The sequence below is a fragment of the Choloepus didactylus genome, chromosome 6 (assembly GCF_015220235.1).
Source record: "Choloepus didactylus isolate mChoDid1 chromosome 6, mChoDid1.pri, whole genome shotgun sequence".
Lineage (NCBI taxonomy): Eukaryota > Metazoa > Chordata > Mammalia > Pilosa > Megalonychidae > Choloepus > Choloepus didactylus.
The window spans coordinates 16,024,129-16,096,217 of record NC_051312.1 but is presented as its reverse complement, the minus strand read 5'-3'; the positions used below and the strand labels follow the sequence as shown (position 1 = coordinate 16,096,217).

The following is a 72,089-nucleotide window of genomic DNA, read 5'->3' as shown; positions in this document are numbered from 1 at the left end:
AACACTTTAAAACAAGAATCACCTTTCTTCCAGTTTGCAATGACACTTTCATCATTTCTGCTTGTGGCCTTGTTAGAAGTATGTTTGGAGTCCATATTTCTACCAACATTCTCTTCAAAGCAATCTAGACCTTTTCTATCTTTCAGAATCTCCCAATTATCCACTTAAAAAGCTGTTACACAAGAACAGATAAACTATGGAGGGTAATCTCAATGTTATGGGAATGCTCAGGAATGATTATGGTTTGTAAACTTTCTTGGATATAGTAAGATCATGTTGGAAGCAATAGAGTTATTTTAGGTTTTCTTTTTCTCTTATTCCTTTGTTTTCTTAGGGGTTGTTAATTTTCTTGGGGTATGGTAGGAACATGTTGGAAGCAATGTAGTTATTTTAGATTATTTGTTTTTCTTACTCCTCTGTTTGGACATGGTTTATTAATTTTCTTGGGGTATGGTAGGAACATATTGGAAGCAAAGTAGTTATTTTAGGTTATTTGTTTTCCTTAATCCATTGCTTTGTTTGAAATGTTGTGGGGTTTTTTTGGTGGTTGTTTGCCTGTTTGTTTTTAATTTTTTGATAAACAAAGTTAAAAAATTGAAAAAAAATCAGTAGAAAAATGGGAGTAAAAACTAAATGACAAATAGGGTGGGATGGGGGGATGGTTTGGGTATTCTCTTTTCACTTTTATTTTTTATTCTTATTCTGATTCTTTCTGATGTAAGGAAAATGTTCAGAAATAGATTGTGGTGATGAACGCATAACTATATGATCATACTGTGAACAGTTGATTGTATACCATGGATGACTGTATGGTTTGTGAATATATTTCAATAAAACTGAATTAAAAAAAAAAAAAAAAGCTGTTACAACATGTTTTGTATTTGCAAACTCAGCAGGAGAACACTTCTCTAGTATCCAAATATGTTCTGGTTTGCTAAAGCTGCTGTTATGCATAATACCAAGAATGGATTGTTTTTTATAAAGAGGGTTTATGTTTACACATTTATAGTTCAAATTCAAAGTGTCCAAATTAAGATATCCAGAGATGATACCTTGACTCTGAACAGGCTGATGGCATCTGTAACACTTCTGTCAGCTGGGAAAGCATTTGGCTGGTGTCTGTTTGCCTTTGCTCCTGGGTTGCATTTCTCTCTAAGCACCTGTGAGTCCTCTCAGCTTCTCCAGGGCAAACTCTTGGCTTCATCTCTTAGGATAACATCTCTAAATGTCCATTCTTCTGTCCACATCCCCAAGCATCTCTGTGCATCTCTGTCAGCTCTCACTCTTGTCTTTTATCTTAAGCTTTTTAAAGGACTCCAGTGATCTAGTTAAGACCCATCCTGAATGGGCAGGGACAAACCTCCATGGAAATATCTAATCAAATGTTTCACCTACAGTTGGGTGAATCATATCTCTATGGAAGCAACCTAATCCAAATATCCTACAAGATCAGATTTAAAGGAATATGGCTTTTGTGGGAGACATCGTATATCCAAACTGGCACAAATACAAAGAGTTATAAGACAAGAATACACTAATATTGGCATTCATATTTACCTGTGACATTTGCTTTGCCATGGATCTTTAGTTCTTCATATGGCTTCAAATTGCTATCTAGTATGCTTTCCTGTCATCCTGAAGGACTCTGTTTAGCATTTCTTATTTGCAGGATTAGTGGCAATGAACTTGACAGCTTTTGTTATTGGGTATGTCTTGATTTCTCCCTCATTTCTGAAGGACAGTTTTACTGGATATAGAATTCTTGGTTCACAGTTTTTTGGTTTGTTTGTTTGTTTGTTTTTTCCTCTCTTTCAGCACTTTATAAAAGTCATCCCACTGAGGTTGCTACTGATTATACTATATGAAAAAGAATTTCAACTGTACCAGAAGAGCACAGTGCTCAGAAAACAATGTCAGTTCTGTCCAAATACAAGGTGACGCCGATTATTTCATCAACCATCTTGGAGTTCCCACCGTGCAGTTTGTTTACGAGGACATCAACACATTAGAGGGTCCAAGTTTTCTCTCTGAGGCCTTTTTTCCTAAACATGCAACAAAAATTGAAGAACTGGATCCTCTTTTCAACCTTCATGAAACCATTACCAAGCTCTCTGGAGAAGTGATTTTGCAAATTGCCAATGAACCAGTTCTGCCCTTTAATGCTCTCGATATAGCTTTAGAAGTTCAAAACAGCCTTAAAGGTGACCAACACAACACTCCTCAACTGCTAGCTATGGCCTCACACCTGCGGGAGAGTGCTGAGCTCTTTCAGTCAGATGAGATGCGTCCTGCTAATGACCCCAAAGAGAGGACTCCCATCCGTGTCCGAATGCTGAATGACGTTCTCCAAGACTTGGAGAAAAGCTTTCTGGTGCCGCAGGTGCTCCCAGGATTTTATCGAAACATCCTATACCACCTAGATGAGAAGACAAGGCAATTTTCTATACTGATGGAGGCTTGGGAGCACTGCAGGCTACTTCCATCAAATGAGACCCTTCAAGAGGCCCTGTCCGAGGTGTTCAACAGCATTAATTCAGCTCAGGTTCACTTCAGAGCAGGGCTTGATGTGTTCGAGAGTGTCGTGGTTGGAAAGAACTGAGAAAACTCTCAGCGTTTTAAAAAGTTTGTTTACGAATCCACAAGCAAAAGCTCTAATCAGACCAGAATTTCCAACATTGAAGACTTACTCCCCAATGGCCTTTTCAACAGGTCTAAAGCTATTATTACATTGTATTTCTTAATGTACATATAAAAAAAGTATTTTGCACATTAATATTTTTCTTTTATCTACATTTCTGAATACATGAAAGAAACTTATGGAAATAATACTTAAAATTTATCTATTAAAGAGAAATCTGCTGTATTTATATATATAAAATGTTTTAAGGGAAAAATTCCCAAGAAGTTCTGGACAATCTTGGTTCCTATAGACAAAACACTTAGGAAAGCAGCTTATTCCCTATGTTAGAGCTATTAACGACCCTCGTTTCTGTAATAGAAATGGAGAGTTGATGTGGTTTCAGATAAACTTTACTCTTAAGTGTTCAATATGAGTGATTGGTTGATCAAAACCACTTTGAATGTTTCTGCTTTATGAAATGAAGTGCCTGTTCTTAACACAACTAGATGTAGCAATACACTGGTTATGAAATTGTATTTTTTAAGTTTTAATGAAAAAAAAAAAGCCATAAACATTCTAGGGAAAAAATCTTAAGGTAGCTGCACAGAGCAATTTAAATGCAAATTTTTTTCCTAACAACTTTTAAGGTGACTAGCTTTGAAACTCCTAATTTGCCTCAGTAGATTTTGTAAGAATTTCAGGAGTGATAGATGTCTTATGAGGAGAAAATATTTCTTATTTCTTTTTCTGTTTTTTTTTTCTGTTGGAATTGCTGAAACAGAGTGTACTCTAAAATGAAGGCAAGCATCACACATTGCTTCCCCCCCTTTTTTTCTTTCTCATCTTTTTGAAACCCCTTGCTGTAAAGGGTTTTCACCGAATACTATATAATTTCCATGGGGAAGAAAAAAAGTTTCTCTTTGAAAACCTAAAACATTTTAAAAAGCAACAAATCACTATTTCCACCACAGACAGAAAGGACTTACTTTTAAAGAAATAGTCATTTTGATAAAGAGAAACCTCCTTAAATTCTAAGAAGAAACTTGATATTTTTCCTTCTCTATTCCAAATGGTGACTACAACGAAAATGTAGAAAATTGCATGTCTAATCTTATGCAGAAAACACAGTGTTTCTACAAGAGTGTGTCTTTCCAACACTTCAATTCTTCTCTCGTGTAGAAAAGCAACCTTTTCATATTGATACTGTCATTGGATGGCCCTAGAGTCCACTCTTCCCCCAAAACCCTAAATTTCTGCCTAGTAGGTGACAGTTTAAACTTTTAGCTTACCTTTACAAATTGTTTTGCAAATTGTTCTTCTGGTATTAGTTAAGGCAAGTCCCTTTAGGAAATATTATCCTCAGAATATTTCATATAAATTTTCTCTACCTAATGAAACACTCAAACATGCTTCCCCATAACATACTGCTAGAGCAACATTGCAGAAAATCCCTATACGTTGTCCTGACGTTTTATGGATGAGCATAAACCTAATCTTAGTTTAAAGGAAAGCTAAAGTTGATGGGAAACAATTAATCAATATTGATTAATTGATTTATAAGAGTCAGCTGTTCCTTCTAGAAGTAGTGTTTATATGCTCAAGGCAAAGTAGAGAATTCAGGCAATTAACTGTATAATTCAAGCAGAAATCTATTTTGATCTGAATTGCCTCAGTGCACATATTTTTACATGAGAAATGAGACTACTATACAATATTTTTAATCAATGGACTTGACTAAAAATATCTGCCATGTGGAGAAGTGTCTATAACAAAGGACTAAAAGAATCAGGTTCTTGCATGCTGTAACATTAATGCCCTCTCTTGCTCTGCAAAGATCAGCAGCAGAAAAGAGGTTGGAATACACATGCGGATGCATGTGGGGCCAAGTAAAATAGAATGCCTTATACCACAGGATCTTGAATAGTTAATCAAGGTTCAACATGTTCATTCCATTCTTCATTTGGAGTTGAATTAATACTGACAAAGAGAAACTATTATCACTTTGGTAGTTAAGTATTTTGGAACAAAATTCTAAATAAATATATTCCTTTCCTCTGCAATAGCATTGAGAGCAGAAAATATTTTTCTTCTTCTTCATTTTTATTTAAAGATTGTACATTTAGGTAAATCACACTGCATCAATAAAAATCTCAATATCATTTTAATTTACATGATATTTGAAGACTGCAGTTAACTATGGACTAACATGTTTTTATTCATCTATTTAAAAGATTGTGTGAGGAAACTAAATTATAGCTTTAAAAGATGCCCAACAATTCCACATTATTGACTGTGACAAATCTTTTCACTGGCAGTGTTACTGCTATGCCATGATTACCTCAGGGCTCTTCCAAATTTTTATGATTTTTAACTTTTTTCCCTTGCTAGATCCAAGTAAATAAAATCCCAAAGAAGTTAATAGAAAGTGGTTTCTATGAATTGGTAGTGGGTTTAAATTATTGCTGAGATGTCTGGTGCTGTGCCCTCTTCATAATCCTTCACACACACAGAATGGGGCCCAAACATAATGGTTCACAAATGGTTATTGTGCCAAGAAATCTTGGCAAATGTGCACAGCTGAAAGTTGAGTTCACACAGGGTATACGTAGAATACTGCCATTTGCAGAAAAACATAAAGAAGCCTAAAGACATTCTAGTCTAAGCTCTCAGATCTTGCTTTCAGTCAGGCAAGGCATCATTACCCCATCAGATATAGTTAACTGAAGTCAAAGTGATTAAGCAACTGAGACATAGTCATATATTTTGCACATATTGCAAAAGCACTACTGGAACTCACATCTCCCTGCTTTCTCATGCAGTATATCCCGCTCTCTCCCTGAGGCGATAGGGTTATAGATGACCTTTTCTACTATGTTCCATGCAACCAGCCATTCTATCAGGTGCTGTTTGGGCTGGGAACACTGCTTTTAATTCAGGGCTGGTTCATTCTCTGACTATACCTGACAAGTAGCACAGTTGTGGGGAATTCAGGCAAAGGGCACAAAGATGGGGTACTTGGAGGGAAATGGGGAGCATTTCTATATGACACTAGAAGTCAGGAAGAAGGAAATTGAGCAACATGAGAAGACAGGTTAGTTCTATACGAAATCAGCAACTTAAGGCAGTGTTTCTCAAAATATGGATTTGGGAGAGTAAGTCCTCAGAATCTTCATCTTCAGCAGGATGCCCAGGTGAACTTTAATGCACACTAAAATTTAAGAATTTTTAAATCTGCAATTACGCCAGATCCAGTGAAAACATTAGTTGACAACATATCTAATTAAATTTAACAGACACATTAGCAAGAGAGAACTTAAGCTTTGCTATTAATAGTACCATTATAAAAAAGTCATTTTATCTCTAAGAAAAAAAATTAGATGCAGTTAACATCTGTGCCTTTATATGTCAGGCACTGTGGTAGACTTTTATATGTATTTTTCTTTCCTAATTGAATCACCATAGCAACACATTTTAAAATAGAGGGAACTATGTTGAATGACTTGTCCAAAGTTATACAGCTAAGAAAAATGGCCAAGGTATGTTTCTATGCTGGGTCCTTGGGTATCTAGTACTATATTACACTGTGTGCTGCAGAAAACATCAGAAGGATCTTTTTGTCTATAGAAAGTGATGTCCTTGAAAACTGTAATCTATTTCTGTACAACCATGCAGTCTGCTACTGGTATAAAGAAGGAATTTGAAGAAAAAAAACAAGTGTGATGGTAACCCACTCCAAAATGGTGTACACATGTTGGCAATCTTAAAGATATCTAGAAGAGCATCAAAATAATTATATCGTTGTAACATTCCATGACAGCTAGACAGAAATAGTAAAACGAGACAAGAGGCAAGACACATGTTTCAAATTTTCCTCCTCAAAATGTCTATAGAGTGTCACTGAAAAAAAGAGCAGATGATGTGATTTTAGAACCGCAGTTTGATATCATCCTTAAAAAACCAGAATACCTAATTAGGTTTATTTTATTAAATAAAAGTATAGCATACAGTGTGCTTCTCCATTGGAAAGATAGGCACAAAAATGGAATAAATAGTGATTTGTTACCATCTGACTGATGGTGAATCAGTATCTTTGCCTCAAATGAAAAACTAAGCTATTTGCATGATAAATTGGTAGTCCTAGCCAAAAATTTTCTCATGTGACATTCTATGGTCTGTGCAGTTAATTACACCAAAAATTAAGCTTTCTCTGAGGGTAACACATTGTCATCTCATTGGATTAATAGGCTACTTAAATATGCCTCAGCCACACATTCATTTAATGGAAATAAATTATTTTAAACTGCCAATCCATGTTGAATGTGTTGAATGGGACCACATATTCCAATAAATACATCAGCAACATAACAGTTTCATCCCAGGACCATGGATGCAGCCCAGGGGTAAAAAACCAACAAACAGTAATCATATTTGAGAAAAGAAATATCCTGCCCAGCTGCACTAGTGAATTTGTGTTTATTGCATGAGTTTAAATTGCTAGCTTAAAAAAAGCCTCATTAGAATCTGCTATTCTGAAAGATCTTAAACAGCTTCACAGAGTTCTAAGCACCCCATTAAGTGCAAATACTTTTCAGTAAAGTAAATTTGTTTTATTCAATTCAGAATTTTAATTGGCATGAATTTGTAGGAAGAAGAGTAGCAAAGGAAATTTATAAAATATAGTCTTTTCTGTCATCAACATGCACCCTCAACTATCCATATGTTTTCTCTGTTTAGATACCCACAAGCAATGGGACATAGGCAGGTTTTTTTCCTGAAAAGTAAATTTTGAGATCTGGCTCAATAGAAACTGATCTGTTAATTAGACAGAATTTTATTTTACTACTACCTTTTCATTATTCTTTGAAGGTGTACACTGAAGTGCCTTTGACATATCTGGAACTGCCAGGAATCCTGAGACCTTGCTGATTGCAATATGACATATTTCTAAATAAACTTAAAATCCCATATTCAGATTGTATCTGAATTTACAAAACAAAGGATTAAACAAAGGCAATCTCAGGTAGCAGTCAAAGAAAAGAAACTGCTGGTTAGATTGTTTTGTATTTGTATTATACAGTTAAATAGTTTTCTGTAACCAAAAAAGTGATTTTGATGTTTTCAGTCAAAAACCAATCTTTGAGACCAAAGAAATGCATGGCTACTCTAATTTCTTATGCACGATTCATTCAAGAATTAACTGAGAAGCAGTGCCTCCATCTAGACAATTCTTAAATGAATGTAGACAGATCCTAACAGTATTCCATCTAATTCCTTTGATATCTTAAGCCAATAAGCACTGAGGTGGCTTTGCTCAAAGGAAACCAGATTTTTATTTTCCAGGGACTAATTAATATGCATCACCTCAGTCCCCAAAGGACCACACAGGTGCCTGTACTATGCCATATGTCATGTGCTATATTCCAGCAAGCTCAAGAGATTAATATACAATCATTATTATGAATTATTATGTTGCATTGAAGTTAATGTTGGTCTTTTGTTCTAATTAAAATACAAACTTGGCATCTGAATAGAAGCTAATCTAGAGAAGTGGAGTTAGAGTTCCTATTTTAATGAACAATATCTATTTTTCAATCAAAATGTGTAATTATTTAATTATCTAGCCTGCTTGGTAGGTATAACTCTCCAACTTCTTCAAAGAAGTAATGCATATGGCCACTCTTTGGTGTGTGTTTTATATTTTGAATTTCTTGCCAATTTGAATCATGTTTTCAGTATATAGGGTAGTGCTTTATTAATATTAATAATTATTTGTTTACCTTTATATCATGCAGCTGCAAATGGACAACCTTATTCTAAAAGTCAGCATAAAATACTACTACTTTATAAAGGCAATTTTTATATCCTTTTAATAAAAAATAAACAGAAAAGCAAACAAAAGATTTTACTAGACTATTGCAAGTTGTCTGCAGGAAGCAAAATGCCCAGATGGTTAAGTGTAGCTCACATAATTATATTCCAAAGATGTTATAAATAATTCCATTTAGTGCCTGGGATAGTACTCTATTAGGTGATTTAAGTGTTTACATTTCACACAGAAAGGTTTAATGGCAAATATATCCCACATTCTAGCCTACTATTTGGATAATATGATAAGAATTATATTCAGAAAAGAAAAGAGCTTTCAACAACACTTTGGAGGCCTAATTTGTTTTTATAGACATCTAAAAAATCAGCAAGTTTTAATATAATATTTTAATATATGTGTTTTGAATGTTAATAAAAACTACATGTTTACTATTTTATGTCTGTAGTGTGGCAACATTTTGACGTATAAAATTTTAAAAGTAAAATTTTACAGTGGTGTAATAATAAAAAATACAGCTCTAAAATGAAAAATGGGAGCTGATCATAAGAAGATTTATAAATTTATTTGGGGTAAAATTTGGAGGACAATGTTTCCAAGTAAATTTGCTTTGACTGAGAACAAATATCTCTCAAAGGGTGCCCCAATTATTAAATTTCATTGATCTGTTTTGCTGTTGAATATTGTTCACAATAGGTTATCGGCTGTTATTTGGAAATCTTCTCATTCAACAGGGATTTTCATCGTCATTGTATTTTTGTTATAATTGATTTTTAATGGCATGGATTTACAGGCATGTGTCTAGTCTTTAATTTCTACACTGAGTTGAATGTCTAATTTTAGTAATTTGTGGATGCCCAGATTTCAGTGCTTTCTGTATTTAGACCAAGTGTTATCTCAATTTATTGTATAACTTTATATGGATACTTATATAATTCAATGTGCAACTTACTTAGGAAAGTATATTGTGATTTGGAGTGACAAATAATGGTTTCGGATACTACATCCATTAAGAATGTGAGTGAATATTTTATATTTCAGTTGCTTAAATATTTGCACATAATTGAAAACATAGTACTATGAAATGAAGGCATCTTTTAAAAAATATATTATATACTGATTCATAAATGCAATGATTATGTACAGTGAAATGTTTATGTTTTAAAAACATTTAAAACATTAAATACATGTGAAAATTAAAAAAAAAAAAAAAAAAAAAAGTCATCCCACTAATTTCTGCCCTTAATGGTTTCTGAAGATAAATCCACACTTAATCTAATTGAGAATCCCTTGTATGTGATAAGCCACTTCTTTGTTGCTGGTTTTAGGATTCTTTCTTTGTCTTTGGCCTTTGACCTTTTGAATATAATGTGTCTTTGTAAGGATCTCTTTGAGTTTATGCTATTTGTAGTTTGTTGAGATTCTTGGATGTGTATATTCATGTATTTCATGAAATTTAGGAAAATTTCACCCATTATATCTACAAATATTTTCTGTCCCTTTATTTGTCTTCTTCTGGGATGTCAGTAATGTGCATGTTCATATGCACATTGGTGTGTCACAAGTTCCTTAGGCTGTGTTCACTTTTTCTCACCCATTTTTCTTTCTGCTTCTCAAACTGAATAATTTTGATTGCCCTGTTTTCAAGTCCACTTATTCTTTCTTTTGTCTAAGTCTGCTATCAAACCCTTCTAGTGAAATTTTTATTTCAGCTATTTTACTATTCATCTCCAGAATTTATTTGGTTCCTTTAAACAATTTCTGTCTCTGTATTGAATTCATCCTTTTGTTCATGAGTTTTTGTTCCCAATTTCCTTTAGTTCTTTGTCCATGTTTTCATTTAGCTCATTGAACTTTCTCCCTAGCTTCTCCTAGGCCACAAACACTAAATTGTTTGTTCCAACAGCAATATTTTGCCCCAGGGGATACAATTTTCTCAATTCCATGCCACTTTTCTGCACCACTTCTCCATCCTGAGGGAGTTCTGGGTTAGCAAAACAGGTAAGTGCCTTGAGTCAGTTTTTCAAGGAGCCACCAGTTGAATTGGAACATACATAAATGCACACTAAATTTGCATGTTATATGTGCTCTGATCCCTCCAGAACCAAATACCAGGAACTCTAACTCAGAATATATACCACTCTCTCACAGATGCATTTGATCTGGGAGAGGAGGTGAGGCCAGTCAAGTAAAAAGCACCACGCAGCTTTCCTATTGTTTTAGTTGCCTTTTTCTTTATTCAGCCTTCACTTGGTGACAGTTAACCTTTGACAGAATTCTGGGGAAAGTTGATTCTGATAGTCTTGTTATGTTTTTTATTTTTATTTTTGGAGTAGGGTGCACATTCAGAGCTTGTTATTCTGCCATCTTGCTGATGTTACTCCTAGATAACTTTTAATTTTTGTTTGATTAAAATAGTCAGTTACCCATCTCCAAAAGAAATTCTTTGTAAAAGTGGGATGTATCATGCACATTTCTGAATTTTTTTTCCAGCAAATATGCTACTCTTGGCTCTGAAATTTTTACATTGTAGATAATAGAGGCTACTTGAAAATAATCTGTAGCCTATTGTAGAGTCCTGAGGATGTTCATATGATTACATCAAAGTTTCTCACACCCTAGTTTTGGCCTGGAAGCAAGGACCATGCAGACAATCCAGCAGTAACCAGTGTGGAACATTGACTGACCATTTTAGGGTTCTACCCAATATTATGGGGGGCTATATAAGATGTACTAATGATGACTGAGATTCAAGTTCTTGGTTAATCATCAGCATCAGGTTTGGAATTCTATTCAATTTGATATAAATAAAACTGCCTTGTCTTTTTTTCATATGCCTGTTTGTGGACTGAGATTTATTGCTGCTTCCTTATTTATTTTGGGGTTAAGACTACAAGCCAGGTCTTGATACGCATTCTAAGCTTCTAGCCACAACACCAGGATTAAGCATTCTTTTTTTTAATATTCATTTTATTGAGATATATTTACATACCACTCAGTCATACAAAACAAATCATACACTCAATTGTTCACAGTACCATTACATACTTACACATTCAACACCAAAATCAATCCCTGACATCTTCATTACCACACACACAAAAATAACAAGAATAATAATTAAAGTGAAAAAGAGCAATTGAAGTAAAAAAGAACACTGGGTACCTTTGTCTGTTTGTTTCCTTCCCCTATTTTTCTACTCATCCATCCATAAACTAGACAAAGGGGAGTGTGGTCCTTATCGCTTTCCCAATCCCATTGTCACCCCTCATAAGCTACATTTTTATACACTTGTCTTCAAGATTCATGGGTTCTGGGTTGTAGTTTGATAGTTTCAGGTATCTACCACCAGCTACCCCAATTCATTATAACCTAAAAAGGGTTGTCTATATTGTGCATATGAGTGCCCACCAGAGTGATCTCTTGGCTCCTTTTGGAATCTCTCTGCCACTGAAGTTTATTTCATTTCCATTCACATCCCCCTTTTGGTCAAGAAGATGTTCTCCATCCCATGATGCCGGGTCTACATTCCTCCCCGGGAGTCATATTCCAGGGAGATTCACTCCCCTGGATGTCAGATACCACATAGGGGGGAGGGCAGTGATTTCACCTGCCAAGTTGGCTTAGCTAGATAGAGAGGGCCTCATATGAGCAACAAAGAGGCATTCAGGAGGAGGCTCTTAGGCACAATTATAGGGAGGCCTGCCTCTCCTTGCAGCAACAGTCTTCCCAAGGGCAAATCCTGTGGTAGAGGGCTCAACCCATCAAACCACCAGTCCCCTATGTCTGTGGGCATGTTAGCAACCATTGAGGTGGGGAAGACCAATACCCCTGCATTCTCCACCAGCTCCTCAAGGGGGCTTTGAATATTTTTTCCTTTTTTTTTAACTTTTTTTTTAAATCAGCTGTAAGAAAAATAAAAAAAAAAATTTAAAACATACAATAAAAGAACTTTTCAAAGAGACCATAACAAGGGAGTAGGAAAAAGACAACTAACCTAAGCTAACTACTTTACTTCCAACATGTTCCTACTCTAACCCAAGAAAGTAACCTAATATAGCAACATTTCTGTGAACTTGTTCCTACTATATCCATCAGAAATTAACAGACCATAGTCATTCTTGGGCTTTCCCAGAATGTTAAATTTACCCACGATAGCTTATCTGTTCTTATTGGATTATTGTTCCCCCTTCCTTAATCACTCTCTATTGCTAGTTCCCCTACATTCTACATTATAAACCATTTGTTTTACATTTTTAAAAGTTCATATTAGTGGTAGCATATAAAATTTGTCTTTTTGTGCCTGGCTTATTTCACTCAGCATTATGTCTTCAGGGTTCATCCATGTTGTCATATGTTTCACGAGGTCGTTCCTTCTTACTGCCGTGTAGTATTCCATCGTGTGTATATACCACAATTTATTTATCCACTCATCTGTTGAAGGACATTTGGGTTGTTTCCATCTCCTGGCAATTGTAAATAATGCTGCTATGAACATTGGTGTGCAGATATCTGTTCATGTCACTGCTTTCCAATCTTCCAGGTATATACAGAGAACTGCAATTGCTGGATCGAAGGGTATCTCTGTATCTAGTTTTCTAAGGAACTGCCAGACTGACTTCAAGAGTGGCTGAACCATTATACAGTCCCACCAACAATGAATAAGAGTTCCAATTTCTCCACATCCCCTCCAGCATTTGTAGTTTCCTGTTTGTTTAATGGCAGCCATTCTAATTGGTGTGAGATGGTATCTCATTGTGGTCTTAATTTGCATCTCTCTAATAGCTGGTGAAGCTGAACATTTTCTCATGTGTTTCTTGGCCATTTGTATTTCCTCTTCAGAGAAGTGTCTTTTCATATCTTTTGCCCATTTTATAATTGGGCTGTCTGAACTATTGTCATTGAGTTGTAGGAATTCTTGATATATGCAAGATATCAGTCTTTTGTCAGATACATGGTTTCCAAAAATTTTTTCCCATTGAGTTGGCTGCCTCTTTACCTTTTTGACAAATTCCTTTGAGGTACAGAAACTTCTAAGCTTGAGGAGTTCTCATTTATCTATTTTTTTCTTTTGTTCCTTGTGCTTTGGGTGTAAAGTCTAGGAAGTGGCCACCTAACACAAGGTCTTGAAGATGTTTTCCTGCATTATCTTCCAGGACTTTTATGGAATTGTCTTTTATATTGAGATCTTTGGTCCATTTTGAGTTAATTTTTGTGTAGGGTGTGAGGTAGGGGTTCTCTTTCATTCTTTTGGATATGGATATCCAACTCTCCCAGCCCCATTTGTTGAAAAGACCATTATGATCCAGTTCAGTGACTTTGGGGGCCTTATCAAAGATCAGCTGGACATAGATCTGGGGGTCTATCTCTGAATTCTCAATTCGATTCCAGTGATCTATATGTCTATCTTTGTGCCAGTACCATGCTGTTTTGACAACTGTACCTTTATAATAACCTTCAAAGTCAGGGAATGTAAGTCCTCCCACTTCATTTTTCTTTCTTATAGTGTCTTTAGTGATTAGAAGGCATCTTCCCTTTCCAAATTAATTTGATAACTAGCTTTTCCAAGTCTGCAAAGTAGGTTGCTGGAATTTTGATTGGGATTGCATTGAATCTGTCGATGAGTTTGGGTAGAATTGACAACTTAATGACATTTAGCTTTCCTATCCATGAACGTGGAATATTTTTCCATCTTTTCAGGTCCCCTTCTATTTCTTTTAATAGAGTTATGTAGTTTTCTTTGTATAAGTCTTTATATTTTTGGTTAAGTTTATTCCTAGGTACATGATTTTTTTAGTTGCTATTGAAAATGGTATCTTTTTCTTGAGTGTCTCTTCAGTTTGTTCATTTCTAGCATATAGAAACATTACTTACTTATGTGCATTAATCTTGTATCCTGCTACTTTGCTAAATTTGTTTATTAGTTCTACTAGCTGTATCATCACTTTCTCAGGGTTCTCCAGATATAAGATCATATCATCTGCAAACAATGACAGTTTTACTTCTTCCTTTCCAATCTGGATGCCTTTTATTTCTTTGTCTTGCCGGATTGCCCTGGCTAGCACTTCCAGCACAATGTTGAATAACAGTGGTGATAGCGGGCATCCTTGTCTTGTTCCTGAACTTAGAGGGAAGGCTTTCAGTCTCTCACCAGTGAGTACTATGCTGGCTGTGGGTTTTTCATATATGCTCTTTATCATACTGAGGAAGTTTCCTTCAATTCTTACCTTTTGAAGTGTTTTTATCAAAAAGGGATGTTGGAGTTTGTTGAATGCAATTTCAGCATCTATTGAGATGATCATTTGATTTTTCCCTTTTGATTTGTTATGTTTAACCATCCTTGCATGCCTGGAATTAACCCCACTTGGTCATGGTGTATGATTTTTTTAATGTGTCTTTGGATTCGATTTGCAAGTATTTTGTTGAGGATTTTTGCATCTATATTCATTAGGGAGATCGGCTGGTAGTTTTCCTTTTTTGAAGGATCTTTGCCCAGTTTTGGTATGAGACTGATGTTAGCTTCATAAAATGAGTTAGGTAGTGTTCCATCTTCTTCGATGTTTTGAAAGAGTTTAAGTAAGATTGGTGTCAGTTCTTTTTGGAAAATTTGATAGAATTCCCCTGTGAAGCCATCTGGCCCTGTGAGTTTATTTGTGGGAAGCTTTTTAATGACTGATTGGATTTCTTTGCTTGTGATTGGTTGGTTGAGGTCTTCTATTTCTTCTCTGGTCAGTCTAGGTTATTCATATGTTTCCAGGAAATTGTCCATTTCCTCTACATTATCCAGTTTGTTGCCATACAGTTGTTCATAGTATCCTCTTATAATTTTTTTAATTTCTTCGGGATCTGCAGTAATGTCACCTTTCTCATTCATTATTTTGTTTATATGGGTCTTCTCTCTTTTTTATTTGGTCAGTCTAGCTAGGGGCTTGGCAATCTTGTTGATCTTCTCAAAGAACCAACTTTTGGTGTTATTTATCTTCTCCAATTTTTTTTTGTTCTTTATGTCATTTATTTATACTTTAATCCTTGTTATTTCTTTTCTTCTACTTGGTTTAGGATTGGTTTGCTGTTCATTTTCTAGCTTCTTCAGTTGATCCGTTAGTTCTTTGATTTTGGCTCTTTCTTCCTTTTTAATATATGCATTTAGTGCTATAAATTTCCCCCTCAGTACTGCTTTTGCTGCATGCCATAGGTTTTGGTATGTTGTGTTCTCATTTTCATTCATATCTATATATTTAGCATTTTCTCTTGCTATTTCTTCTTTAACCCACTGATTGTTTAGGAGTGTGTTGTTTAACCTCCAGGTATTTGTGAATTTTCTAAGTCTCTGATGGTTATTCACTTCTAATTGTATTCCTTTGTGGTCAGAGAATGTGCTTTGAATAATTTCAATCTTTTTAAATTTATTGAGCCTTCTTTTATGTCCCAGCATATGATCTATTCTGGTGAAAGTTCCATGAGCACTAGAGAAGAATGTGTATCCTGGTGATTTGGGATGTAATATTCTATATATGCCTGTTAAATCCAATTCATTTCTCAGATTGTTTAGGTTTTCAGTTTCCTTATTAGTCTTCTGTCTGGTTGGTCTATCTATAGGAGAGAGTGATGTATTGAAGTCTCCCACAATTATTGTGGAAACATCAATTGCTTCCTTTATTTTTGCCAGTGTTTCTCTCATGTATTTTATGGCACTTTGATTAGGTGCATAAACATTTATGATTGTTATTTCTTCTTGATGAATTGTCCCTTTTATTAGTACATAGTGGCCTTCTTTGTCTCTCAAAACATCCCTGCATTTAAAGTCTATTTTATCTGAGATTAATATTGCTACACCTGTGTTCTTTTGGCTGTAGCTGGCATGAAATATTTTTTTCCATCCTTTCACTTTCAATTTCTTTGTGTCCCTGTGTCTAAGATGAGTCTCTTGTATGCAATATGTTGATGGTTCATTTTTTTGATCCATTCTGCAAATCTGTATCTTTTAATTGGGGAGTTTAATCCATTTACATTCAACGTTATAACCGTGAAGGCATTTCTTGAATCAGCCATCTTATCCTTTGGTTTATGTTTGTCATATACATTTTTCCCTCTATTAATATCCTTTAACATACCCATACTGAATCTCTTTAGTACTGAACCTTTCTCCATGTCTCTCTCTCCTTTCTTTGTTTCTCCATCTGTAGGGCTCCCTTTAGTATTTCCAGTAGGGCAGGTCTCTTGTTAGCAGATTCTCTCAGCATTTGTTTGTCTGTGAAAAATTTAAGCTCTCCCTCAAATTTGAAGGAGAGCTTTGCTGGATAAAGTATTCTTGGTTGGAAACTTTTCTCTCTCAGAATTTTAAATATGTCATGCCACTGCCTTCTTGCCTCCATGGTGGCTGCTGAGTAGTCACTAGTTAGTCTCATGCTGTTTCCTTTGTATGTGGTGAATTGCTTTTCTCTTGCTGCTTTCAGAACTTGCTCCTTCTCTTCCGCATTTGACAGTGTGATCAGAATATGTCTTGGAGTGGGTTTATTTGGATTTATTCTATTTGGAGTTTGCTAGGCATTTATGATTTCTGTATTTATGGTGTTTAAAAGATTTGAGAAGTTTTCCCCAACAATTTCTTTGAATACTCTTCCTAGATCTTTACCCTTTTCTTCCCCTTCTGGAACACCAATTAGTCTTATATTTGGACGTTTTATATTATCTATTGTATCCCTGAGGTCCATTTTGATTTATTTGATTATTTTCCCCATTCTTTCTTTTGTGCTTTCATTTTCCATTCTGTCATCTTCCAGGTCCTGATTCACTGTTCAGCTTCCTCTGGTCTTCTACTATGAGTATCCAGAATCTTTTCAATTTGGTCAACAGTTTCTTTAATTTCCATAAAATCATCTATTTTTTTATTTAGTCTTGCAATGTCTTCTTTATGCTCTTCTAGGGTCTTCTTGATGTTCTTTATATCCTGTTCCATGCTCTTCTTCATGTCCTTTATATCCCGTGCCATGGTCTTGTCGTTCACTTTAGTTCCTTGATTAGTTGCTCTAGGTACTGTGTCTCCTCTGATTTTTTGATTTGGGTGCTTGGGCTTGGTTTATCCATATCATCTGGTTTTTTCATGTTCTTTAAAATTTTCTGTTGTTTTTGGCCTCCTGGCATTTGCTTAACTTGATAGGGTTCTTTTAGGATTTGTAGACCAATTAAAATCCTTATCTCTAATTTGTCTGATCTACAGCTTCGTGGAGTACACTTAAACTAACCAGCAGGTGGCGTCCACAAACCATCTGTTCCCCTCAAGCCAGTTCTCCCCCACTTTGCCTTTCTGGTGAGTGGGGGAGTGAGTCTTGTGGGGTCCAATTGGTGTACCAAGTTTGCGTGTGTAGTTGGTATTGCCTGCCCTGTATATGGGGCATGTGTCTGGGTGGTCAGAGAGAGGGGGCGACTCTAACAATCAAATCTCCCTGGTGTTCCTGGAGTTTTAAAGCTGCTGCAATAGTCTAATCCTTCAGTTTAGTCCTGCCACAGTTTGTGTCTGCCACTGACCCACAAGTCCTTGGTATGGCCCCTGAGACTTGTGAGTGGGTCCCTTTTCCAAGCTGTGCACCCCTGGTTCTCTGTTGAGGAATGACTGTGCAATGTCACAGCTGAGTGTCTTCCCCCCAGGGCAGTTCTGGGCTGCAGGGCTGTGTAGGGAGGCTCCCAGTCTGCTGAGCGGACACCCACCTTTTCTTGGGAAGTTTTGGTGTTTAGTGAATTTACTCAGCCACTGGATTATTGCCTTTTGTCTCAGAGCTCTCTTAGTTCTGCTCTTGTCTTGACCTGCCCAAATTGCAAGTCATTGAGGCTTTCTGTATTGGGCTTCTTGGAGTAATTGTTTTAAAAAAAGAAAAAAAGATTTAAAAAAGGGGCTATCCTGGCAGATCTAATGGGTTATTGAATTGCTAAGAGAAAAAGAAGTTAGGACCATTAAGGAAAAGTCTAGGTGACAGAGAGATCAGTTTTTCTTTGGGATTTGCAATATGAGCCTCAGGGCCTGAGCTTTGCCCTTCCCCTTTCTATGTTCTCCAGAACTACAAAAAGCCCCCACTTTTCTTTTTGGGCTTTTCTTGCTGTTTCTTGCTACCCCTAACTCCTCTCTGGTGGGCTGGCTGCTCTCAGATTCTCTGGTGTCTGGTCTCAGTCTATCTATGATTGGAATTTGGATCAGTAGCATGAGTTTCCGATAAGAGCCGCCACTGCAGTCCTCTCTCCTCATTCCCAGCACTGACGACCCCTCCTCCCATGGGACTGAGCCTGGCAGGGAGGGGCACAGGTCCCCTGGCCACAAAAAGTCACAGATTTCTCTGATCTCAGCAGTTCTGTGTGTTCTTGAGTGTTGTATGAAGTATGCCCAAAGTCAAATTGCTCTGCAGTGTCCAGTCCACACAGTTCCTGGCTTTCTACCTGCTTTCCTGGAAGAGTAACTAAAACTTACACCTCACCAATCCACCATCTTGCCCCCAAGTATTCTTTTTTATGATTGCTTAATTACTTACATGTGTTACAGTTTGCTAAGGATGACAGAAATTCAATATATCAGAAATGGATTGGTTTTTATAATGGGGTTTATTATTTCACAAATTTACACTTCTAAGGCCATGAAAATGTCCATATTATGGCATCAAGAGGTAGACACCTTCACTGAAGAAAGGCCATAGCATCTAGAACACCTCTGTCAGCTGAGAAGGCATGTGACTGGTGTCTGCTGCTCCTTCGTTTCCAGGTTGCATTACTTTCAGCTTCTAATTCCAGTGACTCTCTCCTTAAACATCTGTGGGTTCTCACTTAGCTTCTCTGGGGGCAAACTCTGGGCTTCATCTCTTAGCATCTCCAAATGTGTGGGTCTGGGTTGACTTTGAACTCTCTTCAAAATATCTCTGCCTTTTATCCTTTCATAGAGGACACCAGTAAACCAATCAAGACCCACCTCGAATGGGCAGGGCCACATCTCCATGGAAAAATATAATTAAAAATTCCCACCCACAGTTGAGTGGATACATCTCCATGAAAACAACTGAATCAAAAGATCTGACCCACAATAAGCCTGCATCCACAAGATTGGATTAAAAGAACATTGTTTTTGTGGGGTACATAATAGATTCAAACCAACCCACAGTTTTTTTAAAATTTAGGTAAAAACTCTCAACAAGAATAATCTACCATGGCTTAAATGACTCTGTACTCTTGCCAGTACTTATATAATGCTGTTTTCAGATTAAATACTTTGGATAGGCACTTCAGAAATGGATTCCAGTGATCTTCACTTCTTAGTATTCATGCCTTTCTGTGATCCTTTCTCCTTGTATGTCTGTTGGACAGAGTGACCATTGTGTCCTACTGAACCAGCAGCAGGATTTGCCCTGAAAGAAGAAATAGGGGCTGACCTAGCTGGGACTGCCCCACACTGGCCTACAGAGACCAGATGAGATCCCTAAGAAAGAGCACTAAATACCTTGATGATGAATCCAAAAGCATTTATTAGGGGAACTTGCAGAGATCTGCAGCTACTTTGCAATGGACAGTGAGGTAGCAAAAAGTTTGCTTGCATATGTCCTCACCTATGGCAACCACTCTATAGATTATACATGATTGAGGAACAATGGTGGTTAAGTGCCAGGGGTTGTGTGCAAGTCTTGGTATGTGCTGTTTACTGAAAAGAAGATGCACTTATGGCAGGGTGCTCTCAAGATTATGGCAGCTAAGGCTTGGCATACTTCCAGAGTATAATAGGAGAGGATGTCTGAGGAGATGGACAGGGGTGAAGTTAATCCTTAGTCAGGCAGGATATACTATATTTACCATACACTGACTTTCTTCTGATTAACAGAATAGCAAAAGTGATGGGATGTCAATTTCCAAGATTAAGCTACAAAAGACTGTGACACAATGGGATACTATGTGGCAGTAAGAAGGAATGAGGCCATGAAACATATGACAATGTGGATGAAACTTGAAGACATAATGCTGAGTGAAATAAGCCAGACACAAAAGAGAGATATTGTATGTTACCATTAATGTGAACTCTGTGAAAAATGTAAAATAAATATTGTATATGGTAGAATACAGGGGACCTAAAGATAGACAGCAACTGGTGAAGGGGAAATGATAATATAATAAGAACAGATAAGCTATCGAGGGTAATCTCAATGTTATGGGAATGCTCAGGAATAATTATGGTTCGCAAATTTTCTTGGGTATGGTAGGAACATGGTGGAAGCAAAGTAGTTATTTTATTTGTTTTTCTTATTCCTTTGTTTTGCTTTGTTTGAATTGTGTGTGTGTGTTTTTAAATTTTTTTAAAGTTAAAAAAAGCTATTGCGAGCATCCTGGGGCTTACGGGGTGGACGGAAGATGGTGGCGGTGACCGTGGCTCCCTTGAGTCCCCTGTTCCCCCGACACCCCTCGGCTAGTAGGAGAGGGTCGCTGATCCGGCTTGGGGCGCGGAGGGCTTCCCAGAGGCGCGGTGAACCCACACGGCTCTTCACGGACAAAGTAAGCTGGCAGCACCCGCCCGCGGATACCAGAATCTTTATGAGGGTAAAAGAAAAAGACCAGAATGCTCGGAGAGAAACACTGAGAAGTTTGGAGAGAGCTTAGACAGAAAATGTCCCCAGAGGAGCTGAGAGAGCCTTGAAACCAGAACCCAGGGGAGAAGGACCAGCAGACATTGCCATGTGCTTCCCATGTGACAGTGGTGTACTGGATGTCAGCAGCCTTTCTCCAGAGTCCAGGCATAAAGGAAACATTTGCTGGTTCACAGGCAGCTGCATACTGCCATTTATACTCTGGAGAGAAAACAGTGCACCAGAGAGACTATAATGAGTACTGTGAGTAATAAAATGCCCAAATGTCTCTTTGAATATGCTTCTAAGCTCAGGTCCCATGTTTTAATCCAGCTGAAATCAAAGTGATTTAAAAATGGTCCTGAGGCCACAGTATCCATGCCCTTACCAAAAGGAGTCCTGAAATACCTAGGTCCCTACCTTAGAGTCTATAAAAGATTCACTCACTAAGTTTTATCTCTCAGAAACTTAAATCCACCAGGGCGTTCCTATGCCAGACAAGTCTTAAAACCCAGGGGCAATAGCCTCTTTAAAAACAATAATCAGATACAGTCCCCTTCCCCATGCTATCAACACCCCCCCTTTTTTTTTTTCAGTAAAGAACTTTTCTCATTTATTTGGTGCCCCACTTTTTTTTGTTTTTTTTTTTTTAATGTAATTTTGTTGAAATCTGTTCACATAACATATAATCATCTAAGGTCTAGAATTGTTCATGGTTTCATCATATAGTTGTGCATTCAACACCACAATTTTTGAACATTTTTTCACTCCAAAAAATAAAAATGAAAATAAGAAAATAAAAGTAAAAGAGAATATTCAAAGCATCGCATACCCCTCTTTTATCCCTCATTTTTTTAATTGGAATCTATTCACATACCATATAGTCATCCAAAATGTAAAACATTTGTTCACAGTATCATCATACTGTTGTGCATTCATCACCATAGTCAATTTTTGAACATTTTCATTACTCCAAAAACTAAAAATAAGAATAAGAATAAAAGTAAAAAGAACACTCAAAACATCTCATTATCCCCCTCCTCCCTATTACTCATTTACTTTTTTTCCACATTTTTTCTACTTATGTGTCCATACACTCGGTAAAAGAAGCGTGAGCCGTCAGGTTATCACAATCACATGGTCACACTGTATAAGCTATATAGATATATGATCACCTTCAAGAATCAAGGATACTGCATTGCAATTCAACAATTTCAGGTATTTCCTTCTAACTATTCTAATAAACTAAAAATTAAAGAGGGGTATTTATGTAACGCATAAAAGTTACCTCTAGAATGACCTCTCAGCTCCGTTTGAAATCTCTTAGCCATTGAAACTTTATTTTGTTTCAATTCTCCTCCCGTTTTGGTCCAAAAGGCTTTGTCAATCACACGATGCAGGGTCCAGACTCATTCTTGGGAGTAATGTTCCATATTGTCAGGGAGATTTATACCCCTGGGAGTCGTGTCCCACATAGGGAGGGAGACCGGTGAATACCTGCTGGGTTGGCTTAGAGAGAGGCCACAACTGAGCAACAAAAGAGACCCTCTGGGGGTGACTCCTAGGCACATTTATGAGTAGGATTAGCCTCTCCTTTGCATTATCAATCTTTGTAAGGGCAAGCCCCAAGATCGAAGGCTTGGCCTATCAAACTAACACCCCCTTTCAATGTGAACAAGTCAGGGTGGTCACTGCCTAGACACACCTGAAGATGGAGAAAGAGATTAAGTGAGAGGAAAGGGTAGCAACAAACAAGATAGGCTTTAACTAAGGTGTATGAATACTGAAACTTAACATAAATATGAATATAAGTGTATATGTATATATATATATAGAGAGAGAGAGGCTAGGGTATTAGAATAGCTAGAAGGAAATTAATGACATGGTGGAACTATAACTTATAGCATCTTTGAAGTTTGCTCTGTAGCTATTTGTTGATTGTGCTTTGAAAGTCTTCACCTTTCTGTATATACTGTATATTTCATAATAAGGATAAAACTGAAACTGTGAAACTGTAACCCTTAACAATTTTTGAAATTACCTATATAACTGCTTATTGAGTTGTACATTGAAAGTTAACACCTTTCTGTATATGTTATATTTTACAATAATGGAAATAACTGAAACTGTGGAACTGTAACCCATAATATTCTTGGAAATTTGCTAACTACTTGTTAAATCATACTTTAAAAGTTATCACTGTTATGTATATATGTTAAAGTTCACAATAAAAAATGCATTAAAAAATAAAAATGACCCACTTAAAAAAAAAAAAAAGCTATTGCATTTTAAAAAATTAGCTTCAATGTAGTTATTTTAGATTATTTGGTTTTCCTTATGACTTTGTTGGATTATGGTTTGTTAATTTTCTTGGGGTATGGTAGAAACATGTTGGAAACAATGTAGTTATTTTAGGTTATTTGATTTTCTTAATCCTTTGTTTTGTTTTGTTTGAAATGTTGTGTTTTTTGTTGTTTTTTAATTTTTTGATTAATAAAGTTAAAAAAAGACTGTGACTTCCATCTTGCTGGCATACTCTCTTTTGCTCTCTTGCTTGCTCACACTAGATGAAGTAAGATGCCATGTTGGAGGGGCCATCTGACAAGGAACTGTGTGCAGCCTCCAGCCCACAGCTGGGCAGAAAGCCAGTAAGGAACTGAGATTCTGTGTATAATAGCTTGTGTGGAACTGAATCCAGGCAACGATCTTGTGATTTAACTTTGAAGCACATCCTTCCCCATTTGAGCCTTTGGATGAGACTGCAGTGCTGACATCTCAACTGTAGCCTTGTGAGATTCCCTGAAGCAAAAGACTTGGTAAGTTGTGCCCATATTCCTGACCCACAGAAACTATGAGATAATACAAATGTGTTCTTTAAGCTCCCAAGTTTTGGAGTAATTTGTTATGCAGCAATTGATAACTAGTACACTATACTCAAATAATATAATGTTTTTTGAATAAGAACTATGGTGACAACATTCTATTTCAGATTTGAAAGACAAACAGTGGAACAACAACAACAAGACTCTTCATATCCACCCAGGAAGTGCTTTGTTCTAGAAATTTCATGGATGCTTAAATGTGGTTCTCATGGTATCTTTTACACTAGCTTCTTAGAAATTAAGGTGAAACAACCTGAACTTCTTTGAATTTCTCAAAGCTCTCAGAGTTGAGAATGGCAGGATCACTGCAAAACCAAAAAGTTTTTTTATGTAGATGCATTTATTTGCTTATGAAAAATATTGTAGAAATTTAAAACCACCCTTCCTTAAATAGCAAAAAATCACAGATGGTGGGACCAAGCATTATGTGATCTGTGTAGATTAAGTTAGAATCAGTTTAGTTTCTAATATTTCCCTGAGAAAATGCCTCTATTTTAAGAAAAAAATAGAAAAAGAACACAAGCAATTATTTGATGTCATGTTAAAAGAGAAGTAAATTTAATGACTGCTCTCCTGAATTCAATTGCTTTCCCTCACTGGGTGTGATCAGGTTGTTTTGCATGTGTAAATAGTCCAGGGCAGCTTCCTGGAAATGAGACAGTTTTTTCTGGGTTATCATCATTTTGGGTCCTACACTTGGGAACATACACTCTGATTATGCATATCTTTGGTGATTTAAAATTCTGTCTGAGTTGTAAACACCCTGCTTGAGGGAGAGCCAACAATGAGGTAGGAAAAGAAAGGTACCACTGCAAAAGGTGTGGAGGGTTTGAAGAACAAAGATGCCAGAGCAAATATGGAAACAAGTAGTAAATGCTGATTCAGCAGCTGCATTAGGTCCAGACGAAGAAAAATTTACGTCTTAATTTGAATTTTAATGCTTGGGGAAATACTTCTAATATATAATATGGCTAATATTGGGAAATAATTCAGAGCAATTTTAAGTGGTGGGAATAGAATAGAATACTAGAAACAGGAATCAAAAAGAAGATATATTTTTTACAAGAGCTTCAGCATTAACAAACCTTTTGTTTAGGACTAGTCTATGGCAAGCACAGGGAGGAGTGAGGACTGTCTTCTATGAAGGTTACTTTCTTGGCCAACCTGTTCTGGATACTCTACTCCATTGTTCTATGTTTTGGGATGTGACCTCCTTGTCTGCTGTCATCCTAATCCCCAGGTTTACCTTGACAACCTTCCCTCTCCTTTAAATTAAATTTCCTTTCCCCATATCTCCTTCATTTCCTTCATTGGTTCTTTTTTTATAATTTAACAAACTTTATTTTGAAATAAATTCAAACTTACAGGAACAGTTGCAAAAACACTACAAACCCCAAACATAGAATTCCAGCATACCCTGACCCCCTCCCCTGATACCCCGATCCACCACCTTTAACATCTTGTCACACCACCATTTCTTTCTTTCCCTCCCCCTCTCCCTCCCTTCCTCCCTCCCTATCTATCATCCATCATCTATTGCTCTGTCCTCTGAACATATGAGAGCAAGCTGCACATATCTTTGAACAAACAACATAATTCACATATACCTTTCCCATGGACAAGAACATTCTTTTATGCAATCCCATTAAGTGCAGCTAAGGAGTTCAAGAAATTCAACATTGATACAAAGCTTACATTCTATATTTCCTTTTTTTTTTCTTATGTCCCATCTGTGTCCCTTTGAGCCTCCTATCCTCCATCCTCATATCCCATCCAGTACTACCCTTGGCATTTGATTGTCATCTCTTTCAACGGTCTTTTTTTTTTTCAATTGTGGAACCATATATACAGCCTAAATCTTCCCATTCTACCTCCTCCCTAGCATTCCATTAGTGGGATTAATCACATTTAGAATGTTGCAATGCTATCACCTTCCCACCATCCATTTCTAGAACTTTCACTTCAGCCCAAACAGAAACCCTACACTCCTTTCTTAACTCCCCATTACCCCTTCCCCCACTTCTCATAAACCATACTCTACTTTTCATCTCTCTGATCATATTCTCTGATACTTTCTTTGTGTTTACCATAGGGTTTAAATTTAACATCTTTAATCTATAACAATTTTGTTTTTCTTTGATATCAACTTAACTTCAATATAACACATAAACTATGTTCCTATACCCCATAATTCCCCCACCTTTATGTAGTTCTTGTCAAAACTTACATATTTTACATTGATTCCAAAACCACTGATTTATCATTACAGTTTATGTATTTTAGATCCTGTAGTAAGTAAATAGTGGAGTTACAAATCAAAAGTACAGTAGTATTGGTATTTATGTTTACTGGAAATCTTTATTTCTTCATGTAGTTTCAGTCAATTGTTTAGTGTCCCTTCCTTTCACCTACTCAACTTCCTTTAGCATTTCTTATAGGACTGATCTACTTGTGATGAAGTCCCTCAGCTTTTGATTATCCAGGAATGTTTTCATCTCCCCCTCATTTTTACCCTCCAGGTGTTTGTGAATTCTCCAAGCCTCTGATGGTAATTGACTTCTATTTGTATTCCATTGTGATCAGAGAATGTGCTTTGAACAAATTCACTTTTTTTTTTAAATTTATTGAGGCTTGTTTTTATGTCCCAGCATACGGTCCATTCTGGAGAAAGATCTGTGATCACTAGAAAAGAATGTGTGTCCCAGTGACCTGGGATGTAATATTCTATATATGTCTGATAAAATTCTCTATATCTTTCTCTCCTTTCTTTGTTTCTCTGTTGGTAGGGCTCCCTTTAGTATCTGAAGTAGGGCAGGTCTTTTATTAGCAAAATCTCTCAGCATTTGTTTGTCTGTGACACATTTAAGCTCTCCCTCAAATTTGAAGGAGAGTTGCTGGATAAAGTATTCTTGGTTGGAAATTTTTTTCTCTCAGAGTTTTAAATATGTCATGCCACTGCCTTCTCACCTCCATGGTGGCCACTGAATAGTCACTACTTAGTCTTATGTTGTTTCCTTTGTATGTGGTGAATTGCTTTTCTCTTGCTGCTTTCAGAACTTGCTCCTCTTCAGTATTTCACAGTCTGATCAGAATATGTCATGGAGTGGGCTTATTTGGATTTATTCTATTTGGAGTTCACTGGGCATTTTTGCTTTGTGTGTTTATATTGTGTAGAAGGTTTGGGAAATTTTCCCCAACAATTTCTTTGAATACTCTTTCTAGACCTTTATCTTCTCTTCCCCTTCTGGGACACCAATAAGCTTTAAATTTGGATGTTTTATTTTATCTATCATATCCCTAAGATCCATTTTGATTTTTTCAATTTTTTCCCCATTCTTTCTTTCGTTCTTTCATTTTCTGTTCTGTGGTCCTTGAGGAGACTGAGTTGTTGTTCAACTTCCTCTAATCTTGTATTATGAGTATCCAGAGTCTTTTTTATTTGGCTTACAGTTTCTTTATTTTCCATAAGCTCTTCTATTTTTTTTATTTGCTCTTGCAATTTCTTCTTTATGCTTTTCTAGGATCTTCTTTATGTCCTTTATATCCTGTGACATGTTCTTCTTCATGTCCTTTATATCCTGTACCATGCTCTCATTGCCTGTTTGTAGTCCTTTGATTAATTGTGCCAAGTACTGTGTGCCTTCTGATCTTTGGATTTGGGTGTTTGGATTTGGGTTCTCCATATCATCTGGTTTTATCATATGCTTTAAGATTTTCTGTTGTTTTTGGCCTCTTAACATTTGCTTTACTTGATCTCTAATTTGTCAGAACTGCAGCTTGGTGGTGTACACTTCCTCTAACCAGCACATGGCATCTGTGAGTCACCTATTCCCCTCAAATCAGTTCTCCCCAACTTTGTCTTTGTGGTGTGTGGGGATCTGATTCTTGTGGGGTTCAATTGGTGCACTAAATTTTGGTGTGTTGTTGGTGCTGTCCACCCTGAATGAGGGGTATGTGTGTGAGTGGTTAGGGAGGGAGAGCAGCTTTAATAATCAAACCTCCCAGGTGTTCCCAGAGATTTAAGGCTGTTGCAAGAGTCTAACCCTTCATTTCAGTCTTGCCACAGATTGTCTCTGCCGCTGATCCAGAAATCCTTGGTATTGGCGCAAGTTCCCTGGGATTTCTGAGTGGTTCCCCCTTCCGTGCTGTGCTCTTCCAGGACTTCTGCTGAGGGAGGGCTGGACCATGTCACAAGTATGCGCTGGCCTCCAGGGAAGCCCTAGGATGCCAGGCCGTGCAGGGGCGTTCCCACCCTGCTTCAAAGATGGTTGAATGGAATGAATTAACTTCCCCCTTTTGGCACAGCTCTGCCCTCCCAGCTCTGGGACAATGAGCCATGGGTGTATTAAAGGCCCCTGTCCACTTCTGATATTGTGGCATGTGTGTGGTGCTGTGGGAAAGACTCCCCATCACACTGGGTTTCTTGGCACGGCTCTGGGCTGTGGGTCTGGCCCTGGGCAGGAATAGCCCCACCCACTGGGGAGATGGCTGCAAGTTGTGCATCTCCCCTTTGCTCCCCTGGAGGAGAGACAATCAACAGTGGGTGTGGGAAGGGGTATCCTCCACCCCAGACACCAAGGCATTAGTCCAGACTGCTCCAACTGTGCTTCACTGCGTGGCTCTCCCCATCGTATCTGCAGCTGCTCCTGGACTTTTTTTTTTTTTTTAAAGAACTAGTTCATCTCCAAAAGCCAAACCACCATTTCCCCACACTGCAGAGGGGCCGAGGGACTTTCAGCAGACTCACTCACACGTTTCAGAATGGAGACTCCTGGTTTTGCAAAATGTGCAGTCCCTATAGATTTAGCAGACCTTGTCTGGCTGGTGCTATATGGGAACTGGTGTTCTGAGTCACTTTCTGGTTTTTATCTCGTATTTTTCATGGAGGTGTTTTTTTTTTGCCGTGTCTCACCTAGTTGCCATCTTAGGTTCTCCTCTTTCATTGGTTCTTTGTCAGTCTAAAGATCTAGTAGACCTTCAAGCAAATGTTTCTATGTATTAAGAGAATCCTTTTAGAAACAATATTTTAGCCCCTGTAATCTAACCCAACTGTGATTTCTTAGCAGAGTCATACAAGTTGTAGAAGAGATTACTAGAGTTCACCATTCTTCATGTTATCCTCTTCTTTCTAGGGACACAGCTAGATTACGTTCTCCAGAATCCCTTGTGGTTAGGTGGGGCCATGTGACCAATTTCTGGTTGATGGATTGTGGTCAAAAGTGACACACACCACTTCCAGGCATGGCCCATAAAGACCACATCCACCATAGAATCCTCCATCCTCTCTCCCTTTCTCCTTTCCCTGGGTAAGCAGAGAGGATGGTGAGGATATACAGAAAGATGGAGCCCAAGATGGAAAGGACCTGCATCTGAGCAACTGCATGGAACAATTTCTTCTTTCTACAGACCACTACTTACCTGTGACATGTGCAGGAAATAAACTTTTATTGTGGTTATTGAGATTTTGGAAGTTTTTGTTACAGTGGTTGGCCTAATTGGATTAAGACAAAATACCAGCTGCTGTGTCTTGAACTTTGTGATAATGAGAGGTGTAGTACAGTAAAGTTCATTGATCCCAACAAAATATCAGCTTGACTGCTAGATAAACCTTCTCCTAGAGTCATTTCCATTCCTTTCACTGCACAGACTAGCAAATTCTCATATTCACTGATTTAACTTTCATGGTTTTCACTACCATTTCTCTACCTTCCAGTGGATTTAGTGGAAAGTATAAAGGAGTGGTGAGTTCCCTATATGCAGAAACAATGAGAAACTTGGGGCTGGCAGGGCTGTGATTAGGATAACCCTGCTATATAACCAGGAATCAGATGATTTCCATGGGCATGCTTAGCATCTGACTCTGCTCAAACTTTTCCAAAATTCAGGTGAACTGAACCTGGCTGCTCCCCATTAGTGTAAATTCTTTATGAATACTCCCACTTACAGCACTGGCTCCTTCTCCTCTATGGTCTTAAAGTGATTTGGGGTTGTTTTCTCTCCAAATGCAATTAAAATTGATGCTTTCTCTTCAGTTTGAATTGCTCAGAGGGTACAAACGCAGTCCTTGTTTCTCAACTTTCTTTTTAAATATTAACTGCTGGTATTCACCCCATGAATGAACTACTTGGTGTCTAAACTGAACTCATTGCTGCACAAATGTGGCATACCACACACCATTTTCTTCCTCTGCTATACTGTTTTCTTTACTTAGAATGGCTTTCTCTGTCTTTTTCCCCTTGAAAAGGTCTACTCACTGTCAAATGTCTTTTGAAGTTCCCAGGTAAGGTGCCTACAATGTTTCCCCAGCACTTTCTTCACATATTTATTAAAGCATTTATGAAAGCATTGAACAAATGCCTCTAGGACAGTATGTGTATTTAATTTTTGCAGCAATCTGAAGCCTAGCATATAGTATGTGCTCCACAAATATTTGTGGAATAAATAATTGATAGTAAGTAGTGGAATACATAAATGAGCCTCACCTGAAAGCAGTATCACCCACATGGTCCCCAGTACATTCTGTAGGACCAATCTCTTTTAGGACTCCCAGTAGCCATAGATGCTCCTTTGTTTTTGGTCTTAAGGTGATTTTTTCTTATTTTGAGGAAACAAAATTGAAGTGTGTCTTTAAATTTTGGTGCCATCCCACTCATTACAAATTTAAATCCTTTCAGAATGCCCTAATCATTTCTTTAGTTTCCTCATGGCTGACTTAATTTCCTGATTCCTCAGGGTGTAGATCAAGGGGTTGAACAGAGGTGAGATGACAGTGAAGGTGACAGACATGGCCTCATCTGTGGGGAGGGCAGTGAAGGGCCTGGCCTAGACATAGATGCAGGGCACAAAATGCAGGGTCACCACTGTGATGTGGGAGGTGCAGGTGGAGATGGCTTTCTTCCTACCCTCACCAGCATGAGATCTCAACATCCTCAAGATGACTGTGTAAGAGATGAGGAGAAAGAAGAACACAAACCAACTGAGTAATCCATTATTAGAAATCATCAGGAGCTCCAGAGTTATGGTGTCAGTGCAGGCAAGTTTGAGGATCTGGGGGACATCACAGTAGAAAGTGTCAAGAACATTGGGGCCACAGAAGGGGAGGGGCAGCAAAAGGGAAATCTGCACAATGGAGTGGACAAACCCCCCACCCATGAGGCCACTACCAGGTTAGGGCATCGTCCTTTATTCATGATGGTCATATAGTGGAGGGGTTTTGAAATGAACAAGTAATGATCAAATGCCGTGACAGAGAGAGAAAGAACATCTGCTCCACCCAGAAGGTGGAAGAAGAACATCTGAGCGACACAGCCATGGAAGGAGATTGTCTTTCTCTTTGATAGAAGATCAACCAGGACCTTAGGAGCTGTGATGCAGGAAAAGCAGATGTCAAGAACAGATAGATTATGGAGCAGGAAGTACATGGGAGTGTGAAGCTAAGACTCACAGACAGCTGTAACCATGATGAGGTAACCATGATGAGGAGAATTAAGAGGTAACCCACAAGTGGGAGAAGATATTTATAATATATGTATCTGTGATACATATTACATCCAAAACATATAGAGAGCTTATACAAATCAGTAAAAAAGACAGATGACTCAGCAAAATAATGGCAAAAGGCATGAACCAATACTGCACAAAAGAATTGTCCAAATGCCAATTCTACTTCTTCAGGGAAATGCAAATTAAAATTATAGCATGGAACCTCTATAGGTACATGAGAATGGCTACATTGCAGGAGATGAAAAATTCCAAGTGATGGTGAGGATGTGGAGCAAATGAAACTCTTACACACTCTTGGTGAGTGTGTAGAATTGTTAAAAAAACTTCACTGTTTGGTTAAATCTGCTTAAGTAGATACAGATAGCAATCTGTTCCACTCACAGAAAAAACATGCATATGTCCACCAAAAGACAGAATATTCAAAGCACACTGTTTGTAATGGTCTCAAATTGGAAAATGACACAAATGTCCATCACAGTAGAAAAGGTTAAATTCCCACAATGAAATACTAAACAGAAACGAGAAGGATCAACAATTACATGTGATGTTATAAATTACTTTCATAGACAATGGTGAGTGAAATAAACAAGGCGTAGAAGAGCACATACTGTCTGATTTTGTTCATATAAAAAACAAAAAATTGAAGGGAGCATGAGGGAGGCTTCTGGGGTGCTCGTAATGTTCTCTTCATTGATCTTGATGTTTGTTTAAAGGTTCATTCAGTTTCTGTAAACATTCTTTGAGCTGAACACTAATGTGCATTTTCTTGTTATTCATATTATACCTCAATAAAAAGTTGAAATAATAAACAAATGTAGTGGCTACTTTATGAGATATTTTCCTCATGTCTAAAGATGAGTTTAACTTAAAGCAAAATTTAATTGACCACCTGCTTTCATAAGAGGTTACTTTCACCAGCTGCAATCTGAGGGTTATTGTTGGAATTTCCTCTCATCTATGAACTTTAGGACCTCCCAAACTCTTTAGTTATGCAGATTGCCCTGCTGTCCACATGCAGTTCTTTCTCTCTGGTTCTTGTTTTGGTTTCTCTAGTTTCTTTCCACTATGTTCATCTAATCCTAGAAAAATCCTTACAAGACCATGTTTCCCCAGTCAGCACTCTCCTTTTCATTCTCACAGAATATCATGATAAAGGGTCCAGTTTCCCATTCCATTGACATTAGTTCAGATTCAGTTCAGTCTCCTCCTCTTCTGTGTTTATGTCAACAGTACTGGGTGAAATGTTCAAAATAATGATCACAGAGGATGTCAGGTCTCCAGAATCGCTGATGTGAGAATTCCTCACTATTCAGACCATGGCTAGAAAGTGGAAAAATCATCCCCAAAGTAGTCTTTGGTTAATCTGGAATGAAGAAGCACATTTAAATTAACACAACAGTCCCCTTTAGGATCTTTCTTTTGGATACTGGAATGATAAGTCAATAGAAACTCAAAGATTTTTCACACATACTGATGAATGTACATTTGTAATAAGAGCCCAGATCAAGAAAGAGAACATTACCATCACCTAGAAGACTCCTTCATTCTTCCTTCAGTTTTTTGTGTTTTTGTTCTTTACGTAAACAGAATCAGATACACACTGAGGACACCACTGTGACAGGCCTAAGAATTTCCTGTATCCCTGGCCTCTCCCTCTTTCCTCTCTTTCTTTGTTCTTTTCTTTTTTCTATTTTCTCTCCCCACCTTATTTTTTTAATCCTTTTTCCATTTACCATTTTGATGGCATCCAGATGGTCTTTTGGGAGAAAATCACATAAAAGGATTACAGTTAAGACAATAAGAGAATTGCAGCTTATGGAGTAAGCAGAAGGAAAGGTGAGAAGGAATATGATCATGGGAATCTACGTGAAAAACTGCAGGGACTTCCACGTGGTTGCTTAATTTTTGTAAACCTCTGCTGCCCGGGAACTCTGATAAACAATATCACTTACCACCTTTGCATTTTGGACAAATATACATGAATTGTCTGGAAGATTTATGCAATTTGGGTTCTACCATTTCTTAGCTTGTGAGCTCTTGGGCAAGTTACCATTTCTTAGCTTGTGAGCTCTTGGGCAAGTTACTCAATCATTGTACCAAATTCATGGAAAACTTTTCTGATGTGAACAGGGAACAGAGCATAGAGTCAATTCTAACCATGTGCCATTATAATTTATCTACACTATTATGATAATAAGGCCTGCTTCACACACAGGATGCTTCCAAGGAGTGGGTGCGATTATATGTCTACTTTGGAAACTGACAGCAGCCAGGGAATCTGATATTACCAGTGGCTTCCCAGTCTGGCCAGCCCAAAGTGCATTCTTACATACTGGACCATCTCTCGGGACTGTCTGAGAGTGGATGGTCTGGCTAGCGCCCCCGTGGTTCAAAGTCCTTTTCCCAGTAGCTCTGTGCAAGTGGAAAATGCCATCTCTCCTCTGGGAATATTTTTCCTTTTTGCTTAGAAATTTGAGCTAAGGCATAAGTTCAAAAAATTGGAGTATTGTATGTACATACCCCTCTATGAAGAAAGTAAATTTTTGTATTTAGTTATGACCATAGCTATTTATGCCATAAACCTTTAAAGAAAGAAAATGAACTATAATTCCTAATATGAAATCTACTCATTTGAATATCAGACTCCAGGGGTTCCATGCAACTTTCAAGGTCTTGGCATTACAGAAATGTGGCCAGAATAATGGAGCTGTGCTTTGTTTATTTTTTGCTTGCTTACAGCTAACATTTATTGAACATGCTATACAGTGTGTGCTATATTTCTCTTTCAAGATCTATAATATCCTTGTGAGATAGATATTATCTTGATTTTATAGCTGAGAAAACTGAGGAAATGAAAGATTCAGCTGTCATGGCTGGTAAAGCCTTCTCTCAAAGCAAGATGTCTTACCCCAAAGACTAGCACTCTTAACCACTGCAACTATACTTCTTCTCAGTATTGACCTCTTTCCCAGAAAATGTTGAAAGGACAGTGATCAGGAACATCCTTTGCAAATCAAGCAAAAATGATATGTGGATTCAAGATGGTGGTGTTAGAAGCATGCACATGGCAAATGAGAGGCATGGTTGAGTGACTTAGCATGACAGGATGTTAGAGATGACTTCAAAAAAATCAGAAAGATTGAGAAAGCAGTTTTTGCAGTCTTCAGAGGTAGCTTCACCAAGTACCTGAATCAACAACATATACCTCCAATGGCAAAGTGCAGAAATGAGTTTTGAATAGCATAACCTCAAATATGAACTCCCCTTTAAAATAATGGATCTGGTAAGTTCCTATGGATGTTCTCTTTTACAAAGAGGGGGAAAGATACTTTGAAAATATAGTATTATCTGCATTGCATTAAAAACATGAACATTATAGGGAGGGATGGGGTAATAAAGAAAGAAATACTATTTCATGTGTCTGTATATGGTGAAAATCAGGATCACAAGGATTTCTTAGAAATCACTCCATTGAGGACCATCCTTTGGAAATGAAAATATCAAACATCCTGGACAGAGCCCCCAAACTGAGATACCCTAGACTGCACCATCCCATTGCCCCATTCTCTGAATTGTCATATTTTTTTAGATGCTCCTCATATCACAGATTTCTCCTTCCCATTATTGAATGCTCCTACACTTGATTGGATCTCTATAGGTTTAGGAGCATCGATAATATTTAGTAAATTTTAGTAATACATAAGGGCATCTATAAGCTAAAAATTAAGAGATGTTTCTCAAAGTCCCCAACCCTCCACTCCCAGCCAAGAAGCAAAGTTGAACTCAGTAACCTTTGTCAGTAAATGTTGTTTTTCCAAGACAATTATCCTCCTGAGAGCTGGAGATATCAGCAACTTCTCCACTACCTTCAAAATACTTTGAACCTCAATATCCTGCAGGGTAAAATGTCTCTTCATCCCCTAGAGCCAACTGATATTATTCCTATACAACGTTTTTAAGCCACACTTACCCTCTTGCTAATAGCAGAAAAATGCCACTTTGGTTGATTAAGAGTTTTATCTCCAAAAGAGCATTTTATAAATGTGCAGCATTTCAAGAAATCAACAATAACAGATTTTCAGTTTCAGAAATTCACACCCACTAACAGGTAAATGTTCCTTTCTAAAGTCTTCACTCCCCATGTGAGAAATTGATCTTATGATGCATCAAACAAATCTTATAAGTAGTAGGTTCTGGCACAATCTATGCTTGGATGCAAAGCCTACCTCAAGGCTATTGATTTTTTTCTTGTCTTCCTTCAGATGGGAAAAGACAACCTCAGGGAACCACATCTTCATGACTCTACCACTCTGCCTCGTATTGTCTTGACCACCTGTATCAGTTCCTCATCCACAAGCCCAGTATAAGACTTACCAAAGGGATTATTGTTGGGTGTGAATGAGGAAGCTGGGTGGCCAATTCCGTTGAGTTCCTTTGGAAGTCATTAAAAAGTCCTCCTCCTCTCTCTTTCTCACTGTCATTTCTCTTCCACCCCATTTCACATGTACATACAGAGACACCAGCACACATTCAGGATACGTGCTTTCCTGGAGAGGCAGCAGATGAGATAAGGTGTTTTCCTTCTTGGCTCAGAAAGTGTTGTGTTAAACCACACCAAGAACAGTGCAGTCTTCTTCCCAACCAAAGCCACTGTGGTTCTTGGCTGGGCTCCTGGTTGGGAAAAGCATCTTAAATAAAAGGGTAGCAAAGGACAAACCTAAGCTTTGTGGTGACTGCTCTGTTGATTGATATTTGCAGTTTCTGTTTAAAGCAATATGTGCATTACTTGTATGTAATTATTTTAATCCAAGTCTCTGAGACCTACAGCTCACTCAGAATCTAGGAAAGCAGCGTGGTACAGCTCTTGATATTCACCAAGTTCATTATTATTTTATGTTTTGGTGCATTCATGGGTACCCAGAGATGTTTATAATTAAAATATTTGATTCAGGGGCCATATATTGGAATGGGTAATTAAAAAGCCATATGTGTGCCCAGAGTCAATTGACTTTTCTGTGGCTCCTAGCAGCCCAGCTTAAAATATAATAAAATTGATTTCAACAGGAAAATGCAGCACAACATGATTTTGTATTATCCAGATAAATGATATATGTATGAGTAGTCAGATGCAATTATTTTCTACTTCCCCTGAGTTGTTGAATCAGATTATGTTGTGTGTTGAGATATGGTTTGAGAAGTATTAGGAACAATGATGAGGCAACGGACAATGATGAGTTCTTACCCCCTTTGGATTATGGTTCTGAGATACAGTGATTCAGACACCACAGATCATTGGTGTTATTCAACTCTGACATAGTGATAAAAACCTAATTTGAGTGAGCCACCAGAGATAGGAAGGAAAGGAAAAGACATGTTTGCATGAAAAGAGTTCTAAAGTGGTTTGTGGTGTATATTTTTCATTGGCAATTTCATAAAGAAAAGCCTAGACTCTTGAGATCAGAGCTACCCAAGCAAAGTTAGCAGGGGCCCATGATGGGTGAGTTGGCATGTGTGAATTATATGAATTTTCATACTTGAGGACATGGGTTAATATTGCAAAAAGTTAGAATTGCTTGTTCAGGGGGACAGAAATAGCAAACAATTAAGCCAGTTAGTTATGAATGCTTATAGGTCCAGGCCAGGTCCACTGAGGGACAGAAGTGAAGCTTGTCTTCAGCATTCACTCTCCTTTGGCTAACTCTTGTTGGGGCCTCTGTCCCATCTCACTGGGCCTGATTTCTTGATGTGATCCCTTATTGCTACTCTCAATGCAAGGGATTAATCTTATCTTTGCCTTGTTATGTTCTTTTGATATGAGACTTATCATTTTCGGGAGTGACTCTGTAACTTGTATAAATGACAAGAAAATCTATTGTAATGTGTGTGTGTGTTTTTTTTAAATAGATGAAAGAGAGTTTACTTATCTATCTACATATTCACCTTAGTCCAAAAAGATTAAAGGTAGCATAAAAAGGGATCATAGTAAGCTTTTTCAACTATATTATATCCAAGATCTTAAATATATTATTCTCCCCAAAAGCTAGCTGCTTCCAGGTTTAATATTTTGCATGCTTTGCCTCCACTGCGTGTAAACATATTTGCTTCTCCTTTCTGCAGTTGACATCTGACAGCTGCCTACTGCTGTTTTGTCAACTGACATTTCACCTTCTGTTTCACCTATTCCAGTGCATTGCCCCCTACTCATGATGGTCATGTAGTGCAGGGGCTTGGAGATGGCTATATAACAATCAAATGCCATCACAGAGAGGGAAAAAATGTCAGCCCCAACAAAGAGGTGGAAGAAAAACAATTGCGTCATGCAGCTGGTATAGGATATGGTCTTTATCTTTGACAGAAGGTCCACCAAGACCTTAGGAGCAGTGATGGAGGAGAAGCAAATGTCAAGGATGGCTAGATTGCAGAGGCAGAAGTACATGGGGGTGTGAAGGCAAGACTCACAGATCACCATGATCATAATGAGGAGGTCTCCCAGCAGAGTTGTCAGGTACATAAAAATAAAAAAAGAAATAAGACAAAGCTCAGGTCTTGGGACTGGGTATGTCCCAGAAATATAAATTACTTTTACTCTGGTGGCATTTCCAAGCTCCATTGAATCCTGTTTCCTCTTCATTGTGTATCTTGGAAAAAATAGTAGTGTAATTTCAAAAGGTATTTACTCTGCCTTGATAGATTCAGGTATAAGGTCTGAAATTAGTGAGGTATTATCACCACATGGATAACTGTTCTGGAGTTATTGCTAAAGTGTTGGAAATGACAGCTTATTACACAAACATGAATTTAATTTTTAGAAAAATATTGCTCTGAATATATAAATTCTAAATATTTAAGATAAAAGCAAATGGATGGGGGGAGAACCTAAGATGACGGCTAGGTGAGACAGGGCAAAAAAATACCTCCGTGAAAAATACTAGATAAAAACCAGAAAGTGACCCAGAACACCAGTTCCAGTGATGCACCAGCTGGACAAGGTCTGCTAAATCCACAGGGAACATGCATTTGGTGAAACTGGGAGCCTGCATTCTAAAACGAGTGAGTGAGTCGACCAAAAGTCCTGCGGCCACACTGTGATGTGGGGAAACGGTGGGCTGGCATTTGGAGATGGACTAGTTCTTTAAAAAAAAAAAGCCCGGGAGTGGCTGCAGATACGACAGGGAGAGCCGCTCAGTGAAGCACAGTGGGAGCGGGCTGGGCTAACCCCTCGGTGTCTGCCCTGGAGGATACCCCTTCACACACATGCTGCTGATTGTCTTGAGACCAGAGGAGCAGAGGTGAGCCAAAAGGAGAAAAAAAAAACACATTCCTTGCAGCCATCTCCCCAGCAGGCGGGGGATGCTCCTGCCTGGGGCCAGACCCACAGCCCAGAGCCGTGCCAAGAAACCCAGTGTGACAGGGAATCTTTCCCGCAGCACTACACACAAGCCACAATATCGGCCTTGGACAGTGGCCTTTAATACACCCATGGCTGATTCTCCTGGAGCTGGGAGGATGGAGCTGTGTGAAAAGGGGGAAGATAACGCATCCCATTCAACCATCTTTGAAGCGGGCTGGGAGCACCCTGCATGGCCCAGTGACCCAGGGCTTCCCTGCTGGGCCGGCATGCACTTGTGATGTGGTGTGGCCCTCCCTCACCAGAGGTCCTGGAAGAGCACAGCTGGGAAGGGAGAACCACTCGGAAATCCCAGGGACCCTAAGCGAATACCAAGGACTTGTGGGTCAGCAGCAGAGACAATCAGTGGAAAGACTGAAATGAAGGCTTAGGCTCCGGCAACAGCCTTAAATCTCCAGGAACAACTGGGAGGTTTGATTGTTAAAGCTACCCTGCCTGCCTAACCATCCAGACACACCCCCACATTCAGGGAAGACAGCACCAGCAACACACCCAAACTTGGTGCACCAATTGGACCCCACAAGAATCAGACCCCCATACACCACAAAAACAAAGTGGGGGAGAACTGACTTGAGGGGAATAGGGAACTCACGGATGCCATCTGCTGGTTAGAGAAAGTGTATGCCACCAAGCTGCAGATCTATCAAATTAGAAATTAAGTAAAGCAAATGCCAATAAGCCAAAAACAACAGAAAATCTTAAAGCATATGAAAAAACCAGATGATATGGAGACCCCGAACCCAAACACCCAAATCAAAAGATCGGAAGATACACAGTACTTGGCACAATTAATCAAAGAATTACAGACAGGCAACAAGAGCATGGCTCAGGATATAAAGGACATACAGAAGACCCTAGAAGAGCATAAAGAAGAAATTGCAAGAGTAAATTAAAAAATAGAAGATCTTATGGAAGTAAAAGAAACTTGGCAAATTAAAAAGACTCTGGATACTCATAATGCAAGATTAGAGGAAGTTGAACAACTCAGTCTCCTTGAGGACCACAGAACAGAAAATGAAAGAACAAAAGAAAGAATGGGGAAAAAAATCAAAAAAAATTGAAATGGATCTCAGGGATATGATAGATAAAATAAGACATCCAAATTTAAGACTCATTGGTGTCCCAGAAGGGGAAGAGAAGGGTAAAGGTCTAGAAAGAAATTGTTGGGGAAAACTTCCCAAACCTTCTACACAATATGAATACACAAATCATAAATGCCCAGTGAACTCCAAATATAATAAATCCAAATAAACCCACTCCAAGACATATTCTGATCAGACTGTCAAATACTGAAGAAAAGGAGCAAGTTCTGAAAGCAGCAAGAGAAAAGCAACTCACCACATACAAAGGAAGCAATATAAGACTAAGTAGTAACTACTCAGCAACCCCATGGAGGTGAGAAGGCAGTGGCATGACATATTTAAAATTCTGAGAGAGAAAAATTTCCAACCAAGAATACTTTATCCAGCAAAACTGTCCTTCAAATTTGAGGGAGAGTTTAATTTTTCACAGACAAACAAATGCTGAGAGATTTTGCTAACAAGAGACCTGCCCTACTTGAGATACTAAAGGGAGCTTAGTATGTTTAGCTTACTAAACAACAGAGGAACAAAGAAAGGAGAGAGAGATATAGAGAAAGGTTCAGTACTAAAGAGATTCAGCATGGGTATGTTAAAGTACATTAAGAGAGAGACAGAGGGAAAAAATATATCTGACAAACATAAATCAAAGGAGAAGATGGCTGATTTAAGAAATCCCTTCCCATTAATGACATTGAAGGTAAATGGATTAAACTCCCCAAATGAAAGATATAGATTGGCAGAATGGATCAAAAAAATGAACCATCAATATGTTGCATACAAGAGACTCATCTAGACACAGGGGCACAAAGAAATTGAAAGTGAAAGGATGGAAAAAAATATTTCACGCAAGCTACAGCCAAAAGAAAGCAAGAGTAGCAATATTAACCTCATATAAAACAGACTTTAAATGCAAGGATGCTATGAGAGACAAAGAAGGACACTACATACTAATAAAAGGGGCAATTCAACCAGAAGAAACCCAATCAAGGTGCTACAAAATACATGAGACAAACACTAGCAAAACTAAAGGAAGTAATGCATGTTTCCACAATAATTATGGGAGACTTCAATACTCCACTCTCTCCTACAGATAGATCAACCAGACCATAGACCAATAAGGAAATTGAAAACCTAAACAATCTGATAAATGAATTGGATTTAACAGACATATATTGAACATTGCATCCCAAATCACCAGGCTACACATTCTTCTCTAGTGCTCATGGAACTTTCTCCAGAATAGATCATATGCTGGGACATAAAACAAGCCTCAGTAAATTAAAAAAAATTGAAATTATTCAAACCACATTCTCTGAATACATTTAGAAATTAATAACCACCAGAGATTTAGAAAATTCACAAATACTGGAGATTAAACAACACGCTCCTAAACAATCAGTGGGTTAAAGAAGAAATAGCAAGAGAAATTGCTAAATATATAGAGACAAATGAAAATGAGAACACAACATACCAAAACCTATGGGATGCAGAAAAAGCAGTACTGTGGGGGAAATTTATAGCACTAAACACATACATTAAAAAGGAAGAAAGAGCTAAAATCAAAGAACTAATGGATCAACTGAAGAAGCAAGAAAATGAACAGCAAACCAATCCTAAACCAAGTAGAAGAATAGAAATAACAAGGATTAAAGCAGAAGTAAATGACATAGAGAACAAAAAAAAAAAAAACAAAACAATAGAGAGTATAAATAACACCAAAAGTTGGTTCTTTGAAATCAATAAGATTGACAAGCCCCTAGCTAGACTGACAAAATCAAAAAGAGAGAAGTCCCATATAAACAAAATAAGGAATGACAAAGGTGATATTAATGTGGATCTCAAAGAAATTAAAAAATTATAAGAGGATACTATGAACAACTCTATGCCAATAAACTGGATAATATAGAGGAAATGGACAATTTTCTGGAACAGCCTAGACTGACCAGAGAAGAAATAGAAGGCTTCAGCCAACCAATCACAAGCAAAGAGATCCAATCTGTCATCAAAAAGCTTCCCACAAATAAATACCCAGGGCCAGATGGTTTCACATGGGAACTCTCCAAACTTTCCAAAAAGAACTGACACAAATCTTACTTAAACTCTTTCAAAACATTGAAGAAAATGGAACACTACCTAACTCATTTTATGAAGCTAACATCAATCTGATACCAAAAGCAGGCAAAGATGCTACAAAAAAGGAAAACTACAGGCCTATCTCCCTAATGAATGTAGACACAAAAATTCTCAACAAAATACTTGCGAATCAAATCCAAAGACACATTAAAAAAATCATACACCATAAAAAAAAATCATGAAGAATAAATCATGAAGAAATTAGAAAATTCTTAGAGACAAATGAAAATGAAAATGAAACATACCAAAATTTATGGGATGCAGAGAAATCAGTGCACAGAAAGTTAGCTGTAAATGCTAACATTTAACAAGAAGATCTCAAATCAATAAAGTATCATTGCATCTTGAGAAACTAGAAAAAGAACAGCAATATAAACCTAAAGTTAACAGAAGGAAGGAAATAATAAAGATAATAGTGGAGATAAATTAAATAGAGAATAGAAAAACAATTTAGAAAGTCAATAAAACCAAAAGTTGATTCTTTGCAAAGATCAAAAACATAAACAAACCTCTAGCTTCACCGGCAAAGGAAAAAAATGCAAAAAAAAACTAAATCAGAAATAAAGTGAGGTCATTCCTACTGATCTTTGGGAAATTAAAATAATTAAAAGAGAATACTATAAACAATTGTATGCTTTTTAAAAAAAACAGAGAATCTAGATGAAATGGACAAATCCCTAGAAACATGCAATTTAACCAAACTAACTCAGAAAAAATAGCTCTCCACAGACACATCACAAGTAAAGATATTGACTCAATAATCAAAACCTCCCAACAAAAAAAAATTCTGGGACCAGGTGACTTCACTGGTAATTTCTACCAAGCATTCAAAGAATTAACACCAACCTTTCTCAAATAGTTCCAAAAAATGAAGAGGAGGGAATTATTCCCAAACCATTCCAACAAACCAGCATTATCTGAATGTGTTCAAGGGCTGTTTGTGGTGACAAATGCACAACCATATGATGAAACTGTGAACAACTGATTATAACCTGCAGATGACTGCATGGTATGTGAATATATCTCTATAAAATTGCAGGGGGTAGGAAATAAACAGAGATACAAGTGATGGAGAAAATGTGGAGAGAGGGATGTACAAATTCACTGTTGGGGAAGTAGAATGCTGCAGCCCATCTGGAGGGCAGTGTGGTGATTCCACAAGAAGCTAAGTATGGGGTTGCCATAAGGTCCTGCAACCCCATTATTGGGAATATAGTTGGAAGAACTGAGAGCAGGGATAGGAATGGACATTTGCACACTGGTGTTTATGGCAGCAGTATTCATGATTTTCAATGAATGGAGGTGGCCTTAGGGTACATCAACTGATGAACAGAATGGTGAACTGTGGTGTATGCATACAATAGAATATTGAGTGGCTGCAAGAAGGAATGAAGTTGTGAGGCATGCAACTATGTTAATGGACCTTGAGGACAGCATTTTGAATGAAGTAAGCCAGAAACAGAAAGACAAACATTAAAACACCTCACTGATATGGACTAACTATAAAGTGAAAATTCTGAGAATTGAATATTGGAGCACAGCTTATCAGGGGAAGGCTTATTGTAAAGGTTCCTAGATTGTAAGCTCTTACAACAGTCACATCCATTCCTGAGTTGTAATGGTCATCTCTAAATTTTGAGATATTGAGCTCTTTGTGTATAACCTGTTCGGTACTGTGTGACACCTGAGACTCATAGCTAGAGTTTGGCAGCTATGAATATCAGTATTACCCTATATGGCAACAGTTTAAAAAGCTGAAAAAGAGTTCAGACTGCAATTGTAGATATGAATGAAGCTGATCTGGTTGGGACTAAGGCAAATCGGACTAAAGGGTAAAGGAAGATATTGACAGTGTTTTAAAACTACAACTTCTGTGTGAGACCAAAGGAAGAGATGTTTATTTGGTGCAAAATCTATATTTTTGGTAGCACACTATATAATTTAAGTTGTATAGTCAGTTTATTAAAACACCATAATTACATGGAACTTTGAATAGGGAATGAAATCTGGTTGGTTCGTACAGGTTAATGTGAATCCCCATACATCCCAAAGTAATTTGGGCAGAGAATTAAAAAATATTTGCAAAGCCCCTTGAGGGACTGGGCAAAAATATGGAAATATTAAACTTCCCCAGCTTGAGAATTACTGATACTCTCACAAGCATTGAAGACTACCAGTTTAGAAGGCTGAGTTCTCAATCTTGGGGCTTGCCCTTATGAAGCTTGTTACTGCAAAGGAGTAGCTAAGCCTACTTAGAATTATGCCTAATAGTCATTGCCAGACAACCTCTTTTGTTGCTCATGTGTGGCCTCTCTCTCTAAACTAACTTGTCAGGTAAACTCACTGCCCTCCCCTCTATGTAGGACATAACTCCCAGGGGTGTAAATCTCCCAGGCAATGTGGAGCATGACTCCAAGGGATGAGGCTGGACATGGCATCATGGAATTGAGAAAGCCTTCTTGTCCAAAAGGTGGACGAGAAATGAAACAAAACAAAGTTTCACTGGCTTAGAGATTTCAACTGGAGTCAAGAAGTCAGTCAGGAGATTATTCTTATTTGTTATATAGATATTCCTTTTGAGTTTTTAGTGAATTAGAATAGCTAGAAGGAAATACCTGAAACTGTTGAACTGAAATCCAGGAGCCTAGATTCTTGAAGACAATTATATAACTATATAGCTTACATAGTGTGACTGTGTGATTGTGAAAACATTGTGGCTCACACTCCCTGTATTCAGTGTATGGACAGATGAATGGGGACAAAAGTTAAATGAAAAATAAGGTGGGATGGGAGGGATAGCATGTTTGGGGTGTTTTTTTTTTTTTTTACTTTTATTTTTATTCTTTTTTTGGAGTAATGAAAATGTTCAAAAGTTGATTGTGGTGATAATGCACAGCTATATGATGGTACTGTGAGCAATTGATTGTACATTGTGAATGATTGTGTGGTATGTGAATATATCTCAATAAAACTAAGTTTAAAGAAAAAACCATTACCTTGATACCTAAGCTAGATAAAGACATAAAAAATGAAGATAAATACAGACAAATTTCCCTTATGAATATAGATGCAAAAATACTCAACAAAAATATTAGCATGTCAATCTAACAGGATATTAAAAGTATATATACAATGACAAGTATGATTTATCCCTGTAATGCAAGGGTGGTTCAACATGAGAAAATTAATCAACATAATACAGCACATTAATAGAATGAAGAAAGAAAACGCTTGAACATCTCAATTGATGCAGAAAATGCACTTGACAAAATCCAACACCCTTTCATGATTAAAAGAATCAAAAAACAGAAACATAAGGGAACTTCCTCAACATGATGAAGGGTATATGTGAAAAACCCACGGTTAACATTATCCTCAATGGTGAAAAACTGAAATCTTTCCCCCTAAGATCAGAAACAGAACAAAGACTCCCAATTTCACCATTGCTATTCAGCATTGTTCTGGAAGTTCTAGCAAAAAGCAATTAGGGAATAAAAAGATATTAAACCCATCTAAATTGGAAAGGAAGATGTATAACAATCTCTATTCACAGATGACATGATCCATTATATAGAAAATTCCAGGATATTCACAAGAAAACTATTAGACCTAACAAACTAACTATGCAGTTGCAGGGTACAAGATTAAGGCACAAATACCAGTTGTGTTTCTAAATACTGGCAAAGAACAATATGAAAAGGAAATTGAGAAAACAATCTTATTATAATAGCATCTCAAAGAATAAAATATTTAGGAATAATTTAGCCAAGGAGGTAGAAGACTTATACACTGAAAACCACAAAACACAGCTAAAAGAAAGAAGGCCTGTGCTGCTTTGGATATATTATGTCCCCCAAAAGCCATATTCTTTAATGGCAATTTTGTGGGGGCAGAATGATTAATCTTTTTGATTAGGGTGTAACCACTTGACTGAATGTTTCCATGGAGATTTGGCCCCACCCATTCAGCATTGGTCTTGATTAGTTTACTGGAGTCCTTTAAAAAGAGCCACACAGGCCCAGATAGTTGCTGATGCTGACAGTTAGAGATGCTTGAGGAGTGACGTTTTGGAAGGCAATCTTGGAGCAAAGGCCCAGATGGCTGCAGCTGAGAGAGACGTTTTGGAGACGGCCATTGAAAGCAGACTTTTGCTGACACTTTGGAGATGCTAGCCCAGAGTTGCTCCAGAGAAGACAAGAGAGGACAAAACAACCCAAGAGCAACATTTTGGAGAAAGCTGTTTTGAAACACCTGGGAGCAAAGGAAGAAGATACCAGCCATGTGACTTCCCAGCTGACAGAGATATTCCAGGTGCCATTGGCCATTCTTCAGTGAAGGTGCCTGATTGTTGATGCCTTAGTGTGGACACTTTTATGGACTTAGGACTGTAACTTTGTAACCAAATAAAAACCCCTTTATAAAAGCCAATCTATTTCTGGTATTTTGCATAATGGCAGCATTAGCAAACTGGAGCAAGGCCTAAAAAATGGAAAAATATTCCATGGTCATAGATTGGAAGACTTAATATTAAGACGTCAGTTCTACCCAAAGCAATCTACAGATTCAATGCAACCTCAGTCAAATTTCCATCAGCCTTTTTTAAAGAAATGGAAAAGGCAGATATTTGTATACCAACATTCACAGTAGCATTATTCACAGTAGCCAAAGGTGGAAACAGCCCAAATGTCCATTAACAGATGAATGGATAAACATAATGTATACACATACAATGGGAATAGCCTTAAAAAGGAATGAAGTCCTGACACAGACTGTTACATCAATGAACCCTGAGTACATCATGTTGAATGAAATAAGTAAGCCACGAAGAGACAGATATTGTATGATTCCACTCATATAAAATAACTAGACTATGCAAACTCATAAAGACAGAAAGAAGAGTACAGGTTAACCAGGGCAAGGTGGCAGGGAGAATGGGGAGTCAGCACGGAAAGGATGTAGGATTCTATTTGGGGTGATAGGGAAGTTCTGGTGTTGGATGGTGGTAAGGGTAGTGCAACATTGTGAATGTGATTAGTCACACTGAATGGAATGCTCAGCAGTGGTGGAGATGGGAAAGTTTATGTTGTATATGTTTCTGCAATTTGAGGGAAAAAAGAGCAGGTAAAGAGGCAATGACAATTAAGTGCAATTCATGATACTGAACAAGATCTAATAATGGGGGAGAAAAGGCTGGGTGATGAAAAAGTTGGGGTAATGAAAATGGATGATGGTAGCACAGTGTTGTGATTATAATTAATATAACTGCATTGTACACTTAAAATTAAAGTGGGAAATTTTGAGTTGTACCCATGTTACTATGACAAAAAAAAATTTTATAAAAGGACTTTATGGGGCCATATGAAAAAATTGGAATATAAACTGTAAACTTTATATCAATGTTAAACATATTGAACTTGATAACTACCTGACAAGTTAGTTTAGAGAGAGAGGCCACACATGAGCAACAAAAGAGGTTGTCTGGCAATGACTATTAGGCATAATTCTAAGTAGGCTTAGCTACTCCTTTGCAGTAACAAGCTTCATAAGGGCAAGCCCCAAGATTGAGAACTCAGCCTTCTAAACTGGTAGTCTTCAATGCTTGTGAGAGTATCAGTAATTCCCCAGCTGGGGAAGTTTAATATTTCCATATTTTTGCCCAGTCCCTCAAGGGGCTTTGCAAATATTTTTTAATTCTCTGCCCAAATTACTTTGGGATGTATGGAGATTCACATTAACCTGTACGAACTTGATAACTGTATTTAAAGGGGTTACATTAGTGAATATCCTTGTTCTTAGGAAATGTACATGGAAGCATTATATGTTCAAGGAGCATGATGCCTATATACAGCCTCCTCTCAAGTTGAGAGAGACAGAGACAGGGGCAGAGATATTGAGAGAGAGAGATTCATAGATAAATGAATATTTAGAATGATATGGCCAATGTGGTATAAATTAAAAATTAGTGGCTTTGGATATCTGGGGCGGGGGGTGGGGGGAGTAATATGCTGGAGTTCTCTGTATGGGTTTTGTATTTTTTTTCTTTTTTTATCATTTTTTATTGTAGAATATAACATATATACATAGAATCGAGAAGACAGTTTGGCGTTTTCTCAGAAAACTAGATATTGAATTACCCTGTGATCTGGCAATTCCACTTCTCAGTATATATCCAGAAGATTTGAAAGCAGTGACACAAACAGACATTTGTACACTGATTTTCATAGCAGCATTGTTCACAAGTGCCAAGAGATGGAAACAATCCAAGTGTCATTCAGCAGACAAGTGGATAAACAAAATGTGGTATATGCATATGATGGAATACTACACAGCAGTAAGAAGGAACAAGGTCCTGAAACATACGGCAACATGGATGAAACTTGAAGACATAATTCTGAGTGAAATAAGTCAGATTCAAAAGGAGAAATACTGTATGTTACCACTTCTATGTACTCCCTGAACAATGTAAAATCAAGGTTTTGTATTATTTTTGTAACTGCCCTAAAATCTGAAATTATTTCAAATTAAAAAGTTTAAAGAAAAATAAATTTTAAACACTGGGGGTGAACAGAGACCATGAGATTGTTGAGGGAGTAAATGGAACTCTTTGTTTTTTGGACTCCTGGAGTCACAGGGCTGGAACATGGCAGGAGTAAATATTTGGTGAATGAATGGTGTCAACACATCCTTTGTCTGCATCAACCCCCTCTCCAGGTGATAAGTTTGATGGAAAACAAGGAAGGAAAGGCATTTTCCAGTCTTTATGATGCTTCTGAATATATACATTCATAAGACAATAAGGAAACAACAAGGAAACCTTAAGTATCCTTCCATCTGCCTAGAGAAAATGGGATGGGATGAAACATACCACACTGGGAGTTCCATTCATTTTTTCCTCAGTTCCTACTTCTTGTGTAGACAGACTCTCTTGTATTCCTTATGAGCCCTTCAGGCAAAGCACAAGGTCTACGAGGATTCATCTCCTTTCCAACATTAAGAGAATTTCAACACCAAAATCTGTATGTTTGCACACATCTTCCAGTATATGTTTACTTGTTACTAACTCCCAAGGAAGCTTCATCTCAGTAGGTAAGATGGACCACTCAATTTCAGCCATCACATCGAAAAATACTCCCTTTGGTGATTTTTCTCTTGGGCTTGGGGCTGAGGGACTGGTACTCATGACAGGGACACTGTGGGGCAGTGTGGGAGAACCACACAGAGGTGATTCTTGGAGCCTGCCCTTTGCCTCTGGCAGTAGGAGAGAAGATATTGAACCATACCACCCTCAGAAGCATGTCTGCCTTAAGAGGGAATATTCGTTGACAATTAATGACTCCTAAGGTCAGCATGTGCAATTGAATAGCCTGTTCTGTTCCTTGGATAGGGGTTAGAAGTGGGAGCTATAAGTGAGGTCATTTAAATATTAGGGCTTTTTGTTGTATGTTTGTATGCCTGTCTGCATTTCTGTCTGTGCATGGGTGCCCATGCACCACAAATTTTGAAATATCATTGTAGATTATTCAGAAATGTTTTTAATGTCAATGCTCCAAAAGTGTATAGTATGATGTATATTAAAGATGAAAACATTAGTGGTGCAATGCAGACTTCAATATTCAATAGTTCAATATTAGGAAGATGGTTTATTAAAAATGATGGGGCTGGGGATGAACCTGGACCCAGCATCATGGGTTTGAGAACATCTCCTTGACCAAAAGGGGGAAGAGAAACGAAACAAAATAGTTTCAATGGCTGAGAAATTTCAAATGGAGTCGAGAGGTCATACTTATGCATTATATAGATATTCCTTTTTAGTTCCTAGTGTATTGGAATAGCTAGAAGCAAATACTTGAAACTGTTGAACTGCAACCCATTATCCTTGATTCTTGAAGATATTTGTATATATGTAGCTTACATAGTGTGACTGTGTGATTGCAAAAACATTGCGGCTCACACTCCCTTTATCAAGTACATGGACAGATCAGTAGAAAAATGGGTGCAAAAAGTAAATGAATAATGAGGGGAAGAGGGGTATGGGATGTTTTGGGTGTTCTTTTTTACTGTAATTTTTATTCTTATTCTTTTTTTTCAGTAATGAAAATGTTCAAAAATTAATTGTGGTGATGAATGCACAACTATATAATGGTACTGTGAACAATTGATTGTACACTTTGGATGACTGCATGATATGTGAATATATCCCAACAAAATTGAATTTTGAAAACTATGGGGCAAAATTTGCTTAGTGGACAGTGGGGTTTAGGGCTTCCCTCAGGTTGGGCTCTGTCTATGAAATTCAATGAGTCTACTTTATTAGAATGGACTTACTTGGGCATGTTTCTAAAGAAGTACTTGGGATCTTGGATTTATTCTTGCCAAAAAGAAAAGAGAAGAGAAAAGAAGGGAGATGAGGGGAAAGGAAGGGAAGCAAAGGAAAGGGAAGGGCAAGAAAAGAAAAATTATGAACAACACTTCTCTGTTTTCTTTTTTTCTTTCCTATACCGAACACATACATACACTTTCTTAGTCGTGCATATACTTTGTTCAAGGGAAAGCACCATTTTTGTTGTTTTACAGTTAAATTGGTGTTTTGATCACTTTCATGACTAATTTCTACACAGACCCTCCCATAACTGACCTTGCTCCACTGTAAAGACAGGAAGCAAAGACAAAGCGCTTTTAGATCTGCCTCATTTTTCTTTTATCCATAGTTACTTAACCACACATATGCCACCATGCAAGTTTGCAAATCTGCTTCCCAACTAATTAATCTTCCATGTATGGGGCTCAAGGCATACCTGAATACTTCACATTCCTAATTCTTCTTAATCCAATACAGTGCACTGGGACTGCCCAAGACACTTAAACACAGGCCAACATTGCAGGAAATCTAGAAGCCTCTATTCAGTGCTTATGCAGATCTCCAATCAAATCCAAATCAAATTCTGAATAACCCCAGTCTGCATGGCTCTGCCACTTGTTCCTGGATAGCCTTGACAAATAATTAATACTTAACAGGGTGGCTGCGAGTATTAAATGAGCTGCAGTGTGTAAATTGCTCAATTAATCTTTGTCCCCTTATCCAAACCTGCGTTTTAATGGTCCTGAATATGGCAGATAACCTGTACATCCCTCGATCGTCAAATATGCTCCAGGTTTGAGGTTAACATTCATCCTAGAATTGCTTTTTTTTCCATGACATGTATCAGTCTCTTCAATAACAGCTTACCAACCTGACCAGGTGAGATGTGAGAAACATAATAGGGGTCATAAAAATAAGGTAGATTTTTTTCTAGTGTAATCTAAGGTGGTTTGGATGTTGGAAAATAAATACATAGTAGAGTCAAATTTCTTCACCCTTAACTACCTACCATCAGTTGAAGGGATAAAGACAATGAAATCTACTTTTTCATATATTTTTATTATTTCTTTTTCTGATTACACAGTTACTAATCAAACAATAGGGAGATTGTTACATATGTGATATATATGTGTGTGTGTATGTGTATAATTCATATATATAAGTAATTTCTAAGAGATTGCCAGCTTTGAGTTGTTATCATCATTTAGCCTTTTTTTCATAAATCATACATACTTTTCTATAACCTGCTTCTTTCTCATATTATGTCATGAGCAGTTTTTCTACCATCATATATAAAGCTACCTGAACCTTTTAAAAAGCTACATGATATCCCATTGAATAGATTTGCCAAAATTTATTTAACCAATAATCTATAGTTAGGCATTTCCCATTGTAGTTATTATAAAAATCACTGAAATAAACATCCTTGTAAAGATATCTTTGCAAAGTTCATTCTATTTTCAGTGTCCTATCCAAGACACCAGGAAACACAGAAGGTGTTAATTCCTCACTCTGGCAATAGAAATGAACTCTCATGGCAGGAGAGTAATGGCCCCAAACCTCTGAGACTGTGAAATGTTCCCAAGAGTGATTTCAGAGTCTTAGAAATTCTCTTGAGTGAATACAGCTGCTCCTGACACACAAGGAAAGGCTGGGGAGAGACAAGATTCTGGCTTCAAGGCCTGAGGCCTCTGACATACAAAGCCAGGATAAAATCCATTGCAGTATACTAGGAGGCATATCCTGGGGTATTTGCAGTTCTGAAAGTCTTTTCTGAAGGAAGAGGAGTCAGCAGTGACCTGAAACACAATATTTTTATTAATTGACTGCCTGACCCACATCTACAAAAAATTTTTCCTTCATTTATTTTGCTGCATACACTTGGATTGCCTCTTCAGAAGAGAACAATTTTCTTCTTTCTATACTTAATAGAAATAGAAAAGTTTTTTTTTTTTTTCCAATTGGTCAAAATGTGGTTTTTTTTATTACTGATGGTTTAGAAAATGCTCTTTCAGTTTTGCAACTTGTTGATCATAAGGTCACTTAAATTTTGGGGATTGTTGTTAAATTTGGGGAACTCACCAACCATTTTCTTTCATATATGAGCTGTAAGATTTTAGGGCATTTCAAATTTTCTTGTACAATGAATGATCTTAAATACTCTATGGATTCACATTATTCATCAAGCACTTTGTCATCCATGTCTTCTTTGTTGTGGCATAATATCAGCTTTATTTTTGTCTTCATTGATGCCAGTGTTTCAATTTAAATCAATAGAAAATCAATAAAGACCTTTGTAGATGTGATCAGGCAAATCCATTTTGGGTCCAGAGAAGAGCAGGAGCAGAATCAGGGTCCAACAATGACCAGTTTGGAGGAAGCATTCTCTATAGGTCTGGCAGCAGCAGGAAAAAAGATTAGAAAAGTGTGCTGGATCCAGGTAGGAAGGTTGGACCTGGGGTCAAATGCTGGCAGTGGCTGAGCAGACATTAGCACACCTTTTAGCAAAAGCATCAAAGGCCTCTGGATAAATTATTAAGCATATAAACATCAAACTCGGTTTGAATCCTACCTCTACCATTTACTGACTGATGAAACCTTGGCTATTAGTACACGAGTGACTGCAAACTATATAAATATATCCCTCTAAACCCAAAATATCTGTATCCCAACTCAATATTGCCTGTGAACTCTCCAAATATTGCCTGTGAACTCTCCAAATCCACCCAACATAAGAAGTGTGATGGAAGAGAACTCAGAGTGGAAAGAGACACGTGCCTTAACTGATTGTGATTCTAATACCTGACTTTTGCAAACTCTTCAAAAGTAAGTGACCATGTGAACACATTGCTAGGACCCCTTACAGGGCCTTGGAAGGGGCTTGGGCAAGCGAGGGACCATGAAGCTTAAGCTTCATTAGCTTTACAAGAAATCCAGCTGTAATCTTCCAGCCAGGCCAGGGGTTCCTACTTCCACAACTGGAACCTCTGAGGACTGAGGTCCAATTTACTAAGATGGTCTTATAGATTTCATCTTAAAAGAGTGTTTTAATACAGATATCATTGAGACATTGCATAAGCCGCATTCTAAAATAAAGACAAAACTAGGCTGTGAATATATTGGTGTCAAGTCATCTCTTTAACACATAAACCACATTTACATTCAAAATGGCATCTGCAGAGGTCACATGGGATTTTCCACTTGACCCTGGAATGAAAAGAGGAGGACCTTGAGCCCTCAGAGGCACTAGATGGTCTGCTTCACCCTGGGGTGTAATCCAAAGTGCCAAAAGCAGGAGAGTGTTTCAGTTTGCTTGCTGCTTCTTTACACGTGTGAATTTCCATTTCTTTGAGTGTTATGGCTAACTCCACGCTACCAACAACCTTCCTTGTTTCCATCCTCTCTGTTAACAGCTGTTCTAGTTTGCTAAAGCTGTTAAGCAAAATACCAGAAACAGATTGGTTTTTAGAAAGAGGATTTATTCAGTTACAAATGTACAGTTCTAAGGCCATAAAAGTGTCTAAATTAAGGCATCAACCAGAGGATGCCTTCACTGAAGAAAGGCCAGTGGCGTCTGGAACAACTCTGTCAGCTGGGAAGGCATGTGGCTAGCATCTGCTGGTCCTTTGCTCCCAGGCTGCGTTTCAAAATGGCTTTCTGCAAAATGTCTCTGTGCTTCTGTCTTTGTGCTTCTGCCTTTTTGTGCCTGATTCATATGTGCATGAGCCCATTCCAAATTCCTCCTAGTTCTTCTATCATGCTCTTTAGCACCTCCTCTTTAAACTACTAAAGGGAACAAAAAGTAAGATCAAATCCAGTTAGCCCCCTGGCAATCTATTAATTTGTCAAGCAAACAGCTGAAATTGGTGGTCAACTAAAATCTGGACTGCATACATTGACCTGTAACATTCCAGGTTTATCTCCCATGCAATCTCATATGTATGTTTGGGTGGACTACTAAGAGGAAAGAAAAGATAATGTAACTTAAAAGGGAAAACACAAACCAGGGAAACCACCCCACCTCCAAAATAAAGCCCATGCCAACCTTCTGTATCACAGCCTACTGTTCCCCATGATGATGGCCTGAAAATTCTGCTCTTAGAATATTTCATAAGTTGGGTACTGTTCAAGAAGACAACCTAGCCACAATGCCACAACCTCATAAATTAAATCCATCTCCAGAAGGCCATAGAAATCTCAGCATATGTAATGGGGGGAGGGGGGTGGTCACTAAGTCTACTCTTAGTAATATCTCTCTAGGGATTAATTTCAGGTGGTCTAGGTGACACTTGGAAAGCACCAGGTGTCATCCCAGAGTGGAGGAGAGATAGAACAGGAATGCTTCAGCTGGTGGACATGAGGGGGATAGGACCAAACCCAGGTGTAAGAGGTAGCCTCAGGGATCCAGCTATAGAAAGATCCAGGTACAGCAAGGTGATCTAGACAAAGCAAGGCAGACACTAATGACAAAACTCACAATTGCCTACATCTGATCCTGGGCACATGGGTGCTTTACTAAAATCTGAAGGTCTTTTGGAAACCTGCATTTGCTTCTTTCAGGTGGTTGTTAGTTCCTGCCTAGAATTAAAATGCTTCACCATACTTCTGACTTCATCCTTGAATTTTGCATCTAATTACCCTTGTAACAAAAACCTCAAGAACAATTCAAACTTGCTTTGAACCAAAGAATACAGAATCATGTTCTGCCATATCCAGGATGTTCCTTTTTCTATCAACACTAGCAGATGTTTTGTTCCTTGTAAATCAATTTTCTGAAAAAATTCCAAAAAGTCATGTTTTTCATAAAAATTAAACTTCCTTTCTTGATACCTTTTGCTGAGCTTATGCTAACATTAGGCTTTATATTTTTTGTGTTTTTTTAAGAATAAAACATATATATATGAAATATATGTGTGTTTTATGTGCACGCATAGAGGTGTATTTACTTTGAGAATATTCCAGGATATATAAACACATACAACCACACACACATACACAGACACTTCCTTTTAAGGGGCAAGTAATTTATTATGAGGTTCCAAAATGACTATAGTACTCTTGGATGCAATTAATATTCTTAAGAATCCATTTCCCATGAAGATGTGTTCCTTCTCCAAGGTAATGAGAACAGCTTATCTGACAATATTTTAACATATAAATTCATTTGAGTTTTTGCTAAAGTGTTCAGCATCTCCCACACTGGGAAAATTTCTAGAAAACCTTTTTCCTCTTAAATTAGGGAGACTACTGAATACATGTGTTATAATTTGTCACCACTAGAGGGAGTTATTTCTTCTCCATGTTTCTCCCTTTGGCAGAAGTTGAACTTGCTGAGATTTTTTTTCCAGAGATGAAGTAGCCTCAAAATGCATATCACACTTATTTTCTTTCCCCAAGGTTTTGGATCTTTTCTTAGGGGTGGAAACCTCCTTACACCTGAATCTTTACACAGATCAAGCAGGGCAGGTCTGTAAATGTTTCCCTGAGGAATTTCTGGTATAGTCTTCTGGGGCTCCACAGATCAGGGTTTGAAAACCCTTCTAGGGCATTCTATATGTTTCAGAGCCAGTGGTTCTCAAACCTCAGTGAGCATAAGAATAGCCTAGGGACTTCATAAAAATGCAAAATTCTGGTCACCATCTCAGAGACATTCTATAGTTCTCCCATGGATACCAGGAATCTACATTTTTAGCCAGCCCCTTCAGGTGATTCTGATGTAGGTAGCCTGGGAAAACATGGACGCCAACCACTTGCCTTTCCAACTGACAAAGGTGTTCTGGACACCATCAGCCTTTCTTCAGTGAAAGTATCTTCTCGTTGATGCCTTAGTTTGGACACTCTCATGGCCTTAGAACTGTAAATTTGTGATAATAAACCCCCGTTGTAAAAGTCAATCCATTTCTGGTGTTTTGCATTCCAGCAGCTTTAGCAAACCAGAACAGGTAGGTTGGTCAAGCAGAGCAAATTATTAGACTTGTACCAATGAGTTACACCTGAAGTAATTGCAGGACATCTCTTTCCTCCTCTTTACTCTCCTCCTCCTTCTTCTTTTTCTTCTTCTTTCTCTATACTCCTCTCCCCCCCCATCTTTTCTTTGTAGTTCATCTTTCTTATATTTTCTATCCTGTCTACTGTCACAATGGTGTTGTTCTACCTCTCCACTGATTCTAAAGATGAACAAGAGGCCTAGAGCCATCTCCAAACTCTGTTAGAAGTTGGACTGGCAGCCCTAAATCACCTTACAATTCTGACTTAATGGCCTATCTTTTAGTTCTAATTTCTCATGGAAAATCTAAAGAACTATGAAAAGTTTTTGACGTTATGGATTTCTTCTCTATAGCTCCTGTAAAACTATTGTTTGTCTTCTTAAAAATTACAAAAGAATTAAAAAGTTGTTTCTGTGTTTTAAACACTGTTTTGGTTTGCTAAAGCTGCTGGAATGCACAATACAAGAAATGGATTGGCTTTTGGAATGGGGGTTTCTTAGTTCACAAATTCACAGTTCTAAGGCCATGAAAATTTCCCAATTAATGCATCAACAGGACAATAACTTCTCTGAAGAAAGGCAGATGGCATCTGGGGTTCCTCTGTCACATGGGAAGGCACATGGTGGCCAGAGTCTGCTCGTCTTTTCCTGGGTTTAGCTTCTGGTTTCAGTGGCTTTCTCCAAAATGTCCCTGGGCTTCTGTCTTAGCTTCTCTCTTTCAGCTTCTCTCTTTTCTTCTCCTGGGAGCATACTCCAAATTACATATCTTAGCTTCTCACTTAGCTTCTCTGAGCTCTCTCCAAAATGTCTCTGCATTTTATCCTCTCATAGAGGACTCCAGCAAGGGGATTAAGAACCACCTTGATTGGGCGGGGTAACATCCCCATGGTAACACCCTAATCGAAAGTTCCCACCCACAATAGGTCTGCCCCCACAAGATTGGATTAAAAGAACATGGCTTTTCTGGGGTATATAACAGATTCAAACCAGCACACTCCACCCTCTGGATCCCAAAAAGACATGTTATTTCCATATGCAAAATACATTCATTCACAATATCACAAAACTTAAATCATTTCACTAACAATAAATAAGTAAAAAGTAGTATCAAAGTCAGTTACAGGCATGGTATGTCCTAAGGCAAAATTGTCCTCCAGCTTTGGACCTGTGAAACATAGAACAAGTTATCTGCTTCCAATATACAAAGTAAGTTACATAAGAAAGTGGCCCAAATGCCCATAGCCCCCACTCCTGCCACAATACCTTCTCTTTCCCAGCCCAGAGTTTTGACCTCTTGGAGAGTTCCTTACAGTCAGTCGACTGAGGAAGAGAAAACTCAGGCCTGGTTTACAGATGGTTGTGCACAATATGCAAGTACCACCCAAAAATGGACAGCTGCAGCACTGGAACCCCTTTCTGGGATGTCCCTAAAGGACAGTGGTGAGGGGAAATCCTCCCAGTGGGTGGAACTTTGAGCAGTGCACCTGCTTGTTCATTTTGCTTGGAAGGAGAACTGGCCAGAGGTGCATTTGTATACTGATTCATAGGCTGTTGCTAATGGTTTAGCTGGATGGTCAGGGACTTGGAAGGAACATGATTGGAAAATTGGTGACAAAGGGGTCTGGGGAAGAGGTATGTGGATAAACCTTTCTGAGTGGACAAAAAACATGAAGATATTTGTGTCCCATGTGAATGCTCACCAGAGGGTGACTTCAGCAGAGAAAGGTTTTAATAACCAAGTGGATAGATGACCCATTCTATGGAGACCAGTCAGCATCTTTTCCCAGCCACTCCTGTCATTTCCCAATGGGCTCATGAATAAAGCGGTCATGGTGGTAGGGATGGAGGTTATGCATGGACTCAGCAAAATGGACTTCCAATTCCACAGCCACTGCTGATTGCCCAATCTGCCAGCAGCAGAGACCCACACTCAGTCTCCAATATGGCACCATTCCCTGAGGTGATCAGCCTGCTACCTGGTGGCAGACTGATACATTGGATCACTTCCATCATGAAACGGGCAATGATTTGTTCTAACTGAAATAGACACTCCAGATATGGGTTTGCCTTCCCTGCATGCAATGCTTCTGCCAATACTACCATTCATGGACTTAGAGAACACCTTACTCACTGTCATGGTACTCCACGCAGCATTGCTTCTGATCAAGGAACTCAATTCACTAAAAATGAATTATGGGAATGGGCACATGCTCATGGAATTCTCTGGTCATACCATGTTCCCCATCATCCAGAGGAAGCTGGGTTGAAAGAATGGTGGAATGGCCTTTTTTTTTTTTTTTTTTTTTTTCTGAGACAAGATTTTTATTTAATTTCCAGAGATTAAATTACATATGTATTCCCAAATAAAACTGTACATAAAAAACACATATGCCTTTTTTCTCTCATTTCCAAATTTGTGTTATTACATTTTTAAATGCTGAAATGTTTAAATGAACAATGACCATCAATGTACCCAACACCTAAACTCAATAACTGCTATCTTTTGCCACATCTGCTTAATGCCTCTATAAATGTGTATTTCTATGACCCATTTTAAAGTCAGTGAAACACATCAAGATGCTGTAGCATGTAACCCCTAAGAACAAGAGCACTTTCCTATGTAACCATAATATAGTATTATCATAAAGAAATTAACAATAATTCCATAATATCATCTTAGTTTTCTATGTTCAAATTTCTTTCATGTTCCTAAAATGTATTTTACAGCTTTTTAGTGTAATTTTATTGCGATATATTCACTTACCATAGAATCATCCGAAGTGTACAATCAACTGTTCACAGTATCATCATATAGTTGTGCACTCATCACCACAATCAATTTTTGAACATTTTCCCTACTCCAAAAAAAAAAAATAAAAATAAGAATAAAAACAAAAGTAAAGAATACCCAAAGCATGGAATGGCCTTTTGAAGACTCAAATATGGTGCCAACTAGGTGGCAATACCTTACAGGGCTGGGGCAGTGTTCTCCAGGAGGCTGTGTATGCTCTGAATCACTGTCCACTCTATCTTGCTGTTTCTCAAATAGCCAGGATTCACGGGGTCAGGAATCAAGGGGTAGAAATGGAAGTGGCGCCACTCACTATTACCACTGGTGATCCACTAGAAAAATTTTTGTTTCCTGTCCCTGAAACCTTAATCTCTGCTGGTCTACAGGTCTTAGTTCCAAAAGGAGGAGTGCTCCCACCAGGAGACAAAACTGATTCCATTGATTTGGAAGTTGAGACTGCCACCTGGACACTTTGGGCTTCTCATGCCTCTGAATCAACAGGCAAGGAAGGGGATTACTCCATAGGCTGGGGTGATTTGTACAAAGACATAGGCTGGGGTGCTTATGTCTTTGTACAAAAGAAATTTCTAACAGTTGAAAGATGCGAGAGAGATGTCACTGTAAAACATTTAGGGCTGCAGAAATTCTTTATCTTGTGCAGATAAAAGGAAGGGGTGGCCTTCGAGATGTTCCTCAAATAAGTGGCGGCAGCAACTTCTAAAAATGGCACAAGGAGGGTTTAGGAAGGGGCAAGGGCCGCAACTAGGAGAAACCTCAAGACGCCAGGACGCGGAGGCCAGAACTGCGCACCTGGCTCCTAGAGGGGCTGAGCCGCCTGCACGTCCCGTGAGGCGCCACCAGGGGGCAGCCACCGCGGCCGAGTGACGAAATGGTTCCAAGGAGCCGAGCTTGCAAAGCGCGGCACGACGAGATTTGGGCGAAATGACTGCGCCTTCGCTTTTCGGAGCAGTATCTATGATCCGGCTCGTAAAAAACAACGTTAACCTTTAAAAAGTAGTAAGTACGTGATTGGAACAATACTCAAGATCTGGTTCGCAAAAGACCGAAGAAGATATTTAAAGATGGTTCCACTGGGGCTCGAACCCAGGACCTTCTGCGTGTAAAGCAGACGTGATAACCGCTACACTATGGAACCTGCGGAGAGCTGTGCAGGCAAGCATCCATAACTCTAGATAAAACCTCACTGCCACCCCCACCCCATCCCCCACCCCTTCCACTCCTCCCCATCCTCCCGTGAAAGATTTGAAAACCAGCGATCGCTCACGAAAAGAAACTTTTAAAAGGATTTCAGCCTTTCAAGTGCAGCCCCCTACTCTGTCTCTCCTGCCGATGAAGGGTGCACAGCTATTCGGTGCCAGCGTTTGAAGGAAAAGAAAACGCAGCCTGACCAGTTGACGAGTGCTGCCCCCACTCTCCCAACCCTCTCCGCGACCACAGACCCCTTGATGTGGGTAGTACGCAAAAACTCGCGACGTATGGCTCTGTGGCGCAATGGATAGCGCATTGGACTTCTAGATAGCTTGAAGGCATTCAAAGGTTGTGGGTTCGAGTCCCACCAGAGTCGTTTTGGATTTTATAAACGTGGTAATGGAAAGATGAAAGAGAAAACCTTAAACTGTAAAATTGCCACTTGGATTCTCTCACCCTGAATAGATAAGAAACTAATTCCAGTTCCCTGTTACGTTCTCTCGCATTGAGGTATAGTAAGTATTCCCCAGTCGGAGTCTTAATCACTTCCATGATTGATGATGGTGAAACACTTACCAGTGTCTCTAGTAGAGTGGAGATAAAGAAATTAGTAGGATACGATAAAATATGTGTATATATATGGAAAAAAAAGTAAAAAAAACGTTCCCATATTGTTCTTCTGCATCAAGAATAAGAATTAAGCTGTTAGGAACTTTTTCAGTTGCTATCTCTTGAGCAGACTAAAAATTAATGCTAGCATAATGTGTACCAGAATGGCCGAGTGGTTAAGGCGTTGGACTTAAGATCCAATGGATTTGATATCCGCGTGGGTTCGAACCCCACTTCTGGTAAAACCGGGTTCAGTTTTCTAACCATTCCGAAATTTACTGAGGTGGTTCTTTAGGAGTACTTTCTGTAATTAGGGTGGTCCGTATAGTATAGTAAGTAAGGCAGTCTGAATTACTGAATTGGATGACAGTGGTCCAAGGTAATGTGCATTATGGCGTATTTAATGTAGTTAAAGGACTACTTGAGTGGAAAAAAGTCTGAGTGAAACTGTGAAGAGGGTTGTTTAAGGGGTTTACAACATTGTGCTGTAAAAACGTCAGCTCTGAAATTAGTTACTTCTTGAGCCACGTTATGTGACTTAACGCTGGGGCTAAGGGGGTGCAGAGATTAAAACCAAAAACAAGCAAAACAAAGCAAAACAAAAAACTGACAAGGTCCTTACCGACAAGATTACTGCCCAGTGACACATGACAGATCGAAGAGATACTATATAAACAAGTGTATAAAAAACAGTCAAACAAATAAATAGGAGAATTTCAGATGGTGTAAAGCCCTGTAAAGAAAATAAAACCGGCTGGAACCATTAAGTGGGAAAACAGCTTTTTCAGCACACATTTATTCCATTTGAGTATAAAAAGTATTCACCTTGACAGGAATGTTCTCCCTTTCTCTCTACCAAACAAAAACTTTCAAGCACCAATTCTGGCTCACCTCCCCTGCCACTAAAAGCTTTCCCTGAACAATGACCCTCATCCGACTAACCACTTACTCATTCAACAACAGTTTTTGAGAGCTTGCTGTGCTCTGGGCACAGACTGAATCAGGCATTGGGGATATGCTGAGATCCTGTCCTCACAGCAGAAATGTTCTAGGAAGTAAGACAGACCCATAAAACATTTGAGAGAGAAGGTTGTGGGTGCATCAGAAACAGGGACAGGCTCACACCAACCTCTTCTGGGTATGATCAAGCAAATTTCTGGGTATCTCCTGAGCCCTGTCTTTAAGGATCAAAAGGCATTTCCAAAACCAAAAGGAGTCATAATAAATAAATAAATAAATAAATAAATAAATAAATAAATAAATAAATAGTGACAAGAGGGTGGCATTTCAAGATGGAGGAAACAATACGTAGAAAATAAGTATTATGGAGTGCTTAATGCTGTGCTAAGCAAGATTTGTGTCCTGGACCACATAATTAACACTCGATTATATATCATTTGAGGCATTTGGTATCGAAGTGTTTGGTGCCTGCCAGTCGGGTCTCTCCTAGGAGAACAGGAAACAGATCTTCATGCTCTCACTCTTTCCAACTTCTATCAGCAGAGGTTGTAAGAGGGTGTCCTAGTTTGCTAATGCTGCAGAATGCAAAACACCAGAGATGGATTGGCTTTTATAAAACGGGGGTTTATTTCGCTACACAGTTACAGTCTTAAGGCCACAAAGCGTCCAAGGTAACACCTCAGCAATCGGGTACCTTCACCGGAGGACGGCCAATGGTGTCCGGAAAACCTCTGCTAGCTAGGAAGGCAGCTGGCATCTGCTCCAAAGCTCTGGCCTCAAAACGGCTTTCTCCCAGGACGTTCCTCTCTAGCAAGCTCGCTCCTCTTCAAAACATCACTCCCAGCTGCACTCACTGAGTTTTCTCGCTCTCAGTCAGTTCATTTATATGGCTCCACTGATCAAGGCCCACCCCCGAATGGGCGGGGCCACACCTCCATGGGAACAGCTCATCAAAATTATTACCCACAGCTGAGTGGGGCACATTCCAAGCAAATCTAATCAGCACCAAAAACGTCTGTCCAACAAGACCACAAAGATAATGACACAATACATTCAAACCGGCACAGAGGCGGAGGTTTGGAGAGGAACTGGCGGAAGGCTTAGAAACTGCTCCAGCGACTGACCTCCTCAGACAGCTTCTTTCAAGAGGAACCTGCTTTTAGTTTTCTTGGCTGAACTATTCCTCATCTGTGCTTAGGGATCCAAGTTCTTACAAAACTGTACCTAATGCATCTGTGATTTCCAATACCAGTAACCCCCTCCAAAATAATGAGGCATGGAAAGAATCCCACCTGAACTGCTGGCATCTGTAGAACACACAGGATCAAAGAGGCTTAGATCTAAGGTGTTGCCTATGATAAGCCAGAGGGTGGAATAATTTAACAGACCACAGTTTTTTTCTTCATTTATGTTATTACAAAAGTAACTCATGTTTGTTTCTAAAATACAACAATAGAGATGCACGTAAAGGAAATGTTGAGAGCTTCCTCTCACACACTTCTCCAGCAGGTAGTGATTTTTATCAGATTGTTCTACCCTTATAGGTGGCCAATGTGTAGACAAACACTATATATATATATAACTACATATATATAAAGATATATAATCCTTTAATTCTATACATAAATAATTAAAATAAATATATAAATAAAATCCTTTAATTTTTCTTACAAATAAATATTATGCTATGCACATCGTTCGGATTCTTGTTTTTTTTACTTAACACAGATTTCTTTCCGTAATAGATTATTTTTAAAACGTTGCCCATCGTTATCCTGCGTAAAAGAAAGCAAACTTCATCATTCCTCCCTATAATCCAGTGCCTTTGAACTCCAAGGAGAGCTAAAATGAATGTGAGGGAGGACCCGCCTCACGCGTTTCCCTCCCTTTCAAGTGATCTTATCCGGTGCGTCAAGGAATGATACGGCAAAGAATGTATGAAGGCTCAGGAAGAATTATAAAATTGACTAATTCTATTCGAGATACAACTGCCAGGGCGACAGAACTGGCCTGTTGCTTGTCTGATCAAAATCCTTCAAGGGAAGCGTCATGAAAATGTTTTCATTCCCTAGCGAAGTAAATGACGTCACTTCCTGTTTGCTATTCCCTTTGTCCAGAATTGTCTTTCCAAACTTCAGGATCCCACTCATGTTTCACGATTCAGTTCAGCGGCACCATCCCTGGGAGACTTCGTAGACCCTTTCGTCTGCGTTCAGTCGGGACCTCAGCCCACAGCAAGAGCTGGTTTCCCACCATGAAAGCGCTTGATTGGGTACTTCTGTTTTGCATGACTTGCGACCCCACAGAGAATGGAACTGTGCCTTTGCAGCCCCAAAGCTAGTTTAGGTCCTGGAGCGCGGTACGCACCCAATAAATACCTGTCGAATGTTGAATATTGGATTGGAAATCGAATATTAGATTGGAAACCTAATCAATTACTCATTGCTCTGTCCGAAAGCCTTTCCAGGGCTCCTCAAAGACCAAGAGTGGAATAAGAAATTCCGCTGCTCCCTGGGAAGTCTGCCCACAAGGCCCTGAATCTAGATAATTCCTCGTGGGAACTCACTTTTAGGACGCGGGGGGCGGAGGGCTGCTTCCCGGGCGCGGGATCGATCAGGAGGCATCTTCACGAGCCAGAGCAGGCAGTTGTTTTCTTAATATCCACATCTGTCAGTGATGAGGGAAAAGGAAAAATAAATACTCGATCTAACAAAGGCATGCTCGGTCTCGATTTTACAGGTAAATCTCTGCAGGAACCGGCTAAAAAACTCAAAGATTGTATAATCCAGCAGGAAAAGAATACAGCCACGAGGTCTATTTTACCGTGTTGGAGCTAAAGAAAAGCTAGGGCCCGAGAGCCCGGATAGCTCAGTCGGTAGAGCATCAGACTTTTAATCTGAGGGTCCAGGGTTCAAGTCCCTGTTCGGGCGTCAGATTTATTTTACTCCCAAAAACAAATTCGAGAATTCTGAATTTGTGTGAGATTCAAGCCAAAGTGGCCTGAGCTCTGCCGCTCACTGAATTCACAACCCAGAAAGCAGTTCAGACCTTCCTTTAGTACTTTCGGAAGAGATGAAATGCGAGCCAAGTGGCAGATCTCATCAGCCATTTCTTTGCTTTAATATTGCTTTAATCTCCGGATGATCTAACTAACATGCGTTACTTTAATATTCAGAACATCAATAAACAGTAACCAAGAAAGTTGCACACCTGTCGTTAGTCATTAGAGTGATGTTTTCGCCGGTGACTGCGCGGCTTTTGGAACTGAGCGATCTTTTAAGGCACTTTATTAAAAGCACATTGAGGAAACCGGTTCCAAGAAACATTTCAGTAGAGAAAATGCTTATAAATCACTGGAAATTTAACTTTTGACAAAAGCCTTGGGGGACTACCGATGTCTATGTCAAAGAGAAAACAGAGCGTCAGTGAGGTGACTACCCTGGGGATCGAACCCTAAACCATTTGCTTATAAAGCAGACGTGACAACCACTACGCTGCAAAGTCTTGTAAGGATGAAGTTTGCGGTTCTGGAAACAGATTATTCTACAACTTCTAATTTGCGAGGTTATCTTTATAGTTGTTCTCGGCACTTGTACATTATGAAATACTGTCACCTCATCATTTGTACAAACGTGCAACGGGATTGAGAACAACCCGCGGCAAGCCTCCACAGAAGCTGTAAAGTAGGAAATCGTGTCTAGTCTTATCTGCTCAAAGAAACCGAGCTAATAAAAAGTACTGCCGAAACCCGGGATCGAACCAGGGACCTTTAGATCTTCAGTCTAACGCTCTCCCAACTGAGCTATTTCGGCGGTGTCGAGCATGTCCTCCGCCCTGTTCTAGAAATTTATAAAGATTTTTTCCGTCTTACACCACCTCCATCCTTTCAATTCTCAATCTCACCTTCCAAGATATATTTTTAGCTGTAAGGTATTGAAAGCAGTGAATGAGTAAACTAATCCCTGTCATGTGAAGAAATTTTCTGGTTCTCTCTCAAGTTCTCCCTCGTTCCAGGCTACATTTTATTCTCCCTAATGCTTTTTCTCTCTCTCCCTAGGGTCCCACTAAGAGTAAAGACAGCTACTTACTAAGTACCTACTATACGCCCAGTCCTTGATCTACATTGTCGTCTTAAATACCTCCACTCCCACCCCTCTAACCCTTCCACCCTCCTACACACACACAGCGCCGGTGTGAGATCAATATGATATATGATAATTTTTCAGATGAAATAACGAATTTGCCTCACCTCCCCTCCCCCGCCCAAATCATCCAGAACTGACTAACCACAGCTATCCTAGTTCAAAGCACAAAAGATCTTGGTCGCCAGAGACTTTAGGTTGTTCTTATTACCTTCTTAGAGGGTGAAAAACACAGCTGGAGAGAGAGTGAATTTGAGGAAGGGAAGAGGGAAAGACTAGGAGGTCTTCTTCTTGGCCCAGTCTTGTCTGTTTTTGTTCATTCAGGAGACAAAAGTGGACTCCCTGAGGAAGATGAATGTTTACCACAGCTCTTTACCTTGTTTCCCTCCCTGGAATGCTTTCTGAGCCCCATGATTCACTTTCTTTAAGTAAATCTTGCCCAACCAGCTCACTCTTCCTTGTATCAGAGACTATCCCTATCCCTTCAGCACATCACATGAATATGGACCTACAAAGTTGGGCATATTAGGCATATATGTCTTTGAAATGGCTCCTTACCTGTTTCAATGAATATCTTTTGTTTCATGGCTAGATTGAAAGTTCTTTAATAATAATAATAGCTACCATGTATTCAACGCTTGCTTTTTGGCAAACAGTTTACAAAGTAGTGTGCATGCACTGTCATCACAAGTTTATGAAGTGGATGCTGTTATCATTATAGTATTCCCTTGTTCCTAAGGAGTAAACTGAGCTTTGGATGGCAGGGGGCGGTGATAATTGTAGGTTTGTATGGGCGCTGGATAAAGCCTCCGTGCATGGATGGAGAAAGTCATGCCTCTCAGTTGAGCCCTCCCTGCATTTGGCCCTCCCTCATTAATCAGGACCCACAAGGTACATAGTTCCTCAGCTAAGAGCGCAGCTGCTTCATTTAGTCAAAATCTCCAACCTCTCCCCAGCTCCATCCTTTCAATTTGGCTGAAGCAAGGAAGACCCAAACTCTAGCTAAAACAGGGATGTACCTGATCCCTTCACCTCACAGAGAAAATTAGTTTAATCCTGGTGAACCCATGCCTGCAACTCTTATATTCGCAAGACAATTTCTTAAAACCCCTTCCAGGAGCTGAATATTTCCCTTATTAATTGGGAGTTTGGGGAGTAGGGAGGTGAGGGATGGAGCTAACTTTTTTCTTTTTTCGAACACGGGAACAGTTGTCCCGCTCTCTTCCACAATGCCGCAGAAGCTGCCATCTCAACCTCAACCTCTCCCTGTATACAGGGCCACACATTCGGGGAAAAAGATTTACCCTCTTTCAGAGAGGGGTGCTGCTGTTTGGGTCTTCAGTTTCTAGATGGTCACCTCTTCCTTTTCAGAGTGCGGAAAAACTCTCTCGAAGGGTAGTAAGGAGGGGTGGGACAGTAAAAGATCCATGTCATATTCCGCAGGCAGCTGGCAGGAAGGAACCCAAGAGAGAAGGTGGGCAGTGGCCACTCCGAGGAAAGGGAAGAGAGGTGGCATTTGCAGGAATTCCAGGGTCCTCCTGAACGCGTCTCTTCCCCAAGCTCTAATTACAGCGGTGACTGGAACCCAGCAGCACGGTCCGGTGGCTGCAGAATAAACCCGTCTATTTCAGTCCCCGGAGAAACCGAATGGAAGGCCCGGAGTGGCCTTTATACGACCGCCTGCGTGTGTCCGTCGTCAGGGAGGTCCCGACTTCTTCCGGGAGGCTGTTGGACTCGCAGCACAGAAACAGGATTCATTTCGTTCTCTAAAGGGAATCCGTTAACCAACGCTGCATCTCAAAGCTGGTTCTCAAGTCTGTCAAAACGAAGCGCCCGAACAGGGACTTGAACCCTGGACCCTCAGATTAAAAGTCTGATGCTCTACCGACTGAGCTATCCGGGCTCTGGGTTACAGCTCCTCTCCGGTGAGTGAAGACTGTGAAGTCTTTGGTGAAGCTGGCTAAGACCACGTTGTTACAATACACAGAATCTGCTTTTGTATGTGACTGGATCCAATTGCAATTCACAAACCTCGCGGGAACGGGAAAGCGAAGTGGTGGTGGGGAAGGAAGGAACGTGATTAGGTTGTTATTTGACAGCAGAATACAGATTTCTTTGTGTAAAAAAAAAAAAAAGCACACACGTCCCCTCCTTTGTTTAGATCCCCTTCCCCACCCCACCCCCCACCCCACCTTGGCAAACGTGAGCTGTGTTCTGCAAAACCCGGCAAAGGGAGAAGAAGCCGCCTCTCCACTGTTCCCCACCCCTACGCGTTCCCTTGCCCTTAGCCCAAAGCGTACAGGATCGGAGGCCATGGTTTAGGGGTTAAAAGTATCAGTGTGCCCCTTCCTCCGAGAAGGCACCACTTTGCAGTTCCTTGTCCCCACGCCAGGTGCCCACCTCTAACAGACGTTCAAAGCAAATTGGCTGAGACCATCAGGGCTCAGGCATCTTGCAGTAGGAGCCGCCTCACGGAGGCGCTCGCAGGAGCGCCACCCCCAGTCGCACCCCGCCCGCCAGGCCTCAGCGCACGCGCGCTCGGTCTTTGCTAGCTGAATCCATCCCCCTCCAAACTTCTCACCATGACAGGTCACTACTTGCATTTTGCAGATCCTGCCACGCCCTTACAATTCCTCTGTGCTGTTCCCTCTAATTGGGATGCCAGCTCCCTTTCACTCCTTCCCCCTCCTCCGGGGCAAAGCACCCGTGAGAATTCAGCTTAACTGCCATTCTCTTCTGGAAAGTTTCCTATTACCTCCTAGTTACCACGTTTGAGAGCCGTTCAACCGATGCTTTCATAGAGGAATATACAAGTGCTTTGGAGGCACAGAGGAATGACTAGAAGAGGGGCAGAGTAGCACCTGGCAGGAATAAAAAAAAAAAAAAAAAAGCATTAAAACTGTGTCTGGAAAGATGAGTGGGAGTGTGCCGAGCATGTGGGAATCATGGTTCGGGCAGAGTCGCCCTCCCTCTTCTTTGAACTCCTCGCTGGGATCCCAATTACAGAGATTCCCCGTCTCCTCTTGAGGCTGGAAACTGGAAACAGTAATTTGCTTTTTCAGGGGAGAGGCCCAACATTTCCTAAGATTATGGAGCCCACCATTACGGTGCCGAGGTAGTTGACCTTTGCTCAAAGCATTTTTTCCTCGTGAGCAATAACAATCCCACCCTTCCCCCTTAAATGTGGGTAACAATTTAAAACACGCTGACACGTATCATGCAAAGTTGGAACTGCTCAACCTGCTAGTAATCCATTTTAATTTTCTTTGTTTTGATCATCACTGAATTTTCAAAAATCCACTCCAGAACCCAAAAATTTGGCATGAGGCCTCCATCAACTAGCATTTTGGCACAGTTTGACAGAAAGGGACGGCGGATGTGAATAAGTCTGAAGACAGTATCTCTCTTCTTCATATTTCACCACACTGCAAATTCTCCGAATGCTTGGACTGGATCTTATTTCCCCTTTCTGCCGAGGGCTGGCCTAACCCTCAGCAACGGGCAGGGTCCTGATAGGGGGGCTGGAGTCAGCGAAAAAACGAGACAGACCCCTTGTTGTGTCTGGGTACGAAGATGAAATCTCAAACCAAGCAGAGAATCAGAGCTTTATTTTTATAATTTTCTATAACATACACACTAGCATTTAAGCATACAATACTAGAATAGTTTGGCTAAATTTCAGACATTATTTATCCTTACACAATGATCAGTGGGTTTGCAGGGACAGATTCCTTGAAGCGTAGCAAGACACAGTGTTCGGGCCCAGGCATAGCAGCTCCTATTATTGAGTACCAGGCAATCTATAACTATTTTTTTGTGTTCATGTTTTAGACTCTGTTAATCATTACCTTTTTATTTCTTCTAGCTAACTCTTTCAAACCTTGGGAAGGGGGGTTTTGAGCAGAAAGGGTGACCTATTGTCTTCTAAGAAAGGAGCAGGCATTTTCACTACGCTGAAGCTAATGCAGGGTAAGCTGCTGGCTCATTAATGTAGCTAGGTGTGGGAGCATGTCACCATCACACAGCCCAAAAGACACCAAATGAGAAAAAGAAGCAGTATGAATCTAAGAAACATATAAGAAACAGCATAAGAGACAAATTCCTTTTAGGCAGGAGTCATAGGTGCCACTCGACGCTCCGCCTTACGGAACGGTCACCACGACATGTACTGAAGGCCCAGGGACCGTGCCACGAGGCCGACTGCCAGGTGCTGAGTTGGCTGCCCACACCTTTCCCCAGGGCCCAACCCCGCGCTGAGCCAAAAAGAAGGCACTACCTAAAGAAGTGTTATATTGCGCTGCCTAGAATGGAAGAATGGAAGTTACTCACCATCTTCACAAGTTTGTTTTTTTGTGTTTGTTGTTTTTTGTTTTAATTCATTTTTATTGAGATATATTCACATATCATGCAGTCATACAAAACAAAGCGTACATTCAATCGTTTACAATATCGTTATATGGTTGTGCATTCATCACCAAATTAATTTTTGACATTTTCATTACCACACACACACACACAAATAAGAATAATAAATACTAAAGTGAAAAAGAACAATTAAAGTATAAAAGAACACTGGGTGTTTTTTGTTTTTTGTTTTTTTCTTCCCCCGTTTTTCTACTCATCCATCCATAAACTGGACAAAAGGGAGTGTGGTCCATATGGCTTTCCCAATCACATTGTCACCCCTCATAAGCTACATTTTTATACAATCATCTTCAAGACTCATGGGTTCTGGGTTGTAGTTTGATAGTTTCAGGTATTTACTGCTAGCTATTCCAATTCATTAGAACCTAAAAAGGGTTGTCTAAATTGTGCGTAAGAGTGCCCACCAGAGTGACCTCTCGGCTCCTTTTGGAATCTCTCTGCCACTGAAGCTTATTTCTTTTCCTTTCACATCCCCCTTTTGGTCAAGAAGATGTTCTCCATCCCACAATGCCAGGTCTAGATTCCTCTCCGGGAGTCATATTCCATGTTGCCACAGAGATTCACTCCCCTGGGTGTCAGATCTCACATAGGGGGGAGGGCAGTGATTTCACCTGCCAAGTTGGCTTAGCTAGAGAGAGAGAGAGGACCACATCTGAGCAACAAAGAGGTATTCGGGAGGAGGTTCTTAAGCACAATTATAGGCAGGCCTAGCCTCTCCTTTGCAGCCACAGTCTTGCCAATGGTAAGTCCCGTGGTAGAGGGCTCAGTCCATTAAACCATCAGTCCCCTATGTCTGTGAGCACATCAGTAAACATCCAGTTGGGGAAGACCAACATCCCTGTATTCTCCACCAGCTCCTTAAAATATTTTAACACACTAATCATAGAACTAACTTTAAAGGATAAACTGGAGTACATTCAAGTTAAGAAGTTATGGTTGCAAAAATTCCATTAAGAAACTGAAAAGCAATATTATTTTGGGAAACAACATCTGCAACACATATAATTCATTAAAAAAACTTATATAAAGAAATATAAAAATAAGTCTTTCATATTAACAATAGGAAGACATAAAACCTAATAGAAAAATGGGCACTTCATAAAGCAAGATATCCAAATTGCTCACAAATATATAAAAAGGTGTTCAACCTTGTTGTTTTAAGGGAATCTCCATTTCTGTGGACTTGCTCCTACTATACCCATCAGAAATTAACAAACCATAGTCATTCCTGAGCATCCCAGAACGTTGAATTTACCCACAATAGCTTATCTGTTCTTATTGGGTTATCATTCCCCCTTCATTAATTGCTCTCTATCACTAGTTCCCTTACATTCTACATTATAAACCATTTATTTTAGGAGTGTGTTGTTTAACCTCCATGTGTTTGTGAATTTTCTAAGTCTGATGGTTATTGACTTTAAATTGTATTCCATTGTGGTCAGAGAATGTGCTTTGAATAATGTCAGTTTTGTTTTGTTTTGTTTTTTTAATTTATTGAGGCTTGTTTTATGTCCCAGCATATGGTCTATTCTGGAGAGAGTTCTGTGATCACTAAGAAGACTGTGTATC

General features: G+C 39.0%; 6 non-coding genes and 1 pseudogene across 6 annotated transcripts; 3 read left to right on the top strand and 4 right to left on the bottom strand.

Annotated features, from left to right (window-relative positions):
• Positions 1-30,597: 30,597 nt before the first annotated feature.
• On the bottom strand, positions 30,598-38,026 carry LOC119537493 (annotated as a pseudogene).
• A 22,232-nt stretch (positions 38,027-60,258) lies between these two features.
• On the bottom strand, positions 60,259-60,331 carry TRNAV-UAC. The gene has a single exon. It is a non-coding gene; the product is annotated as a tRNA-Val (tRNA).
• Positions 60,332-60,673: 342 nt separating this feature from the next.
• TRNAR-UCU lies at positions 60,674-60,760 on the top strand. Its single transcript is given in 2 exon segments — positions 60,674-60,710; positions 60,725-60,760. It is a non-coding gene; the product is annotated as a tRNA-Arg (tRNA).
• A 391-nt stretch (positions 60,761-61,151) lies between these two features.
• On the top strand, positions 61,152-61,235 carry TRNAL-UAA. The gene has a single exon. It is a non-coding gene; the product is annotated as a tRNA-Leu (tRNA).
• Positions 61,236-64,810: 3,575 nt separating this feature from the next.
• TRNAK-UUU lies at positions 64,811-64,883 on the top strand. The gene has a single exon. It is a non-coding gene; the product is annotated as a tRNA-Lys (tRNA).
• An 809-nt stretch (positions 64,884-65,692) lies between these two features.
• Positions 65,693-65,765, bottom strand: TRNAF-GAA. Its single transcript has one exon. It is a non-coding gene; the product is annotated as a tRNA-Phe (tRNA).
• Positions 65,766-67,925: 2,160 nt separating this feature from the next.
• On the bottom strand, positions 67,926-67,998 carry TRNAK-UUU. Its single transcript has one exon. It is a non-coding gene; the product is annotated as a tRNA-Lys (tRNA).
• Positions 67,999-72,089: the final 4,091 nt, after the last annotated feature.